Source organism: Vicia villosa, linkage group LG3, assembly GCF_029867415.1.
Source record: "Vicia villosa cultivar HV-30 ecotype Madison, WI linkage group LG3, Vvil1.0, whole genome shotgun sequence".
Taxonomy (NCBI): Eukaryota; Viridiplantae; Streptophyta; class Magnoliopsida; order Fabales; family Fabaceae; genus Vicia; species Vicia villosa.
Genome location: NC_081182.1, coordinates 124,529,799 through 124,601,887, shown reverse-complemented (window position 1 = coordinate 124,601,887; position 72,089 = coordinate 124,529,799). Strand labels below are relative to the sequence as shown.

At 37.6% G+C, this 72,089-nt stretch overlaps 1 pseudogene; it reads right to left on the bottom strand.

Annotated features, from left to right (window-relative positions):
- Nucleotides 1-57,428: 57,428 nt before the first annotated feature.
- Nucleotides 57,429-59,444, bottom strand: LOC131658912 (uncharacterized; annotated as a pseudogene).
- Between the last annotated feature and the right edge of the window lie 12,645 nt (nucleotides 59,445-72,089).

Below are 72,089 nucleotides of genomic sequence, written 5' to 3'. Positions count from 1 at the left end.
CTTATTTAGGTTTTTATCCCATGTTTACCCTTATCTTTAGGATAAAATAAAAACATAGGTGGCGACTCTGTAATTTAAGTTATAAACTTAAAATTTAAAGCCGGTCGTAACATCATGTTTATTTTCTCGCATTCTGGACTATATTATGGGCCCCCGTGGGGGCCACATATTTTTCTGTTTGTCTTTGCAGGTGGGGGGTTTTTGTGAGGTAAAAGGCCCACTACCCAGGTCAGTGACACATAGGATTAGTGTGGATGCCCATGTCAACTCCCGTAGTGTTTGATACGATTGAGCTTGACATGGGGTACCACAACCAGGCGAGGTTCTTTCATGGAACATTGTGTCTAGCACGTTTGTTGCCTCAAACACATTGTACCCCATGGAAATCGTTAACCCTGGTGACCATTAGGAACCACTTGTCCGTGTCTAGACTACATACCTGTGAGATTGGGATAGGACAGGAAACCTGACCTTCATCATACCCGGATTTCTACTATTCAATAAAAAGGGCGTCGAACCTTTGATCCTGGGACATTTGACTTATACAGAAGTTCTACATCAGTTATCTATCAGAATCAACGTCGAACCTCTGAATATGGAGTACTCGACCTTATTTGACTTAAGCAAAGGTTATCTATCAGAATCAACGTCGAACCTCTGAATCTGGAGGGTTCGACCATCTTTGACTTATGCACAAGATATTCATCCAGAAAGCAACGTCGAACCTCTGAATCTGGAGGATTCGACCATATCTTTTGCCATGAGAAGCTGTTATCCAAGAGGCCTTGATCCTTGATCTTGATTTATGATACATTTGCATCTTCATTTTTGCATTCATGCATGCGCATCCATGGTTACCAAGACTCTTAACACTCTTCCTCTCCATCAGATCAGTCAAGACGATTCCTCCATACTGATATCTGACAAGAGCTTATAGAAGAAGAATCATGGGGAATTACGAACAAGATCAATCTACTATCTAAGAACCTCATGCCTCCTCATGAGGGTATCTTCCACAAGTGGAGCCTAAAGACTTTATGTTTGTCAGAGAACATTTCATTTGCATCAAAAAAAGGCCAAGCTTGCCATTGTATAGATTTCTCTAGTATTTTAAATTGTACTATTTTCGTTGTTATCAAGTACTTCTTATTGTAAGAAACTCATTCTGTTTGAATAAATAAAAATAATGTAATATACATGTTTTTCTCAAATCATTTCATCTTTGTCATTATGTTCATTGATATTCAACTCATTTGTCTTAAGCAACTAAAAGGGAGAATGATGAAAATCAAAAACACATGAACTACCAATTGTATGCTTTTGGAACAAAGATCCTGCTGACGATGTACAGGCATTGTTTCAATTCCTAAACACTGGAGTTATAAGGGAGTGAAAGTGTGAAACCCTCGTCAACCCTTTGAGCCTAAGGAGTAGTAGTTTCTTTTCAAAAATACAAAACCCTCAATCTTAACCAGGGGCAGGGTAGTCTTCTGTTAGTGCGACCGAGCGCTCAACTTTCAGGTATTCCATCAGAGGATCAATCATATTTCATCCCTATCAACGAAAGAAGAAGAGCATTATCCACAATGGATATATCTCATTTACTGAGAATAAGGCAGTCACAACCTTTTCATCAAGTCAATCACCAAAGTCATACAACTTGTTCCCGAACGAGACAAAAAAAGAATGAAAAGAAAGTTATGAATCATGATAAAAAAAAGAAGAAAGAAAATAGCCCGCTAAGTCAAAAAGAAAAGCTTTGAAGCAAAGGACTTAGGCTAAAATTAGGGCATATCCCGCTGGACAATGAAAACCAAAATCAAAAGAAACTTTTTGTCCAGACAAAAATTAGGGAAAGCAAAAGGCAAAATCGAAAGAAAAATCCTCCGAGGGACAAGTTGTTATGACCATCAACAAAAAGCACCAAAGGGTGGCTGCCACCTCCATCAAAGCTATAAAGGATCCTCATCCATCGTGATCCTTCCTGAAAGGTGAATACTCGTGTCAAACTAGTTGAACGTAGGACTGGAGAACATCACGAAGAAGGGGTGGGTTAAGTAGAACTTGAGCCTTTATCCTTTGTTTCTTAAACCGTGAACCCAGCCACGTTACAACCCTCAAAAGTCCTAATTGAAGCAGGGTTCGTTCCGAAAGCATACAAATTGTAAAAGCATGTCAAAACTGACTCCTAATGTTGCTGTGTCATTTGTGTTAGTATCAGTACAACATTTCGATAAATAAAAACTTTTCTCTTGAGATTAACATGTGCATTGCATTCTCATTATCTTTTTCAAAACAAAATTGTCTCTAATCAGAAAGTAAGTACTTGATACCAAGGAAAGTTCAACATTGAAATTCCATAGAGTAGTCTTACAAAGGCAATGGTTGGTCATCCACAAAGCAAATACCTGAAGCATCCATCTGGTGGAATAGTTCATTTCAATTTGGGGCATACATCCCTTAATCAACACTGGGGCAGACCATTTCAAATCTCCATGATTCAAGCATATCAAAGTTCTTTCTCAAATGATCATACAAGCTGGGGCAAGCTAGTTACAATTCTTGTCTTCATCTTCAAGCAAGTGTCAGATATCGAGACAGGTGTCAAGCCAAACACCTCACCTTCACAAATTATATCCTTCAAGCAACAACCTTCCTGCAAGAAACCCACCATTCACTCCTAGTATCATGGAAACAATCATTCCATTCATAGTCATACATACATCATGCATATCATTGCATATTCATTATCACTTCTCCCGCATGATCCAATCATCAACAAATCAGGGGCATCCACCCCACCTTGATTCTCAAACAGAGTTTCAGAACTCCACCTAATCTATTCCACATCAAAGTAGAAACCCTAATCAATCAGTACACTGCATATAGAATCCATAGACTTGCATCTCCAGAAGTGCACAAATAAATCAAACATTGCATATGAAGCATAAGCCAAGTTACTCATCAAATGAGGTCCCAACAAATCATTCAATTGATATTCCACTGGATCACTCAGAGTTACCATTGTGGTGTCATCTTCCAATGTCAATCATGTACATCTTCCTCCGAACCCATGTCAATCTGGTATCCCATGTTTTCCTACCTGGCTCATACTAGTATCTCCCTTTCAACCCAGAGTTGAAGTTTTTGTGTTTAACCCAGAGTTGACTTTCCTTTCATCTTTTAACCCCGAGTTAATTATCTCTTCCCACTCAACCCAGAGTTGACGGTTATCTTTTCCCTTTTCCCACTCAACCTAGAGTTGACGGTTATCTCTTGTCTTTTCCCACTCAACCCTGAGTTGACGGTTATCTTTTGTCTTTTCCCACTCAACCCAGAGTTGAAGGTTGTCTTTTGTCCTTTCCCACTCAACCCAAAGTTGAGGGTTATCTTTTCTCCTTTCCCACTCAACCTAGAGTTGACGGTTATCTTTTGTCCTTTCCCACTCAACCCAGAGTTGACGGTCATCATTTGTCTTTTTCCACTCAACCCAGAGTTGACGGTTATCTTTTGTCTCTTCCCACTCAACCCAGAGTTGACGGTTATTTCTAATTGTTCATCTTTCCTTCTCAACCCAGAGTTGATGCCTATATCTTGTCCCACTAATACTGATTTCCCTTTCCGCTCTCAACCCAGAGTTGATATTTACCTCTTATCCAACCCAGAGTTGACTTCCCTTTATTCTTCGACCCAGAGTTGACCTACTTTTCTTTTTCAACCCATAGTTGATGTCTATCTATTATCTCTTTCAACCCAGAGTTGGTGTTCATTTCTTGTTCAACCCCGAGTTGATCTTTTCTTTTAACCCAGAGTTGTTATCTAGTTTCTTTTCAACCCAGAGTTGACTTTCCATTTCTCAACCCATAATTGACATCCTTTATCCCTAGCGGATCCCATCTTTCTTCAGGAAAATTTTCAGGTTCTTTTGGTATTTAATCCTCTTCTACCTTGAATGCTCGAAGGGCTAACGCTAATCTCGCTTTCAGGTTTAAGATGATTAAATAGGGGCAGCTGTTGCACCCTAAAATTTGCCCACCTAATTTTATTTCTAACTGTCTTATGTTTCTCATCTCATCTGCATTCTATTAGGTCATCAACGTATCATACATGCATTAAACCATCTTGGATTCAGAGGATCAGTGTATGAAATATTAATTAAGGATTCATCATGATCAAAAGGCATTTGCTTGTCATTTTTATACAAGAAAAATTTGGAAATTTTAATTAAGATTTGACTCTTTATGGTGAATTATTCATGTCAAGTTACTACTTATAACCATGAGTTCTCAATGTGCAAGTTTTGTTGGCTTAAGGTATTGAATTGCTCAAGATTTCCGGATACAAAAGCGAAGTGTAATACGGTGAACTGACTTTTAAAGAAATGTCGCGGTTAAGCAAGAGTCGCCACCGACTTTTATTTTATCCAAACAAGTTAGAAAGGCTAAAAGAAACAGGAAAAAAACCTTTTTGAAAGAAAACGGGTTCGGGGGGTAATTATGCAAAGGGAAGGTGTAAGGCACCCTTTGCATCCATGGTTTTCCATGGGCTCTTAATTGCTTTGCTCGTTTTTTAGAAAAGTAGAAGAAAAGAGTAGGGACTTTAGATCGTAAATGAGCGTAGCCCTTTTGAAGAATTATGAGAAAGAATATAACAAAGGTTTAGAGCAAGGCAAAGCAATTAGGGGCAATTACCTTAAACTTAGATGATAGGTTTATTTTAGCCTTTCAGGATGAAAGGATCTATCCTTGCCATAAGAGGGTAGGAAGCCTTTCGTTTGGAGGTTGAAGGGTCATCGCTTTATCGTTCGCCATAAGACTGACCCATGCCATAGAGAGGCAGGTAGTCTAAGGGGAAGGATCAGAATAGCCTTTTTCGTAGGCAGCCAGAGGATACCTCAGCCTTTCCGAAGGCAACTTACGAGGGTCGAGATCATGTATATCGAAGGCAGCATCATGAGGGACCATGATCTTTAATAGAGGCAACAAGGCTGAGGTATCCTCGTATTCGAGGGACTGGCTATTCTGCAAAGAAACACAAGGCAACAAGCAACAGAGATGTTTACCCAAAAGTGTGCGTGTGTGCACCAATCACGTGATTATATTCAGTTATATTATCTTGTAAATAGTTGATTCTAATTCAATTAACAAGTTACACTCCCTAGGATTACTAACCACACTGTTTAATATAAACAGTAATAACGGGGAAGGGAAATTGTAACCAGCGGAGGAGAGGGGAATTGAAACCAGCGGGATACAATTAAAAACAATTAAAACAGAAGACATAATAGTTTAGGGTTTAGAGTTACCGACACTCGTAGCTTTGGCAATTGACAAACCCTGAAGATTGGAAAAGGAAGAGTAAACAAAAGAAGGGGGGTGAGTGCATTATGGTTCGGAGGCAATCATAGTTAACCCTAAAATAAGAAGGTAAAAGAAATTAAAAATAAATAAGTAAATAAGGAGCACTTAGCTTTGCATTTGATCTGACATGGTTGGTAGTCGGAGGAAGCCTCGGGGTTAACCCTGAAAATGGCAAAGGCAGAAAAATAGATGGAGTGAAAGTATGCACAGTTCAAAAGAAAGGGTAAAAAGGGTAAACCCTAAAAGGAACCAAAATAGACTTTTAAAATAAATATGGTACTTAGCTTTGGGTCTTGATCGGGCGCGTAGTCGGGATGTACTTGAAGAGTAACCCTGAAAAGGCACAAAGAAATATTTTTTCAGTGTATGGCAAATTCTCGTAAACCCTGATTCGAGCGTAAATTGACTAAGTTTAATAGAGAAAATAAAATCAATTTACTTAATTATTGGTTTTCCGCCCTAACTAATTAAATCGGCAAAATTAAGGTTTCGATTAAAATAGCCTAACCCTAATATTTGTTTTTCATTAATTAACAAAGATTAAAATTATTTAAACAATTAACAATTAAAGTAATTTAACCTTTTAATCATTTAAATCAAAAATAAATATTAATAATTAAAATAAATATTTTTACTATTTTTAATGCTTTTATTAACAAAAGGAAAAATTTTAGAATAAATTTTTTATTAAAAAGAATTATATTAAAAGAATCAAAATAAAAACATATATATAAAAAGGAAAATAGTATTTAAATAAAATAGAAAATCTTAGCTTATTATCTGGTGTAGTTGGCTTTTGAGGGTGCACCATGGAGAGCCCAATCTGAACCCTTAGATCTGGAATGCTATCCATCTGTTGGTGAAGCGCTGAGGCTGTATGGTGAGGGCATACGCATGACACACACTGGATCTATATGCTATTTGCCTGAAAAATAAAAGAAGGATCCTGGGGATCGAACCGGCCCCCCAAGATTCCATAACGCGCTTCTTGCCAACCCAACCAACCATATGAATTGTCAAATAAGCGAACGAAATAAATTATATAAAAACAATACTTAAATGGAAAAAACAAGCGCGCGTTTTTGAACTGGCCAGTGGTGCGGTGACACATAATCATCTTCAACCCTCCGCCCGTCGTTTTAGATGCTATCTTCTACCTACGGACGGCCATCGTAGCTACAAGTCCTGCAACTCACAAAACTTACAATACACGATATAAATCAAAGGTGAAACCATGGATCGACTGTAATTTCTCATCTGAATTCAATGGAATCAATTTCCACGCCTAATTTTGCCTATTTAATCGAAGCCCTAAATCAAGGTTTGAAACCCTAAAAATGGAACCGTGTCAGACCTGCATCTAAACTATAATTAAACAATCCAGAAACCGCATAGACATTGAGGCGAACTCGAACATATAATTAAAACGTGCTAAGAATGTAAGAATTATGCGATTTATCTCATGCTTGAAGTGAAAAAACCGCAGTGAATTGCAACCGATTCTGAGCATCCCAGCCTCAGAAGTCGATCGAAAATTATCCAGTGATGCTTCAGGGATGAGTTTTGATCTTCTAAACGCCTTGAATCGAGCTACCAATGTCAAAACTATTTTGACTTTTTCTTGTACTTTTATGAACTCGGTTAGGGTTCCTTGTGGCAGAATCCTCTCCCCCTTTATGTCTGGATCAACTGTGTATATATAGGAGATTGTTTTTAGGTCAAGAAACTCAATCAAATCTTAATAATTTGTGTGATTGATATTGGATTGAATCTTGATATGAAACTTCCAAATTTGGCTCAAATATTGTCCTTCTCTTTCCAATCCTTCTTGCAACGAAAATTGATCAAATTATTTGGCATTTAAGTAATTTAAATTGATTAGAAAATTCTCTCTAATCAAATCTTTGATTTTTGCTTGAATTACTTGAATTATATTAATTTTAAATGAATAAAAAATTCATATAAAATCAAATAAATCTCACAAATTCTTGGCAATTGATTCTTAGGCTTTGGATAACTTGTGGGTCAAGATTGAATCAAAATAACTTGGGCCCATTTGCAAAAAAAATCCAAATTCTTTCACATTTTTCCCTCCAAAATAAACCAACTTTGACAAGGCATATCTCTCTCAATTTTTTAGATATGGAAGAGTTCTAAGACTTTTTAGAAACCTTAGAGAGTCCTCTAACCAGTGTCTTTGGTCTCATATCAAAATTATATTCCATGCTCCCTGTGTGTCCTTTTGAAAAAAGTGTCTTTTTGTTGACTTTTGAAAGGGACCTATAATGTTTTGGTCCATATCTCTCAAATGAAGCATTTTTAGACTTGGCATGTGAGAGACAAAGTTGTAGAGAATCAAATTTCCTTCAAGATGAGCTTTGGATGGAAAATTTTGGATGTTCTATGTGAAAGTTATGGCTGGTCAAAGTTCAGTTGACTTTTCTATACAAAACTCTAATTTAGAAACTTTTTTGATTTGTTGATTTTTGATCTTTCCTTGATGAACCATGATCAATTCTTGATCAAATGGTGAATGACACTTCAATGTGGGGATCTTGACAAAAAAATCAAGAGTTTTGACTTTACTTTGACCACAGTTGACTTTTAGGTTAACTTAGTCGACTATTGACTTCTTAAACAATTGAGTGACCAATCTTTTGATATGAGACTTGATATTTGTCATGGAGATGATGTGGGATATATTGAGACATATGAGATGCCTTGGAGCCATTGATTCACTGATTTCCCTTTGAATAAGTCAAACCCTAGTTTTAGAACTTTGTATAGGGGAGTATGTCTTGGAGCTTTGTGTACTGATTTGAATTTGTATAAGAGAAATTGTATGGGCAAATTTTGGGGTATGACAGCTGCCCCTGTTCAATTATCTTAAACCTGAAGATGTAGAGTGGTTTGTATGCCAGTCGATATCTGAAGGTAGAAGATGATTGAACACTAGAATACCAATAAATTTGCCCTAGCTGAAGTAGGGACTTTTGTCGGAGATGTGCTTGAAGATGCCATCCAGGTGTTTCGAGAAGATGTATGATGGAGATGGGCTTGAAGATGCCATCCAGGTGTCGAGACTGAAGTGTTTGAGAAGTAGTTGTTTGAATATTGATCGTATAGTAGATGAATTAGATTTTTGGAGAGTTGGTCGTGTCAGCACCGTTCGTAGTAACTGAATTAGACTCTGGAACATGAGCGTGTCTACACCATTCGTGATGATAGAATTTTGAAGGTCAATCGTGTCAGCACCGTTCGTAGTAAGTGAATTAGATCTTTGTGTCAGTATCGTTCGTAATAACTGAATTAGACTTAGGACATAGTTGATCGCGCCCACATCATTCGTGATGATGGAATTAGATCTCTTGTCGTGTCAGCACCGTTCGTAGTAACTGAATTAGACTTTAGAAACAGTTGATCGTGTCCACACCGTTCGTGATGATGGAATTAGATCTCTGAGAGTTGATCGTGTCAGTACCGTTCGTAATACCTGAACTATATCCTGGAAAGATGATCGTGTCTACACCATTCGTGATGATAGAATTAGATTCTTTAAAGGTCGATCGTGTCAGCACCGTTCGTAGTAACCGAATTAGATCTTGGAGAGATAATCGTGTCTACATCGTTCGTGATGATAGAATTAGATTCTCTTGTCGTGTCAGCACTGTTCGTAGTAACTGAATTAGACTTGGGAAGGTCAGTGATCGTGTCCACACCGTTCGTGATGATAGAATTAGATCTCTGAGAGTTGATCGTGTCAGTACCGTTCGTAATACCTGAATTATATCCTGGAAAGATGATCGTGTCTACACCGTTCGTGATGATAGAATTAGATTCTTTAAAGGTCGATCGTGTCAGCACCGTTCGTAGTAATCGAATTAGATCTTGGAGAGATAACCGTGTCTACATCGTTCGTGATGATAGAATTAAATTCTCTTGTCGTGTCAGCACTGTTCGTAGTAACTGAATTAGACTTGGGAAGGTCAGTGATCGTGTCCACACCTTTCGTGATGATAGAATTAGATCTCTGAGAGTTGACCGTGTCAGTACCGTTCGTAGTAACTGAATTAGATCTTTGAAAATGATCGTGTCATTACCGTTCGTGGTAAATGAATTAGATCTTGGAAAGTTGGAGGTTTCGTTCATTTGTCTGTACCTGTATCCTGCAATAGGTATAGTTAGTCTTTATGCAATGTCATGATGCATGTATTATGTAATGAGTCCCTCAAAATAAATGAGAAACTTTGTATGTTATGGATTAATTCATTATGAGGTAATGTATGCAATGTATGAATATGTTTATGACATATGCTATGTGAATATGATTTATGTTGTCTTGATTTAGAAAATAAATCTCTATGCCTTTGTGATTTTGATGTCTGATCTTGTTTTGAAGATGCTCAGCTGGGGGTTTATGATTTCTGCTTGCGGATGATCAGTAACTTGATGGACCCTGATTGGGGACAGAAGTATTAGTAACCCATGTTGGAGAAGAGCAAAGTGTTGGAGAACCAGCAGTGTTGAAGATGTAAACTTTGTTGGGGAGCCATATCTTTGTCGAGAGCGTTTGAAGATATCTTCTTAATGATTACTCTGTGGGGATATGATCTTGTGAACCCAGCTCTGTGGGGAGACATGGGTGAAAGTTGCCCCCAGTATTATAGTAACTACCATTCCTGGATTTGATTAGGACACACCACTAAGTATTGATCAAGATGTCAAACTGGACTTTCATAGATTTGCCCCTGCTAGTAGGAACTTGAAGAGATTCACCTCGCGAGGACTTTATGAAGTGTATATTGTAGGCGACATGCCCCTAGTAATCGTAAACTTAGGATGATGCCCCTGACTGTTTGGCTTTTGAGAGATTCTTGGAACCTTGACTTGATTGCCCCAGATTGATTGGGCAAAACATGCCATGCCCCTTGTATACGTAGGAGACATTGCTTCTTGGAGTAGTCTTTGCTGGTCGGGATAACTTTGAGTCATTAGTCATACCCTGTTGCAAGTTCTTTCTGATGCTAACATTTGAAATTATGTAGCAGAATATGCTTAATAGTGAATTCATGAGATGCAATGCATACGTTTGTCTTGTTTTTTGAAAGTATTTAAACAGAAGATGTAAAAAGCGTGATATTTGTAAAAACCTGATATTTGTAATAATATGATGTTTGTGAAAATGTGATATCAAACTCGGCATTTGTGGTAAACCTTAAGGAGTCAGTATACCTTTTTGGTGACAGTATGCTTTCAAACTAACCATGCTTCAATTAGGACTTTCAAGGGTTGTAACGTGGCTTGGTTCACGGTTTAAGAAACAAAGGATAATGGCTCAAAATTTATGTATACCCATCCCCTTCTTCGTGATGTTCTTCAGTCCTAAGCTCAGTTAATTCAACTTATGCATTCAGGTTCCAAGAGACTTTTGGATTTGCACCTTTGATCATGATGATGGTTCACAAGCAAAGAGAACTTTTGAGATGGCAGTCACCTCTTCCTTTTGGTAGTCACAACATTGTGTTGTTCAGGAATTCATTGACTTCTCTTTTTTCATCTTTTTGATATCCCTAACTTTTGCCTGAACTGTCTATTTTGAGGTTACAGTCAGCGGGATGCCTTGATTTTTGCCTAAGTCATCTTTTTTATTTTTGACTTAGCAGTCTTTTCTTTGTATATGTGTTTTTTTCATTTCATTTTTTTTCATTTTTGGAAGATATTGACTGCCTTGCTTAATGATTGATGAACCATCATTGGCTTTTGATTGACATCTCCAACACTTCTTTGATGTGTGCGGATGAACGCTTGTGATTGAAACCTTTGTTGAAAGGTGTACTGAATGATTCTCTTAAAATAGAATGCACAGCTAAATTAACTGAGAACTACTCTCACCCAGGTTATGATCAAGGGTTTTTTAATTAGTATAAGAAAGAAACTTCTACTTCTTAGGCTCAAAGGGGTTGACGAGGGGTTAACATCCTTATATCTCCACTGTTTAGGAATTGAAACAATGCCTGTACATCGTCAGCATAGTCCGCTCAAAAGCATACTGTATGAGGTTGCGGTATCGTTTTCGTCATCCTCCCTCAAAAGGTATACAGCTTTAGCAGGAGTTGAGTATCATAAGACATATGCAAAGTAAAGATGCAGTTTAGATGAGTGGTAGCGAAATAATTTATTCAAGACAAACATATGCAATGCACTGATGATGATTATTAAGACAGATAATGTCTATCATAAGTCGAATGTTTAAACAAACAGAACAAGGACTTGCAAACGAAAGTAGATCTAATGCTCCAAAAGTTCGTCCGTCTAGACGTCAATCAGTCTTGTCATGACTAGGCATAGGAGCGGTGATCATCACAGGAGTCTTGGGATGAGGGAATTCAATTTCTCCTGCATCGATCATGTCTTGAATCTTGTTCTTCAATGACCAGCACACCTCACGTTAGGATCATAGCTACGAGCAGAAGTGCTAGGATTCTTAGGGGGATCCTTTAAGGTGATCCACTCCGACCTCAGTAGGTGTTATAATGCTTGAGCCAGTGACATATTGATCTGGGTGAATTGACGCTTAGGTGCATCTAACTTGCGTCTTTATTGTGGAACTAGTGTAGAGATCAGAATTGTCCCCACAGATTGGTTGTGTCCATTGCGACCTTTCAGATTGTGCACAACATTGTTCGTGATGAGAGAAACGGGTCATACATTTAGACCATATGTGATAGAGGATGTCAGAGCAAATAGACCATATATATTGAGGGATATCGGAACGAGTCGTACATTTAGACCTTGTCTGTTGAAGGATGTCAGAACGAGTTATTCATTAGACCATATCTGTAGAGGAATGTCAGAACGAGTCATACATTGGACCATATCTGAGGAGAAATATCAGAAGGAGCCATACATTAGACCATATCTATTGAGGAATAGCAGAACGAGTCGTACATTAGACCATATCTGTTGAGGAATAGCAGAACGAGTCGTACATTAGACCATATCTGTTTGAGGGTGTCAGAACGAGTCATACATTGGACCATATCTGAGGAAGGATATCAAAACGAGTTATTCATTAAACCATATTTGAAGGAGAATACCAGAACGAGTCATACATTAAACCATATCTGATGAATAATGCCAGAACGAGTCATACATTAGACCATATCTGACTGAATAATGCCAGAACGAGTCATACATTAGACCATATCTGACTGAAGATACCGGAACGGGTCATACATTAGACCATATCAGATTGAGAAATACCGGAACGGGTCATACATTAGACCCTATCTGATAGAGGATGCTTGCTCGTTAGAGTCGATGAGTTATTTAACGAAGTTTTGGAATGTAAAAGGCTTGTCAGAATGAATCTCCAGCTCGATTATATCAGAGAGGAATGATTGTCGAGGCGGAACCTGAAAACAAAGTTAGAAATATGCAATGTCATGAATGCAAATGAAATGTTTTCAAGGATCTTTAAGGAATTTAGTTAGCAACATTGGAAAGTGATTTGGTCGCATATTTGTTTGAAAGACTCTGACTTTTGTCGTTGAACGTACTTCTTTGAGAATCAAGCTCACCATATCGAGTGGGTCATAGCCTCCGATTCGGGATATCTTTGAACTTGAAGGTATATGGCTAGAGGAAAATAAATACTCTTGCCCCTTGGTAGGTGTTAAGCCTTTTGAATTGGAAGGTAGGTGGCCAGAGGAAAATAAATCCTCTTGCCCCTTGATAGGAATTCAGTCTTTGATAAAGGCACCTGAAATTGTGCGTCCTAAATTCCTAAGATCCTTGAAAGGGTTAGTTAATTATGTTATGCTTATGATTTCATGATGTCATGATGTTATGCGAATGCAGTTCGTTAGACTTAATGCGAGATGGTAAGGACAAACAGGTCCTTTCAACAAAACCTGCGAGGAAATGAAGGTTAGTAGTAAACTCAAACAAGTCACACAAGTCACGCAAGTCACACAAGTCACACAAGTCACACAATTTTGGCTTAAGGCTTGCATGGAGTCTGATCAGGTGTCCTTCCCAAGGGTATTTCTATGGATAAGGAGATTTCAGTAACGGGTTCTACCGAGTTACCCAGAATTGTCAGCCCTCCTAAAGCACCCTCGAACATGATACATACATACAATGCAATGATACTTTGAGAAAGAACCTATCTGAGCTGTAGTATCGGGTAGCGACTATGCTCTCAACATACATCAAGAGTAGTCCCCCACTACGTTCCTAAAAGTCAAGATGGGTTATAGGTAACTAAAGGTCCTTAAGCTCCGACTCACCCACGGACATCCGCACGAACCTCCCTCATACAAGAGAAGCATGCAAACACCCATAGAGGCCTAACTTAAGCGTGAACTCTCATATTGACCAATCCTCCACATACATGAAGGAGGTCGCCATGACTATGCCACTTCCTATCTTAGATGTTCTTGAATCCGGGTGTAGGATTCGTTCTTCAGTTAATTCCCAAAACGCCCCTAAAAAATAAAACAAACAAAGCAAAAAATAGAAAACATTTAAAGTGTTCCTAAACTTTTAAGGTAACCCCTCTTTTATAAGAAAATTCTCCCCAGCAGAGTCGCCAGTTCTGTAATACGGTGAACTGATTTTTAAAGAAATGTCGCGGTTAAGCAAGAGTCGCCACCGACTTTTATTTTATCCAAACAAGTTAGAAAGGCTAAAAGAAACAGGAAAAAACCTTTTTGAAAGAAAACGGGTTCGGGGGGTAATTATGCAAAGGGAAGGTGTAAGGCACCCTTTGCATCCATGGTTTTCCATGGGCTCTTAATTGCTTTGCTCGTTTTTTAGAAAAGTAGAAGAAAAGAGTGGGGACTTTAGCTCGTAAATGAGCGTAGCCCTTTTGAAGAATTATGAGAAAGAATATAACAAAGGTTTAGAGCAAGGCAAAGCAATTAGGGGCAATTACCTTAAACTTAGATGATAGGTTTCTTTTAGCCTTTCAGGATGAAAGGATCTATCCTTGCCATAAGAGGGCAGGAAGCCTTTCGTTTGGAGGTTGAAGGGTCATCGCTTTATCGTTCGCCATAAGACTGACCCATGCCATAGAGAGGCAGGTAGTCTAAGGGGAAGGATCAGAATAGCCTTTTTCGTAGGCAGCCAGAGGATACCTCTGCCTTTCCGAAGGCAACTTACGAGGGTCGAGATCATGTATATCGAAGGCAGCATCATTAGGGACCATGATCTTTAATAGAGGCAACAAGGCTGAGGTATCCTCGTATTCGAGGGACTGGCTATTCTGCAAAGAAACACAAGGCAACAGGATAAAGGCAACAGGCAACAGAGAGGCTAACCCAAAAGTGTGCGTGTGTGCACCAATCACGTGATTATATTCAGTTATATTATCTTGTAAATAGGTGATTCTAATTCAATTAACAAGTTACACTCCCTAGGATTACTAACCACACTGTTTAATATAAACAGTAATAACGGGGAAGGGAAATTGTAACCAGCGGAGGAGAGGGGAATTGAAACCAGCGGGATACAATTAAAAACAATTAAAACAGAAGACATAATAGTTTAGGGTTTAGAGTTACCGACACTCGTAGCTTTGGCAATTGACAAACCCTGAAGATTGGAAAAGGAAGAGTAAACAAAAGAAGGGGGGTGAGTGCATTATGGTTCGGAGGCAATCATAGTTAACCCTAAAATAAGAAGGTAAAAGAAATTAAAAATAAATAAGTAAATAAGGAGCACTTAGCTTTGCATTTGATCTGACATGGTTGGCAGTCGGAGGAAGCCTCGGGGTTAACCCTGAAAATGGCAAAGGCAGAAAAATAGATGGAGTGAAAGTATGCACAGTTCAAAAGAAAGGGTAAAAAGGGTAAACCCTAAAAGGAAACAAAATAGACTTTTAAAATAAATATGGTACTTAGCTTTGGGTCTTGATCGGGCGCGTCGTCGGGATGTACTTGAAGAGTAACCCTGAAAAGGCACAAAGAAATATTTTTTCAGTGTATGGCAAATTCTCGTAAACCCTGATTCGAGCGTAAATTGACTAAGTTTAATAGAGAAAATAAAATCAATTTACTTAATTATTGGTTTTCCGCCCTAACTAATTAAATCGGCAAAATTAAGGTTTCGATTAAAATAGCCTAACCCTAATATTTGTTTTTCATTAATTAACAAAGATTAAAATTATTTAAACAATTAACAATTAAAGTAATTTAACCTTTTAATCATTTAAATCAAAAATAAATATTAATAATTAAAATAAATATTTTTACTATTTTTAATGCTTTTATTAACAAAAGGAAAAATTTTAAAATAAATTTTTTATTAAAAAGAATTATATTAAAAGAATCAAAATAAAAACATATATATAAAAAGGAAAAAGGTATTTAAATAAAATAGAAAATCTTAGCTTATTATCTGGTGTAGTTGGCTTTTGAGGGTGCACCATGGAGAGTCCAATCTGAACCCTTAGATCTGGAATGCTATCCATCTGTTGGTGAAGCGCTGAGGCTGTATGGCGAGGGCATACGCATGACACACACTGGATCTATATGCTATTTGCCTGAAAAATAAAAGAAGGATCCTGGGGATCGAACCGGCCCCCCAAGATTCCATAACGCGCTTCTTGCCAACCCAACAACCCATATGAATTGTCAAATAAGCGAACGAAATAAATTATATAAAAACAATACTTAAATGGAAAAAACAAGCGTGCGTTTTTGAACTGGCCAGTGGTGCGGTGACACATAATCATCTTCAACCCTCCGCCCGTCGTTTTAGATGCAATCTTCTACCTACGGACGGCCATCGTAGCTACAAGTCCTGCAACTCACAAAACTTACAATACACGATATAAATCAAAGGTGAAACCATGGATCGACTGTAAATTCTCATCTGAATTCAATGGAATCAATTTCCACGCCTAATTTTGCCTATTTAATCGAAGCCCTAAATCAAGGTTTGAAACCCTAACAATGGAACCGTGTCAGACCTGCATCCAAACTATAATTAAAAAATCTAGAAACCGCATAGACATTGAGGCGAACTCGAACATATAATTAAAACGTGCTAAGAATGTAAGAATTATGCGATTTATCTCATGCTTGAAGTGAAAAAACCGTAGTGAATTGCAACCGATTCTGAGCGTCCCAGCCTCAGAAGCCGGTCGAAAATTATCCTGTGATGCTTCAGGGATGAGTTTTGATCTTCTAAACGCCTTGAATCGAGCTACCAATGTCAAAACGATTTTGACTTTTTCTTGTACTTTTATGAACTCGGTTAGGGTTCCTTGTGGCAGAATCCTCTCCCCCTTTATGTCTGGATCAACTGTGTATATATAGGAGATTGTTTTTAGGTCAAGAAACTCAATCAAATCTTAATAATTTGTGTGATTGATATTGGATTGAATCTTGATATGAAACTTCCAAATTTGGCTCAAATATTGTCCTTCTCTTTCCAATCCTTCTTGCAACGAAAATTGATCAAATTATTTGGCATTTAAGTAATTTAAATTGATTAGAAAATTCTCTCTAATCAAATCTTTGATTTTTGCTTGAATTACTTGAATTATATTAATTTTAAATGAATAAAAAATTCATATAAAATCAACTAAATCTCACAAATTCGTGGCAATATATTCTTAGGCTTTGGATAACTTGTGGGTCAAGATTGAATCAAAATAACTTGGGCCCATTTGCAAAAAAAATCCAAATTCTTTCACATTTTTCCCTCCAAAATAAACCAACTTTGACAAGGCCTATCTCTCTCAATTTTTTAGATATGGAAGAGTTCTAAGACTTTTTAGAAACCTTAGAGAGTCCTCTAACCAGTGTCTTTGGTCTCATATCAAAATTATTTTCCATGCTCCCTGTGTGTCCTTTTGAAAAAAGTGTCCTTTTGTTGACTTTTGAAAAGGACCTATAATGTTTTGGTACATATCTCTCAAATGAAGCATTTTTAGAATTGACATGTGAGAGACAAAGTTGTAGAGAATCAAATTTCCTTCAAGATGAGCTTTGGATGGAAAATTTTGGATGTTCTATGTGAAAGTTATGGCTGGTCAAAGTTTAGTTGACTTTTCTATACAAAACCCTAATTTAGAAACTTTTTTGATTTGTTGATTTTTGATCTTTCCTTGATGAACCATGATCAATTATTGATCAAATGGTGAATGACACTTCAATATGAGGATCTTGACAAAAAATCAGGAGTTTTGACTTTACTTTGACCACAGTTGACTTTTAGGTTAACTTAGTCGACTGTTGACTTCTTGAACAATTGAGTGACCAATCTTTTGAGATGAGACTTGATATTTGTCATGGAGATGATGTGGGATATATTGAGCCATATGAGATGCCTTGGAGCCATTGATTCACTGATTTCCCTTTGAATAAGTCAAACCCTAGTTTTAGAACTTTTTATAGGGGAGTATGTCTTGGAGCTTTGTGTATTGATTTGAATTTGTATAAGAGAAATTGTATGGAAAAATTTTGGGGTATTACACGAAGTTTATCATAATTCATGGTATAAGTAATATCATTCGAGTCAACATCCTTCATTTCCAAAAATTTCCCATCATTGCTCATTTAAAGTTATAAAGAGTTAAGACAATTTCAAATGTTCATCAACACCAAAGATCAAGTGCCCATTCTCAAAGGTCTAATTATAAACTTATTTGAAGTTCCATCAAAATACAATTGAAAACTCGTCAAAGTCATTTCGAGAAAGGCAAATTATATCCAAGCTCCATTCACTATTACATGGTCAAGAATCCAAGTTCGTTACAAATATCATTATCAAGACTTAAACAAATTTCCTAAGTCTATTTCTAGAAATATTCTGTGAGTGTAAATGTTCAGCTCCATTCATGCTGCAGCTACCATGTCAGATCAGTATCATCCTCATCATTTCTTTTAGTTACAAAGTCATCTTGGCGTTTTGACATAAGCATACAAGCCTACAATCAAATAACTATGGCAGTTCAATGCACATCCACATAAATCAATAATTGGCAGTATTCTACCTCACTGAAGCCAAGCCAAAACCTGCAACGTTAATCAGCATCATCACTATGCAAGTTCAGTTTAAGTCACATTCATAAATATATTCAATCCAGTCCTATTAATTAACAATACTTACAGCAACCCTGTCAAAAAAAATCATAACCGTACTATGTCTAATAACCAACAGTTCACATTCAAAAACCGGTTTCTAACAGAAAAAGATGAATCAACAAAGGACAGTTATCAGAAAAAAAAAGGTTCTGCAAAGCCATTTTCAAAGCAAAGAGGCATCAGTCAAATTCAATTTTTTGTATGCTCAAACCTGGCTATCAACATCAGGACATGTCAAGTTATGCAATGCTTACTATCCTACATTCAAGTTCAGCTCAAGCCTCATTCTAAAATGTTAGCAACCAGCATACAGCCCTACAAAAGTAACATAAAATCCATTCAGTAACAGAATCCATTCAATGTTAGAAGTCCCCTATTAAGTCAAACCACAACCAAACAGCAGCCTGCCATCATATCACATAACCATCATAACCTTTAAAATTTTGTAACTAATTCAGTTTAACCATCCACCAATTCAGTTCAAGATGTATTAACATTTCTAACAGTATTTCTTGACCTATCCCTAACATTCTCTTCATCAATAACCTTATTAACTACCTATAACAGTTTGTAACCTATTTCAATTCTAACCTAACTAACCAACTAACAGTTTCTAACAAACTTCAAACCACCAATAACAAAAACCTAACTAACTTTCAAAAACACACATAACTGAATCCCCAACTAATTCATAACTGTCAAACAGAAAGCCCATAACAAATCCACCAACCAATTTTAACTACCTAACAGGTTCTAACTAAATTTCAGTTATAACAGAAAAACCAACCTCCTCTAACAGTATAACAACCTAGTACTAGTTTATAACCAATTCCTAACTAATTCTCAACCACCTAACAGTCCCTAACAGAATTAAACTACCAAGCCTAATTGATTGTAACAGAAGATAACAGAAAAATTCAAAGGAGCTAACCTTTCAACCTCTATATAATCTTCAGCCACCACTCTGTTCAAGGGTCTCCACCATTTTTGCTCTTCATTCTCTCTGCAACTTTCTCCCTTCACCTCGATTCACTCTCCATCTTCTGAACCATTCCCCTTGAATCCTTCATCTCCAATCCCCTTCATTCACCATAACCTCTCTCACAGAACCATTTTCATACCCAGCCTCATCCATCTTCATAATCTGCACCTCACTCTCCCATCTCAGAAGTTCTTCACCACCCCTGGAATCTCACAAATTCATCATCTTCACTTCTTCATCTCTCGGATTTCTCCATCATCTTTCTTCTCTAGATTCTTCATCATCCTCAAGCAGAGCCACTCATCTTCATTCACAATCTGCAACAAGAACAACAATGATTCGGCTATCACAATATCATCATCACCGATAACAGAAACGCAAGCGAATGCAAAGAGAAGAAGAAGAGGAATAAGGATTCGCGAAAGAAAGAAATTGAAGATTCAAGAACTTACTCGGAAAATCCCTCTGATTATATGCGTTTATTTCGCACAATGGCAAGCTCGAAACCTCTGGCCTTCTATTTTCTTCATTATCGGGCTTCGACCAGATTCTTGCGTAGATATATGGTTAACAAAGCGAAATCAGTTGAGATTGAGTTGAATTCGGAGGTGAGAGGTGCGAGGGGGAGCATTTGCTCCGTCTGATTTGCCTAGCGGCGGCGAGAATCGATCGGAAGGAGGTTTATGGAGGACATCGTTGCCGCTTCGTTCACGAAGGAAGAAAAGAGAAGCTGATTTTCACATTAGGAGCTCAAGCATCACAAGTAATCAAGCCCTAATTTCCCCTTTCTCTTATTTTATTTTACTTTTAATAAATTCGTTTTTATTTGATAAATAATTGAAAATAATAAAAAAAATCATGATGAATAAAAATCTATATAAGAAAATCCATTGGGCCGAATTGCCATGCTCTCATACCCCCTTGTGGCCCATTGTACTATTTTTGGTCATAGGGAAATCTAGGTGAATAGCACAACAAAAACCTCCTGGGCCTCAACGTTCTGGGCCTGTGCCCTTTACTTCTATTCACACCCTAATTTCAATTTGACACTCCCCTGTTTCCTTTTTGTTTGATTAACAATTTAGATTTTACTTAGTTTTACTAACTTTTTTTAGGCAATAAATACTAATTTTCTACCATCATTTTAGACCTTTAATACATGATTTTTGACATAAAAATAGTCATAAAATATATTAGTTTAGGCTATCCCTTTTAATTCTTTTTTGGTTAATTAGAATTCAATTTCCTTCATAAAAATTAATATAAAAAATAATAGTATTTTTAATTCATTTTTTGTACTATATTTTGACTTGTTACTTCATGCTTGTGTGTAATTTTGTACCATTGTATCATTCTTCATTTTTGTTTCTAATTGTGACTTTAATTTTCATGTTAATCCTAACACTTTAGGTAGAAACCATGATAACATTAGGATATAGAAGTTCCCATTTTAACATTAGGCTAGTTTCCCATTTCTTTTCCTTTTCAACTTTAAAACACTTAACAAATACTTGACTTAATTTCCCTTAAAAGATACCAAGAAAATACCTAAAAAATGCTTAATAAAGGTCAGACTAATAAAAAGAGAATGGAAACTCTCGTTCCTCTTGTTTAAGGGGATCACTTGAGTGGAAGTTCCCAATCTTAAAAAACACCAACAAGAGTAATTTGAGTCTCCCTTGTTTAAGGGGTACACCCGAAACGCTCGACTAATCTCTCCCTTCTCTATCTCGCCTCCGAGGCATTCTTTCCCTTAATCGGATACGTTATTTTCGCTCCATTCCCAGCTTAAGACTCCAGAGGTCGAGCAGCGGAGTGCGAATGTAACTGTCCACTAAAAAACACAAAAACAAACAAAAACTTGTGAGCCGAACTACGGCGCTCTGATTCCTGAAAAGGATACGTAGGCATTAGGTCGCGGGGCCTAAGCGAGCACAACTATTTATAATCCTTATTTTCCCCGTGTTTCTTCTTTTTTCCTTTGCATGCATTCCCTTAGCATTAAGCTTTAGATTTATATAGCACACACCCTTTAGATAGCAACAAACATAGGTGGATACCATCGAGTACGATGGGCGTGAGGGGTGCTAGTACCTTCCCCTCGCGTAACCGACTCCCGTACCCTATCTCGAAAGATCTCGTTCTTATTCATTCCAGGTTTTCTGATATTCCTTTCCCTCGATGGGATAAATATATTAGTGACGACTCTGTTCATTTCGCGAGCGTGCGACAGCTGACGACTCTGCCGGGGACTAGATAGCAACTCGATCCTAGCCTATGTTTGTTGTTTGTTTATTGGGTGTGCTTATATATTGTTTATGTTTTGCATTGTTTACTTTATGCTTGCATATCATGTTTATTTTCTCGCATTCTGGACTATATTATGGGCCCCCGTGGGGGCCACATATTTTTCTGTTTGTCTTTGCAGGTGGGGGGTTTTTGTGAGGGTAAAAGGCCCACTACCCAGGTCAGTGACACATAGGATTAGTGTGGATGCCCATGTCAACTCCCGTAGCGTTTGATACGATCGAGCTTGACATGGGGTACCACAACCAGGCGAGGTTCTTTCATGGAACATTGTGTCTAGCACGTTTGTTGCCTCAAACACATTGTACCCCATGGAAATCGTTAACCCTGGTGACCATTAGGAACCACTTGTCTGTGTCTAGACTACATACCTGTGAGATTGGGATAGGACAGGAAACCTGACCTTCATCATACCCGGAATTCTACTATTCAATAAAAAGGGCGTCGAACCTTTGATCCTGGGACATTTGACTTATACAGAAGTTCTACATTAGTTATCTATCAGAATCAACGTCGAACCTCTGAATATGGAGTACTCGACCTTATTTGACTTAAGCAAAGGTTATCTATCAGAATCAACGTCGAACCTCTGAATCTGGAGGGTTCGACCATCTTTGACTTATGCACAAGATATTCATCCAGAAAGCAACGTCGAACCTCTGAATCTGGAGGATTCGACCATATCTTTTGCCATGAGAAGCTGTTATCCAAGAGGCCTTGATCCTTGATCCTGATTTATGATACATTTGCATCTTCATTTTTGCATTCATGCATGTGCATCCATGGTTACCAAGACTCTTACCACTCTTCCTCTCCATCAGATCAGTCAAGACGATTCCTCCACACTGATATCTGACAAGAGCTCATAGAAGAAGAATCATGGGGAATTACGAACAAGATCAATCTACTATCTAAGAACCTCATGCCTCCTCATGAGGGTATTTTCCACAAGTGGAGCCTAAAGACTTTATGTTTGTCAGAGAACATTTCATTTGCATCAAAAAAAGGCCAAGCTTGCCATTGTATAGATTTCTCTAGTATTTTAAATTGTACTATTTTCGTTGTTATCAAGTACTTCTCATTGTAAGAAACTCATTCTGTTTGAATAAATAAAAATAATGTAATATACATGTTTTTCTCAAATCATTTCATCTTTGTCATTGTGTTCATTGATATTCAACTCATTTGTCTTAAGCAACTAAAAGGGAGAATGATGAAAATCAAAAACACATGAACTACCAATTGTATGCTTTTGGAACAAAGATCCTACTGACGATGTACAGGCATTGTTTCAATTCCTAAACACTGGAGTTATAAGGGAGTGAAACCATGGTTGTCAAACTCGCGAGTAGACCCGTAAACTCGTACGAGTTTACGAGTCTAGGAAGCATAAACGAGTAGACTCGTACATAGAATCATTTTTTGATAGACTCGAGTAGTCTTGGGTAGACTCGCACAAATTCGTATAGACTCGCGAGTGTATCATGAGTTTACGAGTCTATAATTTTTCTTATTTTGTTTTTTAAACCAATAAAGGTCCAAATTCCCCAAAAGATTTTGTTGTTATTTTTCTAAAAAAAACCTTATTTTGTTTTGGTTGTCCAAAGATTAACTTGTAGCTCCTCTTGTTTTGAATGGAATTGGAGTAATTTTTATTTGTTTGTTTATAGACTTTATTTTTTATTTTTGTAGAAACATTGAGTTGAATTAATATTTACTTTGCAATTTCATTCAAAGATAAGAAATATGTTTCATAAAAAGATAAATAATTTGGTTTATGCGATATGCAGTTTGAAGTTGAAAAGTAGAAAAAGAAAAGTAAAGAGTGTTGTTATTTCATTTTAATATATTCATTCAGATGATGAGTGGATAACTGATGATCCTGATGAAGAAAATGTGCAAACGGCAGATATTGCTGAGCAAGATGATGTTATTGTTAACAATGTTGTGTATGCTGATGTTGTTGTTATTAATGTTATGCAGTGATGGGGTGACAATGTTGATTTAGGTAAAAGTGAAACTTGAAGCAATCCAACAATGGTTAATGATGAAGTTGATTCATCTGGGGTAGAGTTTGATAATGATACTCAAGATACCGATGAAGAAGATGGTGATAATATTGGTGATGATGATTTCACTGGAACTTTCGATGATTGAAATTATTAGCATATCTGGTTTATGATTTTTTTGCTTTATGTAGTAGCCAATTAAAAAGATATTAGTACTTTAAGTCTTTAACTACATACTCTACTGTTTTATTTGTTTTATTTTAGAGTTTTTTGCTAAGAAATTTGTTATAGAGTATGAAATTTAAATTTTTATGTTAATTGGTGTTCTATTATATATATATATATATATATATATATATATATATATATATATATATATATATATATATATATATATATATATATATATATATATATATATATATATATATATATATATATATATATATATATATATATATATATATATATATATATATATATATATATATATATATATATATATATATATATATATATATATATATATATATATATATATATATATATATATATATATATATATATATATATATATATATATATATATTTGTGCTATATATGAGATATTTACAAGTGTACAAATTTAGGAGTGTGTCATATATGTGTCATTTATAGGTTTTTAAAAGTCATTTTTTATTTTTCATAGACTCGTACGAGTTTGCGAGTTGAGTTTACGAGTCGAGTCTATGGACCCTTTACGAGTTTGAGTAGACTCGCGAGTTTGGAAACCTTGAGTGAAACCCTCGTCAACCCTTTGAGCCTAAGGAGTAGTAGTTTCTTTTCAAAAATACAAAACCCTCAATCTTAACCAGGGGCAGGGTAGTCTTCTGTTAGTGCGACCGAGCGCTCAACTTTCAGGTATTCCATCAGAGGATCAATCATATTTCATCCCTCACAACGAAAGAAGAAGAGCATTATCCACAATGGATATATCTCATTTACTGAGAATAAGGCAGTCACAACCTTTTCATCAAGTCAATCACCAAAGTCATACAACTTGTTCCCGAATGAGACAAAAAAAGAATGAAAAGAAAGTTATGAATCATGATAAAAAAAAGAAGAAAGAAAATAGCCCGCTAAGTCAAAAAGAAAAGCTTTGAAGCAAAGGACTTAGGCAAAAATTAGGGCATATCCCGCTGGACAATGAAAACCAAAATCAAAAGAAACTTTTTGTCCAGACAAAAATTAGGGAAAGCAAAAGGCAAAATCGAAAGAAAAATCCTCCGAGGGACAAGTTGTTATGACCATCAACAAAAAGCACCAAAGGGTGGCTGCCACCTCCATCAAAGCTATAAAGGATCCTCATCCATCGTGATCCTTCCTGAAAGGTGAATACTCGTGTCAAACTAGTTGAACGTAGGACTGGAGAACATCACGAAGAAGGGGTGGGTTAAGTAGAACTTGAGCCTTTATCCTTTGTTTCTTAAACCGTGAACCCAACCACGTTACAACCCTCAAAAGTCCTAATTGAAGCAGGGTTCGTTCCGAAAGCATACAAATTGTAAAAGCATGTCAAAACTGACTCCTAATGTTGTTGTGTCATTTGTGTTAGTATCAGTACAACATTTCGATAAATAAAAACTTTTCTCTTGAGATTAACATGTGCATTGCATTCTCATTATCTTTTTCAAAACAGAATTGTCTCTAATCAGAAAGTAAGTACTTGATACCAAGGAAAGTTCAACATTGAAATTCCATAGAGTAGTCTTACAAAGGCAATGGTTGGTCATCCACAAAGCAAATACCTGAAGCATCCATCTGGTGGAATAGTTCATTTCAATCTGGGGCATACATCCCTTAATCAACACTGGGGCAGACCATTTCAAATCTCCATGATTCAAGCATATCAAAGTTCTTTCTCAAAAGATCATACAAGCTGGGGCAAGCTAGTTACAATTCTTGTCTTCATCTTCAAGCAAGTGTCAGATATCGAGACAGGTGTCAAGCCAAACACCTCACCTTCACAAATTATATCCTTCAAGCAACAACCTTCCTGCAAGAAACCCACCATTCACTCCTAGTATCATGGAAACAATCATTCCATTCATAGTCATACATACATCATGCAAATCATTGCATATTCATTATCACTTCTCCCGCATGATCCAATCATCAACAAATCAGGGGCATCCACCCCACCTTGATTCTCAAACAGAGTTTCAGAACTCCACCTAATCTATTCCACATCAAAGCAGAAACCCTAATCAATCAGTACACTGCATATAGAATCCATAGACTTGCATCTCCAGAAGTGCACAAATAAATCAAACATTGCATATGAAGCATAAGCCAAGTTACTCATCAAATGAGGTCCCAACAAATCATTCAATTGATATTCCACTGGATCACTCAGAGTTACCATTGTGGTGTCATCTTCCAATGTCAATCATGTACATCTTCCTCCGAACCGATGTCAAACTGGTATCCCATGTTTTCCTACCTGGCTCATACTAGTATCTCCCTTTCAACCCAGAGTTGAAGTTTTTGCGTTCAACCCAGAGTTGACTTTCCTTTCATCTTTTAACCCCGAGTTAATTATCTCTTCCCACTCAACCCAGAGTTGACGGTTATCTTTTCCCTTTTCCCACTCAACCTAGAGTTGACGGTTATCTCTTGTCTTTTCCCACTCAACCCAGAGTTGACGGTTATCTTTTGTCTTTTCCCACTCAACCCAGAGTTGAAGGTTGTCTTTTGTCCTTTCCCACTCAACCCAATGTTGACTGTTATCTTTTCTCCTTTCCCACTCAACCTAGAGTTGACGGTTATCTTTTGTCCTTTCCCACTCAACCCAGAGTTGACGGTCATCATTTGTCTTTTTCCACTCAACCCAGAGTTGACGGTTATCTTTTGTCTCTTCCCACTCAACCCAGAGTTGACGGTTATTTCTAATTGTTCATCTTTCCTTCTCAACCCAGAGTTGATGCCTATATCTTGTCCCACTAATACTGATTTCCCTTTCCGCTCTCAACCCAGAGTTGATATTTACCTCTTATCCAACCCAGAGTTGACTTCCCTTTATTCTTCGACCCAGAGTTGACCTACTTTTCTTTTTCAACCCATAGTTGATGTCTATCTATTATCTCTTTCAACCCAGAGTTGGTGTTCATTTCTTGTTCAACCCCGAGTTGATCTTTTCTTTTAACCCAGAGTTGTTATCTAGTTTCTTTTCAACCCAGAGTTGACTTTCCATTTCTCAACCCATAATTGACATCCTTTATCCCTAGGGGATCCCATCTTTCTTCAGGAAAATTTTCAGGTTCTTTTGGTATTTAATCCTCTTCTACCTTGAATGCTCGAAGGGCTAACGCTAATCTCGCTTTCAGGTTTAAGATGATTAAATAGGGGCAGCTGTTGCACCCTAAAATTTGCCCACCTAATTTTATTTCTAACTGTCTTATGTTTCTCATCTCATCTGCATTCTATTAGGTCATCAACGCATCATACATGCATTAAACCATCTTGGATTCAGAGGATCAGTGTATGAAATATTAATTAAGGATTCATCATGATCAAAAAAGGCATTTGCTTGTCATTTTTATACAAGTGAATTTGGAAATTTTAATTAAGATTTGACTCTTTATGGTGAATTATTCATGTCAAGTTACTACTTATAACCATGAGTTCTCAATGTGCAAGTTTTGTTGGCTTAAGGTATTGAATTGCTCAAGATTTCCGGATACGAAAGCGAAGTGTAATACGGTGAACTGACTTTTAAAGAAATGTCGCGGTTAAGCAAGATTCGCCACCGACTTTTATTTTATCCAAACAAGTTAGAAAGGCTAAAAGAAACAGGAAAAAAACCTTTTTGAAAGAAAACGGGTTCGGGGGGTAATTATGCAAAGGGAAGGTGTAAGGCACCCTTTGCATCCATGGTTTTCCATGGGCTCTTAATTGCTTTGCTCGTTTTTTAGAAAAGTAGAAGAAAACAGTAGGGACTTTAGCTCGTAAATGAGCGTAGCCCTTTTGAAGAATTATGAGAAAGAATATAACAAAGGTTTAGAGCAAGGCAAAGCAATTAGGGGCAATTACCTTAAACTTAGATGATAGGTTTCTTTTAGCCTTTCAGGATGAAAGGATCTATCCTTGCCATAAGAGGGTAGGAAGCCTTTCGTTTGGAGGTTGAAGGGTCGTCGCTTTATCGTTCGCCATAAGACTGACCCATGCCATAGAGAGGCAGGTAGTCTAAGGGGAAGGATCAGAATAGCCTTTTTCGTAGGCAGCCAGAGGATACCTCAGCCTTTCCGAAGGCAACTTACGAGGTGAAGGATAGAAAAACACTTTGAAAGGGGGGGGGGGTTTGAATAAGTGTAGCTTTAAAAAATTGACAGATAAAAATAAATTGCACAGTTATTTTTATCCTGGTTCGTTGTTAACTAAACTACTCCAGTCCACCCCCGCAGAGATGATTTACCTCAACTGAGGATTTAATCCACTAATCGCACGGATTACAATGGTTCTCCACTTAGTCAGCAACTAAGTCTTCCAGAGTCTTCTGATCACACACTGATCACTCCAGGAACAACTGCTTAGATACCCTCTAAGACTTTTCTAGAGTATACTGATCCACACGATCACTCTAGTTACAACCTGCTTAGATAACCTCTAAGACTTCCTAGAGTATTCTGATCCACACGATCACTCTAGTTCCTTACAACTTAATGTAATCAATTCTAAGAGTATTACAATTGCTTCTTAAAAGCTATAATCACAAACTGTGATATTTCTCTTAACGTTTAAGCTTAATCTCACTAATATATTACAACAGCAATGTAGTGAGCTTTGATGAAGATGAAGATTCTGAGCTTTGAATTTGAACAGCGTTTCAGCAAGTTAATATTCACAGAAATTGTGTAAGTTCGTTAACCTTGCTTCTCATCAGAACTTCATATTTATAGGCGTTGGAGAAGATGACCGTTGAGTGCATTTAATGCTTTGCGTGTTCCGTACAGCATCGCATTTAATGTTATACGCTTTTGTCAACTACCTCGAGCCTTGTTCACGCTGTGTCTACTGACGTAGCCTTTAGTAGCTTTTAACGTTCCTTTTGTCAGTCAGCGTAGCCTGCCACTTGTACTTCCTTCTGATCTGATGTTTGTGAATACAACGTTTGAATATCATCAGAGTCAAACAGCTTGGTGCAAAGCATCTTCTGATCTTCTGACCTTGAAGTGCTTCTGAGCGTGATACCATCAGAACTTCAGTGCTTCTGTTCTCTTGTTCTTCTGATGCTTCCATAGACCCATGTTCTGATTCTGCTTCGACCATCTTCTGATGTCTTGCCAGACCATGTTCTGATGTTGCATGCTGAACCCTTTGAGACAAAGCTTCTGAGCGCTGAATTATGCATACTCTTTATATATTTCCTGAAAAGGAAATTGCATTGGATTAGAGTACCATATTATCTTAAGCAAAATTCATATTATTGTTATCATCAAAACTAAGATAATTGATCAGAACAAATCTTGTTCTAACAATCTCCCCCTTTTTGATGATGACAAAAACATATATAAATGATATGAATTTGCGATCAGAAAGAGCAGACGGCAAAAGACAAATTACACAGCTATAGCATAAGCATATGAATATGTCTCCCCCTGAGATTAACAATCTCCCCCTGAGATAAATAATCTCCCCCTGAAATAAATACTCGAAGAACTTTAATAAAAAGACTTCCCTGATTATTTCGGTAGAGACGATCATATAAGCTTCTGTCTTTAGAGAATTCATAGCTTCTGACTTCTGCTTCCATTGGACAGCTTCAGAACTAGAATTTCTTTAGATCCCTAGAACACTCACAGCTTCTGATTCCTGCTTCTATCTAGGACAGCTTCAGAACTTGAATTTCTTTGATCTTCTGAACATTCACAGCTTCTGACTTCTGCTTCCATCTAGGACAGCTTCAGAACTTGAATTTCTTTGATCTTCTGAACATTCACAGCTTCTGATTTCTGCTTCCATTTAGGACAGCTTCAGAACTTGAGTTTTCTGGATCTTTAGAACATTCACAGCTTCTGATTTCTGCTTCCCTCGGATAGCTTCAGAGCTTTGAATTTCTACCAACATCACTTCATGCTAGATTTGTATCAGAACATTGTTGAATGTACCAGAGCATCATCTGAGCATCTTTACATCCTGAAATGTTACAGAACAAAAACTAAACGACAAAAGTCAGCATGAACGAGTCAGAACATAAAATGTATATTTGAACACATGATATGTTTCAGAGCCATATAGGCTAAAATAATGTATCAGAGCAAATAGAATTTTGTCAAAGCAAATAGACAAATATGGATCAAATTCTATTATCAGTGCTTCTGATTTCTGAAGCTTGACAGCACTCAGCTTGCTTCAGTTTCCATGAGCTTATTCTTTTTACAGAATAACACTTCTTATGGTTTTGCTTCTTGTGTTTGCTTTGAAGATTCTCTTCACTTCTTTATACCTGCAAAACACTTAAGCCATATAGAACTTGCAGTTCTTGTTAGTAAATGTGTGGGAGCTCTACCCAGCAACTGATAGATTAATCAAATCATTTATCATTTATCTTCTCCCCCTTTTTGTCATAACATCAAAAAGAGTATTTCAAAAGATTCAGATGAATAAAACGACAAATAAAATCACTGGAATGCAAAAACAAAGAAACTTTTCATTGATAATCAAAAGATATTACAAGAGAAGATGTTTAACAAGCAGATGTAACAAGGAAAGAAAACTACTAAGACCAAAGCCTAAGACCCTAGCTAAGACAGAATCTGTGCCAGCATGCCATGAAGGAGTGAAACGCATCATTGACTGCTTCTTGGGCTTCCAGGCGAGGGGTCAGGGAGACTTGGTTCTGATGCAGATCTTCCACAATCTTTATCAGAGACAACATTCTCAGCAGGTGAAGATGAGGAGATTTCTTTGGAATGGGTTGAGGGAGAGGAAAGGTTAGATGAGGAGGAAGTTGAGTCTTGAAGGTAAAAAGATGAGGAAGAAGATGGAGATGATGGAGGGCTTTCACCAGGGGGTTGAAACACACGTCTAGAATAGTTTCCAGATAACATTGCTTCGAATGGATTCACCTTGAGAGGGTCATAGGTGATCTTTATCTTTTTGGGTTTGGAAGGAGATGTTTCAACAGCTTTTCTCTTTTTGTTTTGATCATTTTCATGGTTTCCTGGGCTTGATGAAGAGTTCATGATGGATTTTCAGATAATGAACAGCTAGGGTTTGATATGAATGCAAAAGGATAGAGAAGGAAAACAAAGACAGAGGAGAGATAGCAAAAAATATAAGAGGGAAGGAGAAGCGTTTGAAGAGTATTTAAAAAAAATAAAACGAAACAAATGATGGATAGCATTTAATGTTACGTGACATGAGGAGAGATAATAAAGACAAATGAGGTGACTAGCACAGTTACCTATGGTCGGCGTCCCTTCAACTGCACGCGCGCTTATCCATGAACAGTAACGACAGGTTTACCATCCCGAGATAAAACGTTACAGCTGTTTTGCTTTAAAAGAGGTTCTGAATCAACTTAGACAATGAAACGTTAGTAATAACCGAATCATAATTTCTAAAAGATTTCAATCAGAACTTCTGATATAAAAAGAAATCCACATTCATTTCAGAAGATACTCATACGTAAGAACTTCTCATCTTCTCATTCTGGGCATAAATCCATACTGATGTTCTTCAGAATGAACTTAAACCTATCTTCAGCCAGGGGTTTTGTAAAGATATCAGCCCATTGATGGTCTGTATCCACAAAGTTTAAAGATATAACACCCTTCTGAACATAGTCCCTTATGAAATGATGTTTAATCTCAATATGTTTAGCTTTTGAATGAAGAATAGGATTCTTAGATAAACATATAGCAGAAGTATTATCACAGAATATAGGAATGTTACTCTCATATATCTGATAATCTTCTAACTGACTCTTCATCCAGAGCATCTGTGTACTGCAACCAGCAGCAGCGACATATTCTGCTTCTGTTGTTGATAGAGCAATAGTTGCTTGCTTCTTGCTATACCAGGAGATCAAATGACTTCCAAGAAATTGGCAACTTCCTGAAGTACTCTTTCTTTCAATTCTGTCTCCAGCATAGTCAGCATCGCAGAATCCTACTAAGTTGTATTCTTTAGATTTTCTGTAAACTAAGCCAACATTAGTAGTACCTTTCAGATACCTTAGAATTCTCTTAACAGCAGTTAAATGAGATTCTCTAGGATCTGATTGGAATCTAGCACACAAACAAACACTGAACAGAATGTCAGGTCTAGAAGCAGTCAAATATAGAAGAGATCCAATCATACCTCTGTATAACTTCTGATCTACCTTCTTACTTACCTCATCCTTACCTAGGATGCATGTTGGATGCATAGGAGTTTTGGCTTCTTTGCAGTCTAGAAGATTAAACTTCTTCAGAAGTTCCTTCACATACTTGGTTTGGTGAACATACGTTCCTTCTGATGTTTGATTTATTTGTATTCCAAGGAAATACTTGAGTTCTCCCATCATGCTCATTTCAAACTCAGCCTGCATAGACTCAGCAAACTCCTTTCCAAGTGTAGCATTAGATGTTCCAAAAATAATATCATCTACATATATTTGACAAATTAAAATATCCCTTTTAAAGGTTTTACAAAAGAGAGTAGTGTCCACTTTTCCTCTAGTGAAACCATTATCCAGAAGGAAAAAACTTAAGCGTTCATACCAAGCTCTGGGAGCTTGTTTCAATCCATATAACGATTTCTTTAATTTAAAAACATGATTAGGAGACATAGAGTCTTCAAAACCAGGAGGTTGATGGACATAAACTTCTTCATCTATATAACCATTTAAGAAGGCACTCTTAACATCCATATGATAAAGAGTGATGTTATGTTGAGTGGCAAATGAAATTAATAGACGAATAGATTCTAACCTGGCCACTGGTGCAAAGGTTTCTGTATAGTCAATCCCTTCTTGCTGACTATAACCCTGAGCCACCAGTCTGGCTTTGTTCCTTACCACTTCACCTTTCTCACTGAGCTTGTTTCTGAAGACCCATTTTGTACCGATTATATTGAATCCATCTGGTCTAGGAACAAGATCCCAAACATCATTCCTTGTAAACTGATTCAGTTCTTCTTGCATAGCAATTATCCAGTCTGGATCTTCTAGAGCATGATCAACAGAAGTTGGCTCGATCAAAGACACAAGACCTAATTGACAGTCTGCATTGTTCTTAAGGAATGCTCTTGTTCTGATTGGATCATCCTTCTTTCCAAGAATGACATCTTCTGAATGACCAGAGATGAGTCTGGATGATCTTCTGACAGATGGTTCTTCAGAAATGCTTAGATTCTCCAGAGAAGCTGATACTTGATCTTCAGATTCTTTGCTTCTGAGAAGCTCTGCTTCTGATGCGTTGCTTCTTGGCTCAACAACTTCTGATATATCAATATCCCAATCTGCAAAATTATCAAACTGCTTTGGTTTTTCAGAACCAAGCTTATCATCAAACCTGATATTGATTGATTCTTCTACAATCAATGTTTCAGTATTGTATACTCTGTAGCCTTTTGAGCGTTCAGAATATCCAAGAAGGAAACATTTTTGTGCTTTGGAATCAAACTTACCAAGATGATCTTTAGTGTTCAGAATAAAGCATACACATCCAAAAGGATGGAAATATGAAATGTTGGGCTTTCTATTCTTCCACAATTCATAAGGAGTCTTATTTAGAATAGGTCTGATAGAGATTCTATTCTGAATATAGCATGCAGTGTTTATTGCTTCTGCCCAGAAATGCTTAGCCATATTGGTTTCATTGATCATGGTTCTGGCCATTTCTTGCAGAGTCCTATTCTTTCGTTCTACAACCCCATTTTGTTGTGGAGTTCTAGGACAAGAGAAATCATGGGCAATACCATTTTCTTTGAAGAATTCTTCAAAGGATTTGTTCTCAAATTCACCACCATGATCACTTCTGACCTTTATGATTTTACACTCTTTTTCAGATTGAATCTGAATGCAGAAATCAAAGAACACTGAATGAGACTCATCCTTGTGTTTCAAGAATTTTACCCATGTCCAGCGGCTATAATCATCTACGATGACTAATCCATATTTCTTCCCTCTGACAGATGCTGTTTTGACTGGGCCAAACAGATCAATGTGCAAGAGTTCTAATGGCCTTGAGGTAGAAACAACATTCTTGGACTTGAATGCAGGTTTGGAGAACTTGCCCTTCTGACATGCTTCACAAAGAGCATCTGATTTGAATTTCAGATTAGGGAGTCCTCTGACAAGATCCAGTTTGTTAATCTGAGAAATCTTTCTCAAACTAGCATGACCTAATCTTCTGTGCCAGACCCACTGCTCTTCAGAAACAGACATAAGACAAGTCACCTTCTGACTCATAAGATCTTGCAGATCTGTCTTATAAATGTTGTTCTTCCTCTTGCCTGTAAATAGGATTGAGCCATCCTTCTGATTTACAGCCTTGCAAGACTCTTGATTAAAGATTATATCATAACCATTGTCACTCAATTGACTGATAGATAAGAGGTTATGTGTTAATCCTTCTACAAGAAGTACATTAGAAATGGAAGGAGAGTTACCAGACTTTATAGTTCCAGAGCCAATTATCTTGCCCTTCTGATCTCCTCCAAACTTGACTACTCCTCCAGACTTAAGCACCAGGTCTTGGAACATAGACCTTCTTCCTGTCATGTGTCGTGAGCATCCAGAGTCCAGGTACCATGACATGTTGTGCTTTGTCCTTTTTGCAGCCAAGGATATCTGCAATAGGAATAATCTTATCCTTAGGTACCCACATTTTCTTGGGTCCTTTCTTGTTAGATTTTCTCAAGTTCTGATTGAACTTGGGTTTAACATTGTAAGCAATAGGAGGAACAGCATGATAATTCTTAATGTGAGTTTCATGATATTTCCTAGGTTGTGTCACATGCTTTTTGGTGTGTGTTATGTGAAAACTTTGAGCATGTGAAGTGTGCCTAATATCATGGGAGTGGCCATACTTGAACTGATCATACAATGGCTTGTATGTGAATTTCATTTCATCAACAGGTTCAAGTTTGTATGGGGTTTCACCCTCAAAACCAATGCCGACTCTTTTGTTTCCAGACACAGCATATATCATAGAAGCTAGCTGACTTCTGCCAATACTTCTAGATAAGAACTTCCTGAAACTTAAATCATATTCTTTCAGAATATGGTTTAGACTAGGAGTGGATTTTTCTGAATCAGAAGGAGATCCAACATTATTGGATAATTTTAAAAGTTTTTCTTTTAATTCAGAATTCTCCAACTCAAGCTTCTTTGTTTCAAATTCAAATAGCTTTTTCAGCTTTTTGTATTTGAGACTAATCTGAGACTTGAATTCCAGAAGTTCAGTTAGACCGGAAACTAACTCATCTCTAGTAAGTTCAGAAAATACCTCTTCAGAATCTGATTCTGATGTAGATTCTGATCCGTCATCTTCTGTCGCCATCAGCGCACAGTTAGCCTGCTCATCTTCAGAGTCTGAATCATCTTCTGACTCATCCCAGGTTGCCATAAGACTTTTCTTCTTATGAAACTTCTTCTTGGGATTTTCCTTCTGATGTTTTGGACATTCATTCTTGAAGTGTCCAGGCTCATTGCATTCATAGCACATGACCTTCTTCTTGTCAAATCTTCTGTCATCAGAAGATTCTCCACGTTCAAATTTCTTTGAACTTCTGAAGCCTCTGAACTTCCTTTGCTTGGTCTTCCAGAGTTGATTTAACCTTCTGGAGATCAAGGACAGTTCATCTTCTTCTTCAGATTCTGATTCTTCAGGATCTTCTTCTCTAGCCTGAAAAGCGTTAGTGCATTTCTTGATATTGGATTTTAATGCAATAGACTTACCTTTCTTTTGAGGCTCATTTGCGTCCAGCTCTATTTCATGACTTCTCAAGGCACTGATAAGCTCTTCCAGAGAAACTTCATTCAGATTCTTTGCAATCTTGAATGCAGTCACCATAGGACCCCATCTTCTGGGTAAGCTTCTGATGATCTTCTTTACATGATCAGCCTTGGTGTATCCCTTGTCAAGAACTCTCAATCCAGCAGTAAGAGTTTGAAATCTTGAAAACATCTTTTCAATGTCTTCATCATCCTCCATCTTGAAGGCTTCATACTTCTGAATTAAAGCGAGAGCTTTAGTCTCCTTGACTTGAGCATTTCCTTCATGAGTCATTTTCAAGGACTCATATATGTCATAGGCCGTTTCCCTGTTAGATATCTTCTCATACTCAGCATGAGAGATAGCATTCAGCAAAACAGTTCTGCATTTATGATGATTCCTGAAAAGCTTCTTCTGATCATCATTCATTTCTTGCCTTGTCAGCTTTACGCCACTGGCATTTACTGGATGTTTGTAACCATCCATCAGAAGATCCCATAGATCACCATCTAGACCAAGAAAGTAACTTTCCAGTTTATCTTTCCAGTATTCAAAGTTTTCACCATCAAATACCGGCGGTCTAGTATAACCATTGTTACCGTTGTTTTGCTCAGCAGAGCCAGATGTAGATGCAGGTGTAGACTTTTCACTTTCATCAACCATCTTTTACTGAAGCGTTTTTCTCTTCCTGAATCTTTTCTAAACACGGTTATGTGCTTGCACCTTAGAACCGGCGCTCTGATGCCAATTGAAGGATAGAAAAACACTTAGAAAGGGGGGGGTTTGAATAAGTGTAGCTTTAAAAACTTGACAGATAAAAATAAATTGCACAGTTATTTTTATCCTGGTTCGTTGTTAACTAAACTACTCCAGTCCACCCCCGCAGAGATGATTTACCTCAACTGAGGATTTAATCCACTAATCGCACAGATTACAATGGTTCTCCACTTAGTCAGCAACTAAGTCTTCCAGAGTCTTCTGATCACACACTGATCACTCCAGGAACAACTGCTTAGATACCCTCTAAGACTTTTCTAGAGTATACTGATCCACACGATCACTCTAGTTACAACCTGCTTAGATAACCTCTAAGACTTCCTAGAGTATTCTGATCCACACGATCACTCTAGTTCCTTACAACTTAATGTAATCAATTCTAAGAGTATTACAATTGCTTCTTAAAAGCTATAATCACAAACTGTGATATTTCTCTTAACGTTTAAGCTTAATCTCACTAATATATTACAACAACAATGTAGTGAGCTTTGATGAAGATGAAGATTCTGAGCTTTGAATTTGAACAGCGTTTCAGCAAGTTAATATTCACAGAAATTGTGTAAGTTCGTTAACCTTGCTTCTCATCAGAACTTCATATTTATAGGCGTTGGAGAAGATGACCGTTGAGTGCATTTAATGCTTTGCGTGTTCCGTACAGCATCGCATTTAATGTTATACGCTTTTGTCAACTACCTCGAGCCTTGTTCACGCTGTGTCTACTGACGTAGCCTTTAGTAGCTTTTAACGTTCCTTTTGTCAGTCAGCGTAGCCTGCCACTTGTACTTCCTTCTGATCTGATGTTTGTGAATACAACGTTTGAATATCATCAGAGTCAAACAGCTTGGTGCAAAGCATCTTCTGATCTTCTGACCTTGAAGTGCTTCTGAGCGTGATACCATCAGAACTTCAGTGTATCTGTTCTCTTGTTCTTCTGATGCTTCCATAGACCCATGTTCTGATTCTGCTTCGACCATCTTCTGATGTCTTGCCAGACCATGTTCTGATGTTGCATGCTGAACCCTCTGAGACAAAGCTTCTGAGCGCTGAATTATGCATACTCTTTATATATTTCCTGAAAAGGAAATTGCATTGGATTAGAGTACCATATTATCTTAAGCAAAATTCATATTATTGTTATCATCAAAACTAAGATAATTGATCAGAACAAATCTTGTTCTAACACGAGGGTCGAGATCATGTATATCGAAGGCAGCATCATTAGGGACCATGATCTTTAATAGAGGCGACAAGGCTGAGGTATCCTCGTATTCGAGGGACTGGCTATTCTGCAAAGAAACACAAGGCAACAGGCAACGGAGAGGTTTACCCAAAAGTGTGCGTGTGTGCACCAATCACGTGATTATATTCAGTTTTATTATCTTGTAAATAGTTGATTCTAATTCAATTAACAAGTTACACTCCCTAGGATTACTAACCACACTGTTTAATATAAACAGTAATAATGGGGAAGGGAAATTGTAACCAGCGGAGGAGAGGGGAATTGAAACCAGCGGGATACAATTAAAAACAATTAAAACAGAAGACATAATAGTTTAGGGTTTAGAGTTACCGACACTCGTAGCTTTGGCAATTGACAAACCCTGAAGATTGGAAAAGGAAGAGTAAACAAAAGAAGGGGGGTGAGTGCATTATGGTTCGGAGGCAATCATAGTTAACCCTAAAATAAGAAGGTAAAAGAAATTAAAAATAAATAAGTAAATAAGGAGCACTTAGCTTTGCATTTGATCTGACATGGTTGGCAGTCGGAGGAAGCCTCGGGGTTAACCCTGAAAATGGCAAAGGCAGAAAAATAGATGGAGTGAAAGTATGCACAGTTCAAAAGAAAGGGTAAAAAGGGTAAAACCCTAAAAGGAAACAAAATAGACTTTTAAAATAAATATGGTACTTAGCTTTGGGTCTTGATCGGGCGCGTAGTCGGGATGTACTTGAAGAGTAACCCTGAAAAGGCACAAAGAAATATTTTTTCAGTGTATGGCAAATTCTCGTAAACCCTGATTCGAGCGTAAATTGACTAAGTTTAATAGAGAAAATAAAATCGATTTACTTAATTATTGGTTTTCCGCCCTAATTAATTAAATCGGCAAAATTAAGGTTTCGATTAAAATAGCCTAACCCTAATATTTGTTTTTCATTAATTAACAAAGATTAAAATTATTTAAACAATTAACAATTAAAGTAATTTAACCTTTTAATCATTTAAATCAAAAATAAATATTAATAATTAAAATAAATATTTTTACTATTTTTAATGCTTTTATTAACAAAAGGAAAAATTTTAGAATAAATTTTTTATTAAAAAGAATTATATTAAAAGAATCAAAATAAAAACATATATATAAAAAGGAAAATAGTATTTAAATAAAATAGAAAATCTTAGCTTATTATCTGGTGTAGTTGGCTTTTGAGGGTGCACCATGGAGAGCCCAATCTGAACCCTTAGATCTGGAATGCTATCCATCTGTTGGTGAAGCGCTGAGGCTGTATGGCGAGGGCATACGCATGACACACACTGGATCTATATGCTATTTGCCTGAAAAATAAAAGAAGGATCCTGGGGATCGAACCGCCCCCCCAAGATTCCATAACGCGCTTCTTGCCAACCCAACAACCCATATGAATTGTCAAATAAGCGAACGAAATAAATTATATAAAAACAATACTTAAATGGAAAAAACAAGCGTGCGTTTTTGAACTGGCCAGTGGTGCGGTGACACATAATCATCTTCAACCCTCCGCCCGTCGTTTTAGATGCTATCTTCTACCTACGGACGGCCATCGTAGCTACAAGTCCTGCAACTCACAAAACTTACAATACACGATATAAATCAAAGGTGAAACCATGGATCGACTGTAAATTCTCATCTGAATTCAATGGAATCAATTTCCACGCCTAATTTTGCCTATTTAATCGAAGCCCTAAATCAAGGTTTGAAACCCTAACAATGGAACCGTGTCAGACCTACATCCAAACTATAATTAAACAATCTAGAAACCGCATAGACATTGAGGCGAACTCGAACATATAATTAAAACGTGCTAAGAATGTAAGAATTATGCGATTTATCTCATGCTTGAAGTGAAAAAACCGTAGTGAATTGCAACCGATTCTAAGCGTCCCAGCCTCAGAAGCCGGTCGAAAATTATCCTGTGATGCTTTAGGGATGAGTTTTGATCTTCTAAACGCCTTGAATCGAGCTACCAATGTCAAAACGATTTTGACTTTTTCTTGTACTTTTATGAACTCGGTTAGGGTTCCTTGTGGCAGAATCCTCTCCCCCTTTATGTCTGGATCAACTGTGTATATATAGGAGATTGTTTTTAGGTCAAGAAACTCAATCAAATCTTAATAATTTGTGTGATTGATATTGGATTGAATCTTGATATGAAACTTCCAAATTTGGCTCAAATATTGTCCTTCTCTTTCCAATCCTTCTTGCAACGAAAATTGATCAAATTATTTGGCATTTAAGTAATTTAAATTGATTAGAAAATTCTCTCTAATCAAATCTTTGATTTTTGCTTGAATTACTTGAATTATATTAATTTTAAATGAATAAAAAATTCATATAAAATCAAATAAATCTCACAAATTCGTGGCAATATATTCTTAGGCTTTGGATAACTTGTGGGTCAAGATTGAATCAAAATAACTTGGGCCCATTTGCAAAAAAAATCCAAATTCTTTCACATTTTTCCCTCCAAAATAAACCAACTTTGACAAGGCCTATCTCTCTCAATTTTTTAGATATGGAAGAGTTCTAAGACTTTTTAGAAACCTTAGAGAGTCCTCTAACCAGTGTCTTTGGTCTCATATCAAAATTATTTTCCATGCTCCCTGTGTGTCCTTTTGAAAAAAGTGTCCTTTTGTTGACTTTTGAAAAGGACCTATAATGTTTTGGTACATATCTCTCAAATGAAGCATTTTTAGAATTGGCATGTGAGAGACAAAGTTGTAGAGAATCAAATTTCCTTCAAGATGAGCTTTGGATGGAAAATTTTGGATGTTCTATGTGAAAGTTATGGCTGGTCAAAGTTTAGTTGACTTTTCTATACAAAACCCTAATTTAGAAACTTTTTTGATTTGTTGATTTTTGATCTTTCCTTGATGAACCATGATCAATTATTGATCAAATGGTGAATGACACTTCAATATGAGGATCTTGACAAAAAATCAGGAGTTTTGACTTTACTTTGACCACAGTTGACTTTTAGGTTAACTTAGTCGACTGTTGACTTCTTGAACAATTGAGTGACCAATCTTTTGAGATGAGACTTGATATTTGTCATGGAGATGATGTGGGATATATTGAGCCATATGAGATGCCTTGGAGCCATTGATTCACTGATTTCCCTTTGAATAAGTCAAACCCTAGTTTTAGAACTTTTTATAGGGGAGTATGTCTTGGAACTTTGTGTATTGATTTGAATTTGTATAAGAGAAATTGTATGGAAAAATTTTGGGGTATTACACGAAGTTTATCATAATTCATGGTATAAGTAATATCATTCGAGTCAACATCCTTCATTTCCAAAAATTTCCCATCATTGCTCATTTAAAGTTATAAAGAGTTAAGACAATTTCAAATGTTCATCAACACCAAAGATCAAGTGCCCATTCTCAAAGGTCTAATTATAAACTTATTTGAAGTTCCATCAAAATACAATTGAAAACTCGTCAAAGTCATTTCGAGAAAGGCAAATTATATCCAAGCTCCATTCACTATTACATGGTCAAGAATCCAAGTTCGTTACAAATATCATTATCAAGACTTAAACAAATTTCCTAAGTCTATTTCTAGAAATATTCTGTGAGTGTAAATGTTCAGCTCCATTCATGCTGCAGCTACCATGTCAGATCAGTATCATCCTCATCATTTCTTTTAGTTACAAAGTCATCTTGGCGTTTTGACATAAGCATACAAGCCTACAATCAAATAACTATGGCAGTCCAATGCACATCCACATAAATCAATAATTGGCAGTATTCTACCTCACTGAAGCCAAGCCAAAACCTGCAACGTTAATCAGCATCATCACTATGCAAGTTCAGTTTAAGTCACATTCATAAATATATTCAATCCAGTCCTATTAATTAACAATACTTACAGCAACCCTGTCAAAAAAAAATCATAACCGTACTATGTCTAATAACCAACAGTTCACATTCAAAAACCGGTTTCTAACAGAAAAAGATGAATCAACAAAGGACAATTATCAGAAAAAAAAAGGTTGTGCAAAGCCATTTTCAAAGCAAAGAGGCATCAGTCAAATTCAGTTTTTTGTATGCCCAAACCTGGCTATCAACATCAGGACACGTCAAGTTATGCAATGCTTACTATCCTACATTCAAGTTCAGCTCAAGCCTCATTCTAAAATGTTAGCAACCAGCATACAGCCCTACAAAAGTAACATAAAATCCATTCAGTAACAGAATCCATTCAATGTTAGAAGTCCCCTATTAAGTCAAACCACTACCAAACAGCAGCCTGCCATCATATCACATAACCATCATAACCTTTAAAATTTTGTAACTAATTCAGTTTAACCATCCACCAATTCAGTTCAAGATGTATTAACATTTCTAACAGTATTTCTTGACCTATCCCTAACATTCTCTTCATCAATAACCTTATTAACTACCTATAACAGTTTGTAACCTATTTCAATTCTAACCTAACTAACCAACTAACAGTTTCTAACAAACTTCAAACCACCAATAACAAAAACCTAACTAACTTTCAAAAACACACATAACTGAATCCCCAACTAATTCATAACTGTCAAACAGAAAGCCCATAACAAATCCACCAACCAATTTTAACTACCTAACAGGTTCTAACTAAATTTCAGTTATAACAGAAAAACCAACCTCCTCTAACAGTATAACAACCTAGTACTAGTTTATAACCAATTCCTAACTAATTCTCAACCACCTAACAGTCCCTAACAGAATTAAACTACCAAGCCTAATTGATTGTAACAGAAGATAACAGAAAAATTCAAAGGATCTAACCTTTCAACCTCTATATAATCTTCAGCCACCACTCTGTTCAAGGGTCTCCACCATTTTTGCTCTTCATTCTCTCTGCAACTTTCTCCCTTCACCTCGATTCACTCTCCATCTTCTGAACCATTCCCCTTGAATCCTTCATCTCCAATCCCCTTCATTCACCATAACCTCTCTCACAGAACCATTTTCATACCCAGCCTCATCCATCTTCATAATCTGCACCTCACTCTCCCATCTCAGAAGTTCTTCACCACCCCTGGAATCTCACAAATTCATCATCTTCACTTCTTCATCTCTCGGATTTCTCCATCATCTTTCTTCTCTAGATTCTTCATCATCCTCAAGAAGAGCCATTCATCTTCATTCACAATCTGCAACAAGAACAACAATGATTCGGCTATCACAATATCGTCATCACCGATAACAGAAACGCAAGCGAATGCAAAGAGAAGAAGAAGAGGAATAAGGATTCGCGAAAGAAAGAAATTGAAGATTCAAGAACTTACTCGGAAAATCCCTCTGATTATATGCGTTTATTTCGCACAATGGCAAGCTCGAAACCTCTGGCCTTCTATTTTCTTCATTATCGGGCTTCGACCAGATTCTTGCGTAGATATATGGTTAACAAAGCGAAATCGGTTGAGATTGAGTTGAATTCGGAGGTGAGAGGTGCGACGGGGAGAATTTGCTCCGTCTGATTTGCCTAGCGGCGGCAAGAGTCGATCGGAAGGAGGTTTATGGAGGACATCGTTGCCGCTTCGTTCACGAAGGAAGAAAAGAGAAGCTGAGTTTCACATTAGGAGCTCAAGCATCACAAGTAATCAAGCCCTAATTTCCCCTTTCTCTTATTTTATTTTACTTTTAATAAATTCGTTTTTATTTGATAAATAATTGAAAATAATAAAAAAAATCATGATGAATAAAAATCTGTATAAGAAAATCCATTGGACCGAATTGCCATGCTCTCATACCCCCTTGTGGCCCATTGTACTATTTTTGGTCATAGGGAAATCTAGCTGAATAGCACAACAAAAACCTCCTGGGCCTCAACGTTCTGGGCCTGTGCCCTTTACTTCTATTCACACCCTAATTTCAATTTGACACTCCCCTGTTTCCTTTTTGTTTGATTAACAATTTAGATTTTACTTAGTTTTACTAACTTTTTTTAGGCAATAAATACTAATTTTCTACCATCATTTTAGACCTTTAATACATGATTTTTGACATAAAAATAGTCATAAAATATATTAGTTTAGGCTATCCCTTTTAATTCTTTTTTGGTTAATTAGAATTCAATTTCCTTCATAAAAATTAATATAAAAAATAATAGTATTTTTAATTCATTTTTTGTACTATATTTTGACTTGTTACTTCATGCTTGTGTGTAATTTTGTACCATTGTATCATTCTTCATTTTTGTTTCTAATTGTGACTTTAATTTTCATGTTAATCCTAACACTTTAGGTAGAAACCATTATAACATTAGGATATAGAAGTTCCCATTTTAACATTAGGCTAGTTTCCCATTTCTTTTCCTTTTCAACTTTAAAACACTTAACAAATACTTGACTTAATTTCCCTTAAAAGATACCAAGAAAATACCTAAAAAATGCTTAATAAAGGTCAGACTAATAAAAAGAGAATGGAAACTCTCGTTCCTCTTGTTTAAGGGGATCACTTGAGTGGAAGTTCCCAATCTTAAAAAACACCAACAAGAGTAATTCGAGTCTCCCTTGTTTAAGGGGTACACCCGAAACGCTCGACTAATCTCTCCCTTCTCTATCTCGCCTCCGAGGCATTCTTTCCCTTAATCGGATACGTTATTTTCGCTCCATTCCCAGCTTAAGACTCCAGAGGTCGAGCAGCGGAGTGCGAATGTAACTGTCCACTAAAAAACACAAAAACAAACAAAAACTTGTGAGCCGAACTACGGCGCTCTGATTCCTGAAAAGGATACGTAGGCATTAGGTCGCGGGGCCTAAGCGAGCACAACTATTTATAATCCTTATTTTCCCCGTGTTTCTTCTTTTTTCCTTTGCATGCATTCCCTTAGCATTAAGCTTTAGATTTATAGCACACACCCTTTAGATAGCAACAAACATAGGTGGATACCATCTAGTACGATGGGCGTGAGGGGTGCTAGTACCCTCCCCTCGCGTAACCGACTCTCGTACCCTATCTCTGGTCGAAAGACCTCGTTCTTATTCATTCCAGGTTTTCTGATATTCCTTTCCCTCGATGGGATAAATATATTAGTGGCGACTCTATTCATTTCGCGAGCGTGCGACAGACGGCAAATAAAATAAGCGATATATAAACAAAAATACTAATATACTAATATGATAAAAATAGTAATATATACAAGCCGATCCGATCCGATCCAAATCCAAATAAACCCGACCACTACTGGGTATGCCTAACCCTCTTTCCCTGGGACCTCCTCTGCCGCCTGTATGCCGCCGCACGGCCCGCATCAGTGACGATCATCTCCATCACGGTGAATGCCTCTGGACCGCCCTGATCAATGACACCTCGATCCAACGCGTCCCGCCCAAGCATCTATATCCGCTTCCAGATCGGCAGGAGATCAATGGCGTGGTCATCCTCGGACTGCTGGTTCTCCAGGATCTCCTCGTGTGCTGGCCTCGGAGCGCCGGGAGCGTCGGGTGTCAGCAGAGAATGTGACACCCGATAGAACCATGTGACGTACCCCTCCACACTGTGCCAGTCCTGGGTGATCCGCATGCGACGATACTCCTCCGGTACCACATGATGCTCCCAATCCTCAAATATGGCAGTGAGCTGCACTCGGGTCACTGTGTCGGGAGCAGCCTCTAAAGGTGACCTGGGTATCATCTGCACAAATCTGAACTGCCGCATGCACCTCTCAGGGAGATACCGGACCATGATGCTGGTCCCGCATGCCAACCAGCTAGAATCCGGTCAACTACCTCGTCCTCCAGTTGGAGGCCTCATTCAGCTTCTGGTATAGGTATGCCAGAGTAGCTGCCCCCCAGTTCAACTGGTGAACGGTGGTCAAGTCCATGAAGTAGCGGAGGTAGGTCACGTCGACGTACCTCGCACTCTTGTCCACAAAGATCGCAGCGCCTACCACATGCATGTACAAGCACCGGAGAGCGCAGCCACGGTGATAATGTGTAAATAGGTCGTCACCCACATCCTCGGCTTCGGCCGCCGCCACCAAGTGGTGCTCGAAATAGCGGCTCAATATGGTGAACCGGATATGAGGCCTAAGTGTTGTGATGCACTCATAGTCAGCAACTTCGGGCTCCATACCCAAATAGAGCGCCATCCACTGACTGGCTTCGACCCTCTGGATCCAGGAGTGGGTCAACAGCGCCCCCCTGATCGGCAGGTGGAGAAGACACTGCACATCATGCAAGATGATCGTCATCTCCCCAGCCGGTAAGTGGAAAGAAGACGTCTCCTTGTGCCACCGCTCCACAAAGGCCCCTGCATGCCGTGGCTGATGGTGGAATACCCCGTCATGCAGAGCCCACTAAGCCCTAAAGCTCTCACCGCATCGTTAAACCACTCGGCAGTTGATCCACTGTCGCACGCGGGTCAAAAACGAGTTAATCTGTAAAACCGTAGTAACGACGGTAACATAACTCGTGCATCGTCTCTCAAGGACTCTTGGGTTTTACTAACCGAAATCGAAATTGGGGGGGGGGGTTGGTTTGGTAGTCGAAAAAGTGCTTATCAAAAGCAATTCTTAAAATAAGCTGTTTTGAAAAAGTGATGATGGAAATAAGTCAATCTACCGATTCAGTTCCTACCAATCATCGATTATTAAAATCTCACTATCCTAAGCGGACTCCTTTCCCGTTCGATTACAATATAATCAACAAGCGCAACAATATTATACGAATTATATTTTCCGTTTGCCGAATTAAGCATTCGGTTAATCGATAAGCGGGTTAACGATTAAGCATACGATAAACACGCAGATAAATTGAAAAACATAAATCAATCAAACTAAACAACATATATTACGAATATCAAATTAAGCAAAAGATAAACAAAATATATCATTGAAGGAAAAGGAATTTTATTGCAAAACTTATAATAATCTCATAGTTTCGGAACCTGAATTCGGTAGATCAACCAAAAGTGGTTAGTTCTCCATGGCCATTCGTACAAGCACTCAAAATTTCGTCAATAGTGTATGGAATGCTACAGTACCGTGGCTGCTACTCTAAGGGGAAAGAGTACAACCCGTTTTACAATCCAACTGGGTCAAACATACGACCCAGGCCCAAAACTAATTGACCCAAAACTTAACTAAAACTAGTGATGCAACTTCAACGAATTTTCTGGCCCTTCTACACTCCGATTCTGACTTCGACTCCAACATAAGAATTGTATCTCTTTCTCTTAGCTTTCTGGCGATTACTAGAACGCCTCAATCGGACTCCTGGACCTCCAGATATGGTGGTTTCCGTGCAGACTGCTAAAGCTGAAAATTAAATACGAAAATCAAATAACAATAAAAATAAATCAAAATATAAAAAAATTATAAAATACAAAAATAAGACAAGCAAACCATGGAAATGTATAAGCACAAACGTAGAGGAATGTGCATCAAAATGCACTGATCAAATTCCCCCACACTTGAACTTTTGCACTCCGAGCAAAATGAAAAACGAAACAAAGAACAAAGAAAACACAAATACATCCACAGTTATTCATCCTAGGCTACAAATCTTCTTCGGGTAAGTTTGCATCGACAGGTACTAATCTTGCACACTAAGGACATCGTAAGAACACGGACCACAGGTATGCAGACATAAGCCTCCTAAATACACAAACCAATTCAAATATTATTATTATACCATAGCCTAACTTACTCATCCTTTTTGCTCTTTTTCATTCAGGCGCAATCACATTAAGCCTGTTATCTCCACACACTTATAGCAGGACGACCGGTTAGTGACTCTGATCCTTTTTTGCACGGAGTTTCGGTACTTACGTGGCATAACCCTTTGCTTACTCAGATGTAGTTGCAGGGGAACGGACCGTAATCCTCCCTACCAAGTTCAACACCAGAAACCGCTGAACCAACTAACAAAGAGTTTTGAAAACTTTTTTTTTTAAGATTACACAACCATTGGGTTAAGTGACCGGGTGAGGATCACCGAACTTAGAAGGTGTATTACCTTTTTCTTTTCTCTTTTTTTTTTACTTTTCGGAACATTCACTTATATTCATCGGCTTCCTGCATAAAGTGTGTGAGAGTTGGTGCCGACTGCTGAAATAAACTACTCAAGAGCTGTCAGAGAATGAGAATTTAATGCTAAAACATAATAAAAAAAATTCAAATCGATTTTCATATGCAGGAGACTTACGGTGTTAGAACGATACCGATCTTGTGAATTTTTCCCACGTCTCCGCAAACTCGACTCGAATCAGTCTATAGCCTAAAACTTTCAAGAAGATGCATTTTTTATTGGTTGAAATTAAATAAAATACAAACAAATAAAAACAAATAAAACACACGATTTCCTCCCCCACACTTAAACTAAGCATTGCCCTCAATGAAAGGACATTACTAATAAAGTAGAGAGAAGGAAAGAAGGACTCCCTGATCAAGTTGCAGTGTAGTCAGGTGCTTCCAAAGAAAGCTCCTCTATGCCGGCATTTTCAGGCACCAAACTTTCATGGAATAACTTCAGCCGCTGCCCGTTAACCTTGAAGACTTTGTCAGTACCTGCACTTTTTATTTCTACTGCACCATGAGGGAAAACATTAGTAACAACAAAGGGGCCAATCCATTTGGATCGAAGTTTCCCAGCCATAAGCTTAAGGCGGGAGTTAAATAGTAAAACCTGTTGGCCCACTGAAAATTCCTTCCTAGAAATCATTTTATCATGGAAGTGCTTAGTTTTCTCTTTATAAATCCTAGAGCTCTCATAAGCCTCTAATCTAAGCTCTTCCAACTTTTGTAATTGGAGTTTTCTTTCAATACCTGCTTGTTGCATCTCCAAATTACAACTTTTCACCGCCCAAAAAGCACGGTGTTCTATCTCAAAAGGAAGATGACATGCCTTACCAAAAACAAGTCGATAAGGAGACATCCCAATGGGTGTCTTGAAAGCTGTTCTTTGAGCCCAAAGTGCGTCTACTAAACGACGACTCCAATCCTTCCTGTTTGGTTGCACCATTTTCTCTAAAACCTGTTTGATCTCCCTGTTTGAGATCTCAGCTTGCCCATTAGTTTGTGGGTGATATGCAGTAGAGACTCTGTGCACAACTCCATACTTCCGGAGTAAAGCTTCCATGGTGCGGTTACAGAAATGAGTGCCTTGGTCACTGATGATAGCTCGCGGTATTCCAAACCTGCAAAAGATATTAGACCTGACAAACTCTGCAACAACTTTAGAATCATTAGTCCTAGTGGGGATAACTTCCACCCACTTTGAAACATAATCAACAGCAAGCAAAATGTAAAGGAAACCAAATGATACAGGAAGGGACCCATGAAATCGACCCCCCATACATCAAATACCTCACAGAAAAGCATAGGCTGCTGAGGCATTTCACTCTTACGAGTAATGTTTGTACCTGCTATCTGGCACTCTTTACAAGTGCGGTAAGTCTCAAAAGCATCCTTAAAAATACTTGGCCAATAGAAACCTGAATCAAGAACTTTTCTTGCAGTTCTTTGAGGACCAAAGTGTCCGCCGACATGAGATGCATGAGAAAATTTCAAAATAGATTCAATCTCATCGTCGGGGACACATCTCCGGATTACCTGATCACTAGCAAACTTCCATAGATATGGATCATCCCAAACATAGTATTTGGCATCACTCTTGAGTTTGTGAACCTGTGATCTCGATGCACCTGTAGGAAAAACACCAGCAACAAGAAAATTAACAATGTCAGCGAACCAAGGTGTAATCCCATGCAAAAGAAAAAACTGCTCATCAGGAAAGTCATCCTGAATAGGAAAAGGGTCTTCATCTCTCTCTATCCTACTCAAGTGGCCAGCCACTAAGTTCTCAGCTCCACTTTTGTCTTTAATCTCGACATTAAACTCTTGGAGCAACAACATCCAACGAATCAATCTCGGTTTTGCATCCGGCTTTGTCAGCAAGTACTTTAAAGCTGCATGGTCAGTAAAAACAACAACCTTGCAACCTAGCAAATAAGATCTGAATTTGTCAAGAGCAAAAACAATAGCTAGCAGTTCTTTTTCAGTGGTAGTGTAATTAGACTGTGCAGAATCTAAAGTCCTAGAAGCATAGTAAATAACATGGGCAGCCTTGTCAACTCTTTGTGCAAGGACAGCCCCAACAACATAATTGGAAGCATCACACATAAGCTCAAAAGGAAGTGTCCAGTCAGGGGGCTGAATGATGGGAGCGGAGGTCAATGCTTTCTTCAAGAAGTCAAACGCTTGTTTGCATTTGTCATCAAAATCGAAAGTGACATCATTCTTCAACAAGTTTGACAGCGGAAGAGCTATCTTGCTGAAATCCTTGATGAAACGCCTGTAAAAACCTGCATGACCAAGAAAAGAACGAATCTCGCGAATGCAAGAAGGGTAAGGCAGTGTAGAAATCACATCAATCTTAGTAGGGTCAACATAAATTCCTTTTTCAGAAATAATGTGACCAACAACAATTCCCTGCTCAACCATAAAATGACACTTTTCATAATTCAAAAGAAGGTTAGTCTCGATGCACCTTTCTAAAATCAAGCTTAAACTGTTCAAGCATGCATCAAAAGAGGAACCATAGACAGTAAAGTCATCCATAAACACTTTCATGCAATTTTCAATAAAATCAGAGAAAATACTCATCATGCATCGTTGGAAAGTTCCAGGAGCATTGCAAAGGCCAAAAGGCATCCTCCTGTAAGCAAATGTACCGAATGGGCACGTGAAAGTGGTCTTTTCTTGATCTATAGGTGCAATATGAATCTGAAAGTAACCTGAAAAACCATCAAGAAAACAATAATGTGATTTACCAGCTAGCCGTTCAAGCATCTGGTCAATGAACGGCAAAGGGAAGTGATCCTTTCTAGTAGCCTGGTTCAATCTCCTGTAATCAATACAAACTCTCCAGCTGTTCTGGACTCTAGTGGGAACAAGTTCATTCTTTTCATTTTTTACCACTGTGAGTCCAGATTTCTTAGGTACAACCTGCACTAGACTTACCCACTTACTGTCAGAGATAGGATAAATGATACCTGCTTGCAAGAGTTTGGTTACCTCTTTCTTCACAACATCAAGAATCAAAGGATTAAGCCTCCTTTGGGGCTGTCTTACTGTTTTCGCTCCATCCTCAAGTAAAATCCTGTGCATGCACATCGAAGGACTAATACCTGGAAGGTCGGCTAATGTCCACCCGATTGCTTTCTTATGCCTCTTCAATACCTGCAAAAGTTTGTCTTCTTGATTGAAATCAAGGTTAGAAGAGATAATAACAGGAATTTTTTCATTACGCTCCAAGTAAGCATATTTCAGGTTCTCAGGGAGCTCTTTTAGCTCTAAGGACGAGGGCTGCTCGATGGATGGAAGGCTCGGGGCAGCCGGGATATCAAGAGCATCAACTGTAAAAACATCCTCATCGGTAACAACTTCACCTGTAGGAAATGTATCAGGCTGCAAGGAAGCATCAATTTCAGCACAAAGAACACAAACGTTAGTGTCAGTGCAATCAGGACATGAATAAATATCATCAAAATCAGAGAGAGATGGAAAATCAAGTACAAATAATTCAGAACAACTATCATCAACTAGTTCAGAAATCAACTCAATGTGAAAAACGGAATGCTCCTCCAAGGGAAATTTCATGGCGTCAAAAATGTTGAATTTTGTGACAATGTCACCAAATTCCATGGACATGGTTCCATCATCAACATTAACTTTTGTCTTTGCCGTTTTCATGAACGGTCTGCCTAAGATGATGGGAGCTCTGCATGACTTATTTTCTCCTTCCATGTCAAGGATGTAAAAATCTGCAGGAAAAATTAAATCATTAACTTGAACGAGGACGTCTTCCACTATGCCGGTGGGACGTGCATTGCTCCTGTTCGCCAGTTGAACGATTAAACCTGTATGCTGCATGGGACCAAGGCAAAGGTTATTATAAATAGAAGTAGGCATAACATTAATGCCCGCTCCTAAATCAAGCAAACAATTATCAAATTTCTTATCCCCGATGGTACAAGGAATAGTAAAAGTTCCCGGGTCCTTGCACTTTTGTGGCAAGACCTGACAGATGGCCGAAACACTTTGGTTGGGCTGAATGAAAGCAGAGATGCTTCTTCCCAAGTTGACTCTGTCACTTCCTTTCACTTTTCTCTTGTTTGTACACAGATCCTTCAAAAACTTTGCATACCTTGGAATTTGCTCAATCACATCAAGAAGCGGAATGTTTACCGTTACTTTCCTGAACATATCCAAAATTTCTTTTTCTTTGTCTCCCTCCTCAATTCTTTTATTTTTCAGAACTCTATGTGGGAAAGGAACTGGTGGCACATACTCCTTTTCTTTATTTTTTTCAGTTCCGACCACAACAGAAGAAGGGGAAGAAAGCTCAGCTGGAGGAGGTTCAGAAGAAGAAAGTTCAGAAGTTACCTCAATGAATTTTTTATTTTTTTCAGGGGCTGGTTCTGTAACCTTTCCGGATCTCAAAGAAATAGCGTTCACATTAGCATTACCATTCGGATTGACAACAGTTTGTGCTGGAAGTTGGTTCGAACCTTAAGCTTGCATATTATTTATTTGAGTAGCAAGTTGTCCCATCTGTGTGGTCAAGGTCTGAATGCTAGTGTCGGTTCTTTGTTGAAATTGAAGGTTTTTCGTGGCCATTTGTTTAACAAGATCTTCCAAGGATGGTCCGGAAGTAGTTGCTGGAGGGGTGTGATGTGGCTGAGGTAATGGAACGGTAGGCTGTTGTTGTGAGGGCTGCTGATTTCCATATCGAAGGTTGGGATGATTCCTCCAATTGGGGTGATATTTGTTGGTGGACAAGTCAGGGGTATTGTTGTACCTGTTCTGGTTGTAAAGGTTGGCTGCATAAGCCTGAGGCAGCTCGGTAACAGTATCATCTTTCAGAAGAGGACAAGTATCAGTGGGATGATCATGAGCTGTACAAATGCCACATAAAGTTGTTGTTTGAGGTTTCGCTACTGCAAGTTGTTTGACTAAAGCGGTCAGCTCATCAATTCTGGTTTCTAAAGCTCTGTTCGAGGAACCTTGAATTTGATGTACATCCTTGGTATGGACAGAATTGGTTCGAGTGGTGAACTGCTGTGAATTTAAGGACATATTTTCAATAAGTGCCCTAGCAGCAGCTGGAGTTTTGTCAACAAGTGCTCCACCACTAGCAGCATCAAGAATGTTTCTATCCATAGGCAACAACTCCTCATAAAAGTACTGAATGAGAAATTGCTCGGTAATCTGATGTTAAGGACAGCTTGAAACTAACTTCTTGAACCTATCCCAATATTCAGCCAATGACTCGTTATCTTGTCTAATACCACAAATCTCTTTTCGGATTGAAGCAGCTATAGAGGCAGGAAAATACCGCTCCAAGAACACTCTCTTCAGAGCATTCCAGCTTGTGATTGAATTCGGTTCGAGATCATATATCCAATCCTTCGCTGCACCCTGCAAAGAAAAAGGAAAAGCACGAAGTTTGATATGATCTTCAGTGATCCCTTCAGGCTTCAATGGTGTAGAACACACCACCTGGAATTCCTTCAAATGTTTGTGTGGATCTTCACCTGCAAGACCATTAAACTTTGGCAACAAGTGTATTAAACCCGATTTTAATTCAAAAGGAACAGCCACAACATCATATTCAATACATAAGCCATTATAATTCACATCAGGGGCTGCAAGTTGCCTTAGAGTTCTATTGTCAGCCATTTCAAGAGCAAATTCAAATTCAGAATCAGAAGCAAACAAGTTATGCAAATAATCAGACTCAGAATCAGACTCAGCTATGGTCGGTGAAGGTGAACTATTGCTAGCCTGGCCTGCTCTACGAAGTGTGTGCAAGGTTCTCTCTACCTCAGGATCAAAAGCAACAAGTTCAGGACAAGAAGACCTAGTAGCCAGGACTAGTGCACAACAATGCAGCAACAATCGTGAAAATGCCAACTATGTCCCTAAAACAAACACAATGAAGCAAATCGATTAAAAACAATTCAAAAAAATAAACTGACACCGAAAATAATCAAATGACGCAAAAATAGAATTTTGATAATTTTTTTGGATTTTTTCGACTCTATGAAAACAGAAAATAAATCATTAAAAATAGTAAAAAGCCAGCCTTTTTTCGCGATTCTGAACGTTTGTCACGTAACTACTCTGTAGTAGGTGACTTATGATCAGGGAATTTTTTCACACCTAACTGTCGGGACAGATTTTCGTAACGGTGCAATTTTCCCAAAAACCGATTTTTCGACTTAAAAGGCGTTATGGCCTAAAACGCAAGGAACCTATGGCCAAAACGCACAAACACTAAACCTATGACTCTAATATCAGTTAATATTCACAAGAGTCCCCGACAACGGCGCCAATTTGATCCACTGTCGCACGCGGGTCAAAAACGAGTTAATCTGTAAAACTGTAGTAACGACGGTAACGTAACTCATTTATCGTCTCTCAAGGACTCTTGGGTTTTACTAACCAAAATCGAAATTGGGGGGAGGGGGGGTTGGTTTGGTAGTCAAAAAAGTGCTTATCAAAAGCGATTCTTAAAATAAGCTGTTTTGAAAAAGTGATTACGAAAATAAGTCAATCTACCGATTCAGCTCCTACCAATCATCGATTATTAAAATCTCACTATCCTAAGCGGATTCCTTTCTCGTTCGATTACAATATAATCAACAAGCGCAACAATATTATACGAATTATATTTTCCGTTTGCCGAATTAAGCATTCGGTTAAGCGATAAGCGGGTTAACGATTAAGCATACGATAAACACACAGATAAATTGAAAAACATAAATCAATCGAACCAAACAACATATATTACGAATATCAAATTAAGCAAAATATAAACAAAATATATCATTGAAGGAAAAGGAATTTTATTGCAAAACTTATAATAATCGCATAGTTTCGGAACCTGAATTCGGTAGATCAACCAAAAGTGATTAGTTCTCCATGGCCATTCGTACAAACTCTCAAAATTTCGTCAAAAGTGTATGGAATGCTACAGTACTGCGGCTGCTACCCTAAGGGGAAAGAGTACAACCCGTTTTACAATCCAACTGGGTCAAACATACGACCCAGGCCTAAAACTAATTGACCAGAAACTTAACTAAAACTAGTGCTGCAACTTCAACGAATTTTCTGGCCCTTCTACAGTCCGATTCTGACTTCGACTCCAACATAATAATTGTAGCTCTTTCTCTTAGATTTCCAGCGATTACTAGAACGCCTCAATCGGACTCCTGGAACTCCAGATATGGTCGTTTTTAGGCAGACTGCTAAAGCTGAAAATTAAATACGAAAATCAAATAACAATTAAAATAAATCAAAATATAAAGACATTATAAAATACAAAAATAAGACAAGCAAACCATGGAAATGTATAAGCACAAACGTAGAGGAATGTGCATCAAAATGCACTGATCAGCAGTCGGTTTAAACAAACTGAAAACCTTCCGGGCGTGGTTTACCATTTTCAACGGCTCTCTCTCTTGTTACAAAAAAATAAATAAAAAATTATGTTAAATAGACCGATAAGAAAATATTGAATAAACGTCTAAATTATAAACGGTTAAATAATGTAGTCGGGCAAATTATAAAAAATACCTCTCCCTCCCAGATACGCCGAGCGACGTGCTCGTGGTAGGTAAGCAGCACAAAAGTGTCACTGGGCCCTCCTGGGTAGCCCTCCTCCTGCTCATCCTCCTTCCCGAGTGGAGGGTCAACATCCGGTACCTCCTCCGCCTCGTGCTATGACACTGCCACCTCCTCCTCCTCCTCCTCTCGCTGGCGGGAAGAAGATACCCGAGCCAGACGACTCCTCGATCCAGATGTAGAGGTACCCTCGTCCATCTCCACGGGAACTTGCACACGTCGTCCCCGACCCTGCCCCCGTCCCCGTGTCGACGCCAGCTGCGCCGCCGCCCGCTCGCGTCTAGCCGATGCAGTCTGGGTCACTCTACCCTGTCTGATGCGTGCTTGGTTGTATGACATGTTCCTGAAAACAATTGAAATCGATTAATATGCGAGAAAACATAAAGAACTAAAAAAATGCACTTCTGATACAATTCGGAAGTTCATTTCCGAAACTGGGAATGGAGGTGTTTTTCGGAAATGAACTTTCGAAACACCCCTGCGAGGAAGTTTTCTGCAACTTCCATGGCAGACCCCCAAAACAAAGTTCAAAACTATGTTTACACATTCTAAACAACCTAAATATCACTACCAACCTAACCTAATACATTTTTTGCTATTTGTAAACACCCTAATATGAATTTTAATCATAGATCTAAAACTCAAAATGCTTACCGATTGATGAGATTGGAGGGCTTTTGAATGTAGTATAGGAAGCTTATTGGATCCTTTGATGTAGCCTTGGAAGTGTTTGCACAAAATTTCTCTGGGGTTGTGTTTGATGTGGAATTAGGGTAAATGAATGGGGGAGGGGGGCTGTTTTGCTTAATCTGCAAAACGCGCAGTATTTCGGAAATGAACTTCCGAAATGCTGTTTTCGGAAATGCATTTCTGAAATATGTCAAATTTTGAAGAAAAAAAAAAGGCGCTTTCGGAGATGCATCTCCGAAAATACCTTTTTCTTGCATTTCGAAAATGCATTTCCGAAGTCAGGAGTATATGTGGTTTTTCATCAGAGGTGACCTAGAAGGTTGGGAGGTGGGCAAAGAATTTTCCTATTTTTAAGTATAAACAATTTATTTATATCAATACAAAAATATAAATAAATAATAAAATTAAAATTTAAACCTTAAATCAATTGCTTACAATTATTTAATTAAATTTTCCTTTACATAATATAAACATTATTTGTTTGAATGTTAGTAACAATCCTTTATCTGACATTGCAGATTTTTCTTCCCCTTGCCAAAGTAGGACTGATTGTCGAGACAAAGCATGTTATAGTCCTTTAAAACGGAAATGCATTTCTTTTAGATGTGAGTGTGCATGAAAGTGTTGAGAATAAGTAGAACAATAATGGCTTAAATAGTAAGCATGCTCTTTGCAATGGCATAATACTCACAATCCACTAGGACAAACTTTTGTTTTGTTTACAACAATTTCTTTTGTTTATAGCAATACAACCATAATATATATATATATATATATATATATATATATATAGTGGCTGAGCCAGAAATTTTAGGTAGCCTGGACAAAATTTTTAACCGCGAGTTACATGTGACATAATATATAAATAGTCATAAAATGTACTACATAAGAGAGATGAAACCTAACCTGTAAATAGTGTGCTAAATAAAATTAGGAGGTAAATGCCCTCTCCGAGACCTCTTTGCGGTGAATGTTCGTATAATATCAACATCTTTAAGTGACTTGAATATCTCTCGTTCGGTGTAACATATCATCAAGTCATTAAACCACACATCGTTGATCTTGTTGCGCAAATTAGACTTGATAATCTTCATTGCTGAAAAAGCTCTTTCGACGGATGATGTCGACACCGGCAATATCAAAGCCAACTCAATGAGTCTGTAGACCAATGAAAATACCAAATGTTTCTCAGTTTGAACCATCTTCATAGCCAAACTTTGAACATCTTCACAAGAAGTAAATGAAGCATGCCTTTTCACTTGATGTACATAAGTCTCAAGTTGCTCCCTTATTGTTCCACGATCATCATTAGAAAAGTCTGCATGATAAATATCAGCAAGACGAACAAGCTTATCAACATCAAACTTGGAAAGAGTTTTTGGGGTCAAGACATGAGAAGTAATCCAACACAATGTTACTTCCTTCACTAAACCGGTGATCCATCTCCACACATATTTTGTCAATAGCAACATAAAAAATCTCTGCACGGTAATGGTGAAGATTAGTGACAGTCCTCCCTTCTCTTCTTGAACGACCCCGAACCGATATTTCTTCATCCATATTTGGCACCGGAATACATTTAGCAACACAAAATTCTTGGACATCAATAAATAAATCATCCCAACCATTCTCTCTCAATGTAGCCAATCGAGCTTTAACATCACAACTAATTCCATACCAAGCACAATACTAATATCTTTTGTTTGCAAGATTTTTGAAAGTTCATTTGAGATACCAAACAACTTTAACATAAACTTCAAAATAAAAGCAAATTTAAAGCTCTCCATTTTTTCTATCAAACCTGCTGCTTGAGATGGTCCACGTCCATCTTCATCAACAATACTAAGCACCTCTAACACGGAAGACCACATCTCATCCAAACGAATCAAGGTAGTATAATGTGAACCCCATCTAGTATCCCCGGATCTAGCGAGACTAGTTGATTGGTGCAAGCCCTTTCCTTGAGATATCTCACCACTCTCAAGCCTATTCAAAATATATTGGTGTTGTGCCTCTGTCAAAGCATCCATTCTCTTGCAAGATGCACTTGTTGTGTGAGATATACCCAAAGAAATCATGAATAGATGAGCAACTACTAGCAACAGACACAACCACCAATTGCAAACGGTGAGCATAGCAATGGACATAGAAAGCATAAGGGTTTTCATCTAGAATCTTTCTTTGCAAACCATTAAATTCACCTCTCATATTTGAAGCCCCATCATATCCTTGCCCTCGTATCCTTGAAATAGATAATGTGTGACGATCAAGAATACCATAAAGAACATCCTTTAGTGCCTCCGATGTAGTATATTTGACATGATGTAGAGCAATAAATCGTTCTACAATTTTTCCTTTGTCGTTCAAGAACCTAGCAATAAAAATAAAAAGTAAAATGTATTCAACAATGTTATATGGAGGCATGGAGAATAATATGTAATAGGAATTGGAAAATACAACTACTAACCTCAACATCACCGCCATTTGCTCTTTGACAGATATATCACGCGACTCATCAATAAGCATAGAGAATTGTCTTTCACCAAGCTCTTCCATAATGACCTTGGTAATTTCATGTGCACAACACGTTGCAAGCTCCTTTTGAATGTCACCAGAAGTCATTGTGCAATTTTTTGGACCACGGCCAAAAGCATCTCTCACTTTTTCATCATTAGATTTTACCCAATCCACCATCTCTCTAAAATTGCCCTTGTTTAGAGAAGTAGAGCTTTCATCATGGCCACGGAAAGCAATGCCCTGTGCTATGAGATATCTAGTACAATCTAAAGAACAAGTCAAACGGATCTTATAGAATTCTTCTGATTCTCTAGTTGCTCTAGCAAAGATACTTGTCACACTATGCCTTTGATTATTATAATCATCATAGTGCTTCATACATGAGTTGTGTTTACTATTATGACTACCAATATGATCTTTGAAGCCTTTAGATGCATGCTTCCAATCTTTAAATCCGTCTTTGTTAAAGACTTCATAACCAAAGTGTTCGGCCCTCCCGGACGGCTTAAAGAGAAAGCAATAAAAACAATAAGCTGCATCCTTCGACTCACTGTATTCAATCCATGTATAATTCTTATACCATGCTTTACAAAACGCTCTTTAAGACTTCCCAAATTGAGTACGAGGAAATATTGCTAAATCTGGTTGCGTTGGACCCTTCAATATATATGCCCTCCTCACTTGGTCTTGAATATCCGTAGCATACTCATGAATTTGTTTCCTACATCCTGGAACACGTACAATCTCATTTGGATTAAATTCATTGGCAACATTAGGCGGTGTTTCTTCTACTTCGGCTTCCGGTTGCACAACATTAACATTCTCAATACTTGTTCTAGGAACCAAAAATTTTCTCATCTCTGAAATTTAATTATCTAGAAAAATAAAATATGAGGTTAAATTGAAAGTAAAATGGTCCGATTTTGGTAAGCAAGCGAGAGCCTTTAACTCTAAAGCCCACAACTAAATCTAATTACTTTAAATAATAATAAAAATATAACATAAATAAATAAAATAAATTAATTAATAAATTAAACTAATTGTTAAATTAAACCAATTAATAACTAAACCTAATTCACACATGTTTATACCAATTTAAAAAAATCGAGAAAAAAAAAAGTAAATTAGACAAAACTACCACACACTACCTACACCTAATTCTCTTTATAGTTTCAATTATTAACTTTTTTTATTAAAAAAATTGCAAAACAAAATAACACAACACTACACATTTTTTTGGTTAACTCAACACAGGACCACACACTACCTAGACACATTACACACACACTACCTAGTAGCTATCCTACTTCTCTTCTCTACACTACCACCACACAACACAACACAACTTTCATAGTTTCATTTTCAATTTTATTTATCCTTTTCATTTACTGTGACAACAATAACTAAACACAACACAAACACAACTACACTAGCAGTCAAGCATGGAAGTGGAAATTGGCGAAATAAAAGAAGAAGATAGGGGAGATTATCACCTTACGGTCACAACTCACGACGGAGAGATGAGGCGGTAGAGTTTTATTTTTCTCAAAACCTTTTTACCAGTAGTTTTGTAAGAAGGTTAAGGGTTTGTTTTAAGGATATTTTTGTTTTGTTTTGATTCATTAATAATTAATTGGGTTGGGCCTAGACCATTGGTTATTTATTTGTTTTAATTTTTACACCATGTTTTGACTAATTTTGCCCCTAATTTTATCTAAAACTCTAATATTAAATTAGGCGAAATACAAAGAAAATAGGGGTTGAGCCCGGGCGGATGCCCGGGCTAGCTGGGCACTAGAATGGCTTTTTTGTATGAGAATGTGAGAATGAAAAAGTCCAATGGTTCAGATTCATTCTCGCATTCTCATATAAAAAAGTCATTCTCAAATGATATGCCCTTATATATATATATATATATATATATATATATATATATATATATATATATATATATATATATATATATATATATATATATATATATATATATATATATATATATAATTTATTTAATATTTAAACTATTAATAATTAATAAATTATTTAATATTTTAACTATTAATTATTAATTCAAGTATTAAAGATCAAATAAATTATTTAATAATTTAACTATTTTATATTTTAATTCTTATTATTGTAATTAATGTGCATTTGAAATGTTCTTATCTAATACATTTAATTATGGTTGAAATACGAAATATCAATATATTTAATAAATTAAATATTTTAGTTTATTTTAACTATCTAATTTATTAAATAATTAGTTATTTAAATATTTAAATATTAATATTTTAATTATTTAGTTTATTAAAAAATTAATTTTTTAAATATTTCAACTATTTAATATCCAATCACACTTTAATAATTTGTTTAAATATTTAAAAACTTGTAAAAAAATTTTAATAATTAACTAATTAAATACTTTAACATGACTATTTAACTTTAATAATTAATTAAATAAATATTTTAATTATTATTTAATTATTAACATTACTATTCAACATTTTAGACAAAACATAACATAACATAACTCATTTTAAAAAAATTTCATTTAAAAAAATTATCACAAGTATTCTTTATATACATATGCATTGCGATTTTGTAACATGGAAAATTAGTGTCCTAGTGGATTTCACAAGTATTCTTTATATACATATTTTTTAGGCAAAATACCCTTTTTGGTCCCGTATGTTAACCTCAAGGTTCACTTTGGTCCCTTAACTTTAAAAAGTTTCATATTGGTACCTTAACTCTCCAAAAGGTGTCATTTTACTCCTTTTTGTCATATTAGCGACTGATTTAGCGACCAATTTTTGAGTTTTTCTGTCGCTAATATGACAAAAAGGACTAATATGGCACCTTTTGAAGAGTTAAGGGACCAATATGAAACTTTTTGAAGTTAAGGGACCAAAATGAACCCTGATGTTAACATACGGGACCAAAAAGGACATTTTGCCTATTTTTTATAAGTGATTTTTATGATCATATCGCCAACATGTTTATGTTGATATGGTTCTTCTCCTCTAGGTTTCACATATCCTATATCTTTTCTAGCATTTCTACTAATTCCAGTTTTTCAGTTTTTAGTTTGCAAATATGTTCTTTTAACTCAGAATTTTATGCTTTTAGTTTTCTAGATTCCTCATAATCGAATACCAGATCGTGTTTCAAGTTCTTGTATTTGATTTGAAGTTTCTGATGTTTTTCAAGAATTTATGATAAGCTATCTTCTAATTGAGATCTATAAAAGTTATAGAATACCCCTTCTTCTTTTGTGTCTGATTGTGATTCGGATGAACTGGAATCACTTGATATACTGGCCATCAAGGCAATGTTGGCACGTTCATCTTCTGATTCAGATTCTACTCCAAAAGATTCTGAGTCGTCCCATGTAGCCATAAGACTTTTCTTCTTTTCTTTAAAATTCTTCTTTGGTTTTTCCCTCTGAAGTTTAGGACAATCGCTTTTGTAGTGACTAGGTTCCTTGCATATGTTACATACAATTTCCTTGCTTCTAGACTTTATGTGTCCAGAAGATGATCCAGAGTGATCTTCTGATCTTTTAGGGTTTTTGAACTTCTTTTGTCTTTGCTTCCAGAGTTGTTGGACTCTTCTAGAGAGAAGAGATAGTATGTCTTCTTCTGATGAGGAACCCTGTAATACGGTGAACTGACTTTTTATCGATCGAAATGTCGCGGTTAAGCATGAGTCGCCACCGACTTTTATTTTATCCAAACAAATTCAGAAAGGCTAAAAGAAACAGAAAAAAACCTTTTAAAGAAATCTAAGTTCGGGGGGTAATTTATGCAAAGGGAAGGTGTGAGGCACCCTTTGCATCCATGGTTTTCCATGGGCTCTTAATTGCTTTGCTTGCTCGTTTTCAGAAAATGTAGATGAAAGAGGAAAAAATGGACTTTAGCTCGTAAAATGAGCGTAGCCAGTTTTTGAAGAATTTTGAGAAAGAATATAGAAAATAGAGCATGGCAAGGCAATTAGGGGCAATTACCTTAAACTCAGATGATAGGTCTCTTTTTAGCCTTTCAGAATGAAAGGGTCAATCCTTGCCATAAGAGGGCAGGAAGCCTTTCGTTTGGAGGTAGAACGGTCATCTCGTTATCATTCGCCCAAAGACTGACCCATGCCATAGAGAGGCAGGTAGTCTAAGAGGAAGGATCCAGAATAGCCTTTCGTAGGCAACCAGAAGATACCTCAGCCTTTTTCGTAGGCAACTTCCGAGGGTCGAGGTCATGTTAGTGTATCGAAGGCAGCATCATTAGGGACCATGACCTTTAATCGAGGCAACATGGCTGAGGTATCCTCGTATTCGAGGGACTGGCTATTCTGCAAAAAATACACAAGGCAAAGGCAACGGGCAACATGCAACAGAGAGGGTTACCCAAAAGTGTGCGTGTGTGCACCAATCACATGATTCAATTCGGAATATATTATCTTATAATTAAATGGCTCTAATTCAGTTCAAGATTGCACTCCCTAAATTACTAACCACGCAATTTAAATGATATAATCACACAAATACGGGGGAGGGAAATTGTAACCAGCGGATCCCTTAATAGGGTTTGATATAAGTAATAATAAAGCATAAAATATTAAGGTTAGGGTTTAGGGTTACCAACACTCGTAGCCTTGGCGGTCAACAAACCCTGAAAATTGAAAAGGAAGCAATAAACAGAAGAGAGTGAGTGTATTATTTGTTCAGAGGCAACTAGGGTTAACCCTAAAAATAAACATAACAATACAGAAAAAGGGTAAAAGAAACATAGCTTCGATTGATGAAGGTTGAGAATTGGAGGTAGATTGAAGCATTGACTCTAACCATCTGATAATTGAATAGAGAAATAAGAGGAAGTGAGTGTAGAGGGATTTCATTGACAGGGGCAATCAAACCCTAATTAAAACAAAATAATAGGCGAAAAATATTAAATAAGAAGAAATTAGAACTTAGCTTCGTTCTTTGACGTGGCGCGCAGTCGGAAGGCGCTTGAAAAGACAATCCTGAAAAGGCACAGAAAAAGAAATATATTGAGTGTACGCACGATCTTCGTAAAACCCTGATTCAGGTATAAGTTAGTCATAGTTAATAAAATTGTGAGATTTTGGATCGAACTCTAGTATGGCCGAAGGGTAGCTTCTTGGTTCGACAGGGTTAAGCATGAAGTCGAAGGTTGTTCACATGCTTGTGTCGAAGATGCTAGGGTTGTTAGCATGTTAAATTAGGTTTTAGTGTTTAAACCCTAATTTGTTAAGTTAGCTTGTTTATTAAGTTGACTTGTGTAATGGGCCTTGTGGAAAAAGCCCATTAGTTAGTATGTTAGGTTTTATTATAAATAGCATACTAGTCTCTCATCATTGCTAAGCTGCAAATCCTAATTTAGGGTGAGAGAGGTTATTTGTTATTCTTGTAAACTTGTAATCTTGTTTTAAGAGAAAGTAAAAGAATAACGGTTATAACCAATTATTGTGTTCTTCTTCTCCCCTATAATTTCCTATTATACTTTGTTATTGGTATCGTTTTTCACAACAAATTGGTGCGGTGAGCGTGGAGAAGATGCCGTCAACAAAGTATGAGATTGAAAAATTCACCGGAGTGAATGATTTCGGTCTGTGGCGCTTGAAGATGAAAGCCCTACTGGTTCAGCAGGGTTGTTTGGAAGCGTTGAAGGGAGAGGCAGCCATGAATGCTGCATTAACGGCAGCGGAGAAGACAACTATGATCGAGAAAGCACACAGCGCAATTCTGTTGAGCCTTGGTGATAAGGTTCTCCGACAGGTATCAAAGGAGACGACGGCATCAGGGTTATGGGTGAAACTTGAAAGTTTGTATATGACCAAATCGCTGGTAAATCGACTCTACCTGAAGCAAGCTTTGTATTCATTCAAGATGATTGAAGACAAAGTATTGGCTGAACAGTTGGATATGTTCAACAAGCTGATTCTTGATCTTGAAAATATTGATGTGAAGATCGATGATGAAGATCAAGCGCTGTTACTATTGTGTTCTTTGCCTAGATCACATGCTCACTTCAAAGAAACTCTCTTGTATGGAAGGGAGTCCCTGACGTTTGAAGAAGTTCAGTCAGCCTTGTACTCTAAGGACTTGAATGAACGAAAGGAGCATAAACCTTTGACTGTTGGCGAAGGTTTGGCCGTTAAAGGAAAACTCTTACGAAAGGATGGTAAGTTCGACAAGAAGAAAGGCAAAAGCCAGTCGAAGTCTTACAGTGGCGAAGCATCTGGCATTCGATGCTACCATTGTAAAAAGGAGGGTCACACAAGAAAGGTGTGCCCTGAACGCCTGAAATATCATGGAGGTAAGGATAATGGCAACGCTGCCATTGTTCAAGATGATTTCGAATCATCTGATGTTCTTGTGGTTTCAAGCAGTGACTCTAAGAGAGAGTGGATTATGGATTCAGGTTGCACTTGGCACATGACTCCAAACAAAGACTTGTTCGAGGAATTATGTGATCAAGATGGTGGATCAGTATTGCTGGGAAACAACAAGGCTTGCAAGATTGCAGGTATTGGATCTGTTAGATTCAAGCCCCATGATGAGTCAATAAGGTTGTTGACTGAAGTCAGGTATGTTCCTGATTTGAAGAGAAATCTGCTTTCTCTTGGTGAATTCGACAAGAAATGATATGTTTTCCAAGGAGAGAAAAGTATCCTAAGAGTCATGAAGGGTTCGAAGGAAGTCTTGAGAGGCGTGAAGAAACAAGGCTTGTATACCCTTGAGGCTGAAGTTGTAAGTGGTTCGACAAATGTTGCATCCACGAAACCTTTGTCGAAAACTGAAATCTGGCACATGAGATTGGGCCATGTCAGTGAAAGGGGTCTGGTCGAATTAGGGAAACAAAATCTGCTTGGTGGAGACAAAGTCGAAAAGCTGAAGTTTTGTGAACCCTGTGTACTTGGAAAATCTTGCAGAGTGAAGTTCAACAAAGGCAAATCAAGAACACATGGATCCCTTGATTACATCCATGCTGATCTTTGGGGGCCTGCAAGGTGTGCATCACATTCTGGGGCAAGGTATTTCCTATCCATAGTAGATGATTATTCCAGAAAATTATGGGTATTCATCCAGAAGACTAAGGATGAAACGTTTGAGAATTTCAAAAGTTGGAAGACTCTGGTTGAAAATCAGACTGGCAGAAAGGTCAAGAGGTTGAGAACCGACAATGGCCTTGAATTTTGCAATGAGGCATTCGACAGTTTTTGTGCTACCTCTGGTATTGCAAGGCATAGAACTACTGCAGGTACTCCACAACAAAATGGTTTGGCTGAAAGGTTTAATCGAACTATTTTGGAGAGAGTTAGATGTATGTTGACTAGTGCGGGGTTAAAGAAGGTGTTCTGGGTTGAGGCTGTTGCGACAGCAACATATCTGATAAACAGATGTCCTTCGACAGCGTTAGATATGAAGACACCTGAAGAAGTTTGGTCGGGACATCCACCAGATCTCGACAAACTGAGAGTATTTGGCTGCATAGCCTATGCTCACATTAGGCAAGACAAGGTCGAACCTAGAGCTCTGAAATGCATGTTCATGGGATACCCAGAAGGAGTCAAAGCTTATAGGCTATGGTGCCTAGAGCCAGGTCATAGGAGGTGTATCACCAGTCGAGATGTTGTTTTCAATGAAGCTGAAATGGCTTTTAAGAAAACTGATGATGTTGGTCGAAGTACAGAAACATCTGACGAAGAGCTGGAACAGGTAGAGATTCCTGTTGAGGTGGAGCATGCTGATGCTGAATTGCATGTCCCTGATGAAGTCGAAGAAGAAGCAGAAGATGCTGAGGAAGTTGAGGAAACTGACGATGACTACCTATTGTCGAGAGATAGGTCGAGAAGAGTCATCAAACCACCTCAGAGACTTGGGTATGCAGATCTTATAGCTTATGCATTAATCTCTGCCAGTGAGGTTCTTGATGATGAACCTAGAGATTATAAGGAAGTTATGAGGAGTCAAAATAAGACTAAATGGCTGAAGGCCATGGATGATGAGATGAAATCTCTTCATGATAATCACACTTGGGAACTGATCAAGAAACCTGCTGGGGCAAGGTTAGTCAGCTGTAAATGGATTTTCAAAGTTAAGGAAGGAATTGAAGGAGTGACGTCGAAAAGATATAAGGCAAGGTTAGTCGCAAGGGGTTTCACTCAGAAAGAAGGTGTCGACTTCAATGATGTGTTTTCTCCTGTTGTGAAACATAGGTCCATTCGAATGCTGCTTGCCATGGTGGCACAGTTCGATCTTGAACTGGAACAGATGGATGTGAAAATTGCGTTCTTGTATGGTGATCTAGATGAAACGATCCTGATGAGGCAACCTGAAGGGTATGTCGAAAAGGGGAAGGATGATTATGTGTGTAAGTTAAAGAGATCCTTGTATGGGCTGAAACAATCTCCTCGACAGTGGAATAGGAGATTCGACAAGTTCATGGCACGTATAAGTTTCATTAGAAGTCAGTTCGACCACTGTGTTTACTTCAGATTTCGACCTGGTAATTCATTTGTTATTTTGTTGCTTTATGTGGATGATATTCTCATAGCAAGCAACAGTGTCGAAGATGTGATGAGGGTGAAGGCTGAACTCAATAAGGAGTTCGATATGAAGGATCTGGGAGCTGCTTCCAGGATTCTTGGAATTGACATTCGAAGAGATAGAAAGAAGTCGAAGTTATGACTATCTCAAGAGGCATATTTACGGAAGATTCTTGAAAAGTTTGGTATGTCGAATTCGAAGCCAGTTGTGACTCCAACAAACCCTCAATTCAAGCTGAGTATTGATCAGTGTCCCAGTACTGATGTGGAAAGAGCCTATATGAATAGCATCCCATATGCTAATATAGTTGGTTCTTTGATGTATGCTATGGTTTGTACTAGACCCGACATACCATACGCAGTAAGTCTTGTAAGCAGGTACATGGCGAATCCTGGAAAGGCTCACTGGCAAGCATTGAAGTGGATTTTAAGGTACATAAATGGGTCTCTGAATAGAGTCCTAATTTATGGTGGAGCCTTGGGTGAAGATGGTAAAGCAGTAATCGAAGGATATGTCGACTCTGATTATGCAGGTTGTATGGATTCCAGGAAATCTATTTCTGGATATGTTTTCACTATGTTTGGCACAGCAATTAGTTGGAAAGCAACACTTTAGAAGGTTGTTGCTCTATCAACCACTGAAGCAGAGTACATTGCATTAACTGAAGCTGTGAAAGAAGCATTGTGGCTTGAAGGTTTTGCGAAGGAGCTGAAACTTCAAGGTCGAGGTATCACTGTTAAATGTGATAGTCAAAGTGCAATACACCTGTCGAAGAATTCAGCCTATCATGAGCGAACTAAGCACATTGATGTGAGGCTGCATTTCGTCAGAGGAGTAATCGAGCGTGGAGAAGTCCAAGTGCTGAAGGTTTCGACTGAAGACAATGCTGCTGATATGATCACCAAGACATTTTCGAGTTGCAAGTTTTTCCACTGTATGCAGTTGATAAAGCTGCATGAAGAAAGCTAGTTTGTTCCCTTGATGTTGTAGAGTTAGATCCAAGGTGGAGATTTGTGAGATTTTGGATCGAACTCTAGTATGGCCGAAGGGTAGCTTCTTGGTTCGACAGGGTTAAGCATGAAGTCGAAGGTTGTTCACATGCTTGTGTCGAAGATGCTAGGGTTGTTAGCATGTTAAATTAGGTTTTAGTGTTTAAACCCTAATTTGTTAAGTTAGCTTGTTTATTAAGTTGACTTGTGTAATGGGCCTTGTGGAAAAAGCCCATTAGTTAGTATGTTAGGTTTTATTATAAATAGCATACTAGTCTCTCATCATTGCTAAGCTGCAAATCCTAATTTAGGGTGAGAGAGGTTATTTGTTATTCTTGTAAACTTGTAATCTTGTTTTAAGAGAAAGTAAAAGAATAACGGTTATAACCAATTATTGTGTTCTTCTTCTCCCCTATAATTTCCTATTATACTTTGTTATTGGTATCGTTTTTCACAACAAAAATAAATAAAACCCAAATTAATTAATTTGACAAAAATATATTTTCGATTAAATTATCTAATCCTAATGTGTATGTTAATACTAAAAATATTAATAATTAGATAATTGAACTGTTAAATTAGTTTAAACATACAATTATTTAATTAAAATAAATAACTTTTAATATTTTTTATGAAAAAGGAAAATTTAGAACAAAATTTATTAAGAAAAATACTTAAAATAATTTTCAAAGGAAAACAAATTGTTAAACAATATATAAGTGAATAAAAGAATAAGCTATAATTAAATAAATAAATAAAATAAAAGAAGATAGAAGAAGAGGGACTTAGCGAGATTGATTCTGTGTGACGCATCCTTGAGTGTCCATGGTGGACTGCGCCTTTTGTAAGCGTTGGATCTAAGGCGTGTGCGATCTGAAGGCCCAGGTTGGCCGGTACACTGTTGTGTGTAGGCTGGACACACTGGATCTTGTAGTAAACAAATCCTAAAAATATATTGTGAGAACCTGGGGATCGAACATCCTTGAGTGTCCATGGTGGAGTGCGCCTTTTGTAAGCGTTGGATCTAAGGCGTGTGCGATCTGAAGGCCCAGGTTAGCCGGTACACCGTTGCGTGTGTAGGCTGGACACACTGGATCTTGTAGTAAACAAATCCTAAAAATATATTGTGAGAACCTGGGGATCGAACCCAGGCCCTTGTGGAACACGTACACTTATGTTCACCATCCCAACCAAACGCGCGCTTTGTTTTATGATCAACATCGTTAAATAATATATGAAAATAACGAAAGACATGGATTCAAACCAGAAAAACCGCGCCTCCACTGCTCATCATCTTTTTCGTTCGGAACTGGACCAGTGTATCTCCATAGCAATCAAAACGCATTAGAAACATGTTGTGTCAACTGAGATCGAACGGAATTGGCCCTATAAACGCGACTATGCCATCGGTTTCACTCGATTTTACCTAAATAAAAAGAACCTAATTCGAAAGCTTCAAACCCTATCAATGGTGATTTAGCCATACAAGCATAGAAATGCAATTAACTTTCCAGAATTACTCATAACCTTATGACAATCACGAATATGTAATCAAATTGAATTAATAATGCGTAAATCATTGAAATTAAGTTTGAATTAGGAGTTGCAAACCGTGGCCTTTCGGGAGCGATTTTGTAGGTGCTTGGCTTTGATAATGTTTGGAAATCCTTCAATAATCTTCAAGGAATGCGCAGGGATCAATAGAACACCAAGAATTAGCCTGCAACTCAGAATTCAAGTTTGATATTTTCTTCAATTTTTGTACTCGGGCATGGATCTTTTGATGCTGCAAAACTTGATGAATCCGACCCCCTCTCAATGCCAATGTGTTGTGTACTTATAGGTGAACATATTAGGGCAACAAAACTAAAGGAAATCTTTGTGAATCTTTGGTTTCTAATTTGGCAAAATTTGATTGAAATATATATCCAATTCTTTCTAAATTAGCTCAACTCAAATATTTTTTTCCAACCAATCTTCATGGATCACAAAATTTGACTCATCAATGTAATATATTTGATTGGAATTGAGGCATAATGAGATCTCTAACTATTTTTATGATTTTATGTATTTAATTTATGATTTAAAATAATAAAAACCATAAAATAAATAATAAAAGCCTAAAAAATAAAAAACTCTTATCTTAGGGAGTGCATGGGCTTATGATGAAGATTGGATAGAAATAATGTAGGCCCAATTGGAAATGTTTGGAGTTTTGAGCTTTTTTTCTTCACATATGCCTTTGAAAATAGTCCAACTTTGACAAGGCCTATCTCCCTCAATTTTTGAGGTATGGAAGTGTTCTAAGACCTTTTAGAAACCTTAGAGAGTCCCCTAACCAGTGTTTTTGGTCCCATGTCAAAATAATTTTCCATGCTCCTTGTATGTTCTTTTGAAAAAAATGACTTCTTGTTGACTTTTGAAAAGGACCTATAATGTTTTGGTCCATATCTCTCAAATGAAGCATTTTTAGACTTGACATGTGAGAGACAATTTTGTAGAGAATCAAATTTCCTTCAAAATGAGAGTTATGGCTGGTCAAAGTTCAGTTGACTTTTCCTATACAAAACCCTAATTTAGAAACCTTTTGATTTGCTGATTTTTTATCTTTCCTTGATGAACCATGATCAATTCTTGATCAAATGGTGGATGATACTTCAATATGAGGATCTTGACAAAAAAATCAGAAGTTTTGACTTTACTTTGACCACAGTTGACTTTTTAGGTCAACCAGTCGACTGTTGACTTTCTGAACAATTGAGTGACCAATCCTTTGAGATGAGACTTGATATTTGTCATGGAGATGATGTGAGATATATTGAACCATATGAGATGCCTTGGAGCCATTGACTCAGTGATTTTCCTTTGAACAGACCAAACCCTTAGGAGAAAATGTATGGGCAAATTTTGGGGTATGATAGCTGCCCCTGTTCAATTATCTTAAACCTGAAGATGTAGAGTGGTTTATATGCCAGTCGGTATCTGAAGGTAGAAGATGATTGAACACTAGAATACCAAGAAATTTGCCCTAGCTGCAGTAGGGACTTTTTCGGAGATGGGCTTAAAGATGCCATCCAGGTGTTTCGAGAAGATGTATGATGGAGATGGGCTTGAAGATGCCATCCGACTTGATATACTTGAGAGTCAGAATGTGTCGTACGTTAGACTGTTTCTGCGCCTTAGACTTAGGTTGAGTCGTACGTTGGACTGGGTCTAGCTTGCATCCTCAGATGTCTGGAAAACCGTGCGTTAGGTCGAAGAATAAATCGTGCGTTAGACTATTCTTAATTGCATCCTCAGATGTCTGGAAAACCGTGCGTTAGGTCGAAGAATAAATCGTGCGTTAGACTATTCTCAATTGCATCCTCAGATGTCTGGAAAACCGTGCGTTAGGTCGAAGAATAATCGTGCGTTAGACTATTCTCAATTGCATCCTCAGATGTCTGAAAAACCGTGCGTCAGGTTGATGGATGAGTCGTGCGTTAGACTAATCTCAATTGCATCCTCAGATGTCTGGAAAACCGTGCGTTAGGTTGATGGATGAGTCGTGCGTTAGACTAATCCAAATTTCATCCATAGATGTCTGGAATGCCGTGCGTTAGGTTGATGGATGAGTCGTGCGTTAGACTAATCCAAATTGCATCCGTAGATGTCTGGAATGCCGTGCGTTAGGCTGGAATTTTTTGTATTGAGGAATATTTGTTGGAGCTGGGCTTAAAGATGCCATCCAGATGTCGAGACTGAAGTGTTTGAGAAGTAGTTGTTTGAATGTTGATCGTATAGTAGATGAATTAGATTTTTGGAGAGTTGGTCGTGTCAGCACCGTTCGTAGTAACTGAATTAGACCTTGGAAGATGGTCGTGTCTACATCATTCGTAATGATAGAATTAGATCTTTTTGTCGTGTCAGTACCGTTCGTAGTATCTGAATTAGACTGGAAAGGTCAGTGAT